General features: G+C 40.6%; 2 protein-coding genes across 3 annotated transcripts in view; one reads left to right on the top strand and one right to left on the bottom strand.

The window, feature by feature from the left end:
* The first annotated feature begins 11471 nt into the window (after positions 1-11471).
* Positions 11472-41770, top strand: LOC119737862 (COP9 signalosome complex subunit 1-like). Of its 2 annotated transcripts, XM_038212493.1 has the most exons (13): positions 11472-11588; positions 13901-14079; positions 14734-14901; positions 15438-15573; positions 19724-19807; positions 21020-21157; positions 22059-22153; positions 22847-23033; positions 25445-25582; positions 26091-26177; positions 27401-27448; positions 36723-36772; positions 41672-41770. In XM_038212493.1, exons 1-12 carry the CDS (start codon positions 11475-11477, stop codon positions 36750-36752), a joined length of 1404 nt encoding a protein of 467 aa, XP_038068421.1. In that variant the 5' UTR covers positions 11472-11474; the 3' UTR covers positions 36753-36772; positions 41672-41770. The 2 variants fall into 2 exon arrangements, with proteins under 2 accessions (XP_038068421.1, XP_038068419.1); XM_038212491.1 differs by lacking the exon at positions 36723-36772.
* Positions 41771-53473: 11703 nt separating this feature from the next.
* LOC119737419 overlaps positions 53474-61703 on the bottom strand; it is a 14706-nt gene continuing 6476 nt past the window's right edge. The window contains exon 4 of the mRNA XM_038211757.1: positions 53474-54028. Within this exon, the coding sequence (XP_038067685.1) occupies positions 53943-54028 (86 nt within the window). The 3' untranslated portion in view covers positions 53474-53942. The remainder of the gene's footprint in view (positions 54029-61703) is intronic.

The following is a 61703-nucleotide window of genomic DNA, read 5'->3' as shown; positions in this document are numbered from 1 at the left end:
GTTGGATTTTTGGGTGAAAAACTGACTTTTTCGATGATGCCGGCTATGGAAAACGTTGAAGTTTTGGGGCATTTTGTAAAAAATTTAAAAGTTTTCTTTTCTCACTGGATACTGAATGTATGAGTTGAACTCTTCAGGGAATTCAATTCTGGCCTCTAGGCACCTGGTGTGAACTTTTGAGCAATTTTGGAGAGTTGGTTTTTGGGTGAAAAACTGACTTTTTCGATGATGCCGGCTATGGAAAACGTTGAAGTTTTGGGGCATTTTGTAAAAAATCTAAAATTGTCTTTTCTCACTGGATACTGAACGTAATGAGTTGAACTCTTCAGGGAATTCAATTCTGGGCTCTAGTCACCTCGCGTGAACTTTTGAGCAATTTTGGTGATGTTGGATTTTTGGGTGAAAAACTGACTTTTTCGATGATGCCGGCTATGGAAAACTTTGAAGTTTTGGGGCATTTTGTAAAAAAATCTAAAAGTTTTTCTTTTCTCACTGGATACTGAATGTAATGAGTTGAACTCTTCAGGGAATTCAATTCTGGCCTCTAGGCATCTCGTGTGAACTTTTGAGCAATTTTGGTGAAGTTGGATTTTTGGGTGAAAAACTGACTTTTTCGATGATGCCGGCTATGGAAAACGTTGAAGTTTGGGTGGCATTTTGTAAAAAATTTAAAAGTTTTCTTTTCTCAGGAGACTGAATGTTATGAGTTGAACTCTTCAGGGAACTCAATTCTGGCCTCTAGGCACCTGGTGTGAACTTTTGAGCAATTTGGTGGAGATGGATTTTTGGGTGAAAAACTGACTTTTTCGATGATGCCGGCTATGGAAAACGTTGAAGTTTTGGGGGTATTTTGTAAAAAATCTAAATGTTTTCTTTTCTCACTGGATACTGAATGTATTGAGTTGAACTCTTCAGGGAACTCAATTCTGGCCTCTAGGCACCTCGTGTGAACTTTTGAGCAATTTTGCTGAAGTTGGATTTTTGGGTGAAAAACTGACTTTTTCGATGATGCCGGCTATGGAAAACGTTGAAGTTTTGTGGCATTTTGTAAAAATTTAAAAGTTTTCTTTTCTCACTGGATACTGAATGTATGAGTTGAACTCTTCAGGGAATTCAATTCTGGCCTCTAGGCACCTGGTGTGAACTTTTGAGCAATTTGGAGAGTTGGATTTTTGGGTGAAAAACTGACTTTTTCGATGATGCCGGCTATGGAAAACGTTGAAGTTTTGGGGCATTTTGTAAAAAATCTAAAAATTGTCTTTTCTCACTGGATACTGAACGTAATGAGTTGAACTCTTCAGGGAATTCAATTCTGGGCTCTAGTCACCTCGCGTGAACTTTGAGCAATTTGGTGATGTTGGATTTTTGGGTGAAAAACTGACTTTTTCGATGATGCCGGCTATGGAAAACTTTGAAGTTTTGGGGCATTTTGTAAAAAATCTAAAAGTTTTCTTTTCTCACTGGATACTGAATGTAATGAGTTGAACTCTTCAGGGAATTCAATTCTGGCCTCTAGGCATCTCGTGTGAACTTTGAGCAATTTTGGTGAAGTTGGATTTTTGGGTGAAAAACTGACTTTTTCGATGATGCCGGCTATGGAAACATTGAAGTTTTGGTGGCATTTTGTAAACAATTTAAAAGTTTTCTTTTCTCACTGGATACTGAATGTTATGAGTTGAACTCTTCAGGGAATTCAATTCTGGCCTCTAGGCACCTGGTGTGAACTTTTGAGCAAATTTGGTGGAGATGGATTTTTGGGTGAAAAACTGACTTTTTCGATGATGCCGGCTATGGAAAACGTTGAAGTTTTGGGGGTATTTTGTAAAAAATCAATTCTGGCCTTGAGGCACCTCGTGTGAACTTTTGAACAATTTTGGTGAAGTTGGATTTTTGGGTCAAAAACTGACTTTTTCGATGATGCCGGCTATGGAAAACGTTGAAGTTTTGGGGGTATTTTGTAAAAAATCTAAATGTTTTCTTTTCTCACTGGATACTGAATGTATTGAGTTGAACTCTTCAGGGAACTCAATTCTGGCCTCTAGGCACCTCGTGTGAACTTTTGAGCAATTTTGGTGAAGTTGGATTTTTGGGTGAAAAACTGACTTTTTCGATGATGCCGGCTATGGAAAACGTTGAAGTTTTGGTGGCATTTTGTAAAAAATTTAAAAGTTTTCTTTTCTCACTGGATACTGAATGTTATGAGTTGAACTCTTCAGGGAATTCAATTCTGGCCTCTAGGCACCTGGTGTGAACTTTTGAGCAATTTTGGTGATGTTGGATTTTTGGGTGAAAAACTGACTTTTTCGATGATGCCGGCTATGGAAAACTTTGAAGTTTTGGGGCATTTTGTAAAAAATCTAAAAGTTTTCTTTTCTCACTGGATACTGAATGTAATGAGTTGAACTCTTCAGGGAATTCAATTCTGGCCTCTAGGCATCTCGTGTGAACTTTTGAGCAATTTTGGTGAAGTTGGATTTTTGGGTGAAAAACTGACTTTTTCGATGATGCCGGCTATGGAAAACGTTGAAGTTTTGGTGGCATTTTGTAAAAATTTAAAAGTTTTCTTTTCTCACTGGATACTGAATGTTATGAGTTGAACTCTTCAGGGAATTCAATTCTGGCCTCTAGGCACCTGGTGTGAACTTTTGAGCAATTTTGGTGGAGATGGATTTTTGGGTGAAAAACTGACTTTTTCGATGATGCCGGCTATGGAAAACGTTGAAGTTTTGGGGGTATTTTGTAAAAAATCAATTCTGGCCTTGAGGCACCTCGTGTGAACTTTTGAACAATTTTGGTGAAGTTGGATTTTTGGGTCAAAAACTGACTTTTCGATGATGCCGGCTATGGAAAACGTTGGAGTTTTGGGGGTATTTTGTAAAAAATCTAAATGTTTTCTTTTCTCACTGGATACTGAATGTATTGAGTTGAACTCTTCAGGGAACTCAATTCTGGCCTCTAGGCACCTCGTGTGAACTTTTGAGCAATTTTGGTGAAGTTGGATTTTTGGGTGAAAAACTGACTTTTTCGATGATGCCGGCTATGGAAAACGTTGAAGTTTTGGTGGCATTTTGTAAAAAATTTAAAAGTTTTCTTTTCTCACTGGATACTGAATGTTATGAGTTGAACTCTTCAGGGAATTCAATTCTGGCCTCTAGGCACCTGGTGTGAACTTTTGAGCAATTTTGGTGATGTTGGATTTTTGGGTGAAAAACTGACTTTTTCGATGATGCCGGCTATGGAAAACTTTGAAGTTTTGGGGCATTTTGTAAAAAATCTAAAAGTTTTCTTTTCTCACTGGATACTGAATGTAATGAGTTGAACTCTTCAGGGAATTCAATTCTGGCCTCTAGGCATCTCGTGTGAACTTTTGAGCAATTTTGGTGAAGTTGGATTTTTGGGTGAAAAACTGACTTTTTCGATGATGCCGGCTATGGAAAACGTTGAAGTTTTGGTGGCATTTTGTAAAAAATTTAAAAGTTTTCTTTTCTCACTGGATACTGAATGTTATGAGTTGAACTCTTCAGGGAATTCAATTCTGGCCTCTAGGCACCTGGTGTGAACTTTTGAGCAATTTTGGTGGAGATGGATTTTTGGGTGAAAAACTGACTTTTTCGATGATGCCGGCTATGGAAAACGTTGAAGTTTGGGGGTATTTTGTAAAAAATCAATTCTGGCCTTGAGGCACCTCGTGTGAACTTTTGAACAATTTTGGTGAAGTTGGATTTTTGGGTCAAAAACTGACTTTTCGATGATGCCGGCTATGGAAAACGTTGGAGTTTGGGGGTATTTTGTAAAAAATCTAAATGTTTTCTTTTCTCACTGGATACTGAATGTATTGAGTTGAACTCTTCAGGGAACTCAATTCTGGCCTCTAGGCACCTCGTGTGAACTTTTGAGCAATTTTGGTGAAGTTGGATTTTTGGGTGAAAAACTGACTTTTTCGATGATGCCGGCTATGGAAAACGTTGAAGTTTTGGTGGCATTTTGTAAAAAATTTAAAAGTTTTCTTTTCTCACTGGATACTGAATGTTATGAGTTGAACTCTTCAGGGAATTCAATTCTGGCCTCTAGGCACCTGGTGTGAACTTTTGAGCAATTTTGGAGATGTTGGGTTTTTGGGTGAAAAACTGACTTTTTCGATGATGCCGGCTATGGAAAACGTTGAAGTTTTGGGGCATTTTGTAAAAAATCTAAAAATTGTCTTTTCTCACTGGATACTGAACGTAATGAGTTGAACTCTTCAGGGAATTCAATTCTGGGCTCTAGTCACCTCGCGTGAACTTTGGAGCAATTTTGGTGATGTTGGATTTTTGGGTGAAAAACTGACTTTTTCGATGATGCCGGCTATGGAAAACTTTGAAGTTTTGGGGCATTTTGTAAAAAATCTAAAAGTTTTCTTTTCTCACTGGATACTGAATGTAATGAGTTGAACTCTTCAGGAATTAATTCTGGCCTCTAGGCATCTCGTGTGAACTTTTGAGCAATTTTGGTCAAGTTGGATTTTTGGGTGAAAAACTGACTTTTTCGATGATGCCGGCTATGGAAAACGTTGAAGTTTTGGTGGCATTTTGTAAAAAATTTAAAAGTTTTCTTTTCTCACTGGATACTGAATGTTATGAGTTGAACTCTTCAGGGAATTCAATTCTGGCCTCTAGGCACCTGGTGTGAACTTTTGAGCAATTTTGGTGGAGATGGATTTTTGGGTGAAAAACTGACTTTTTCGATGATGCCGGCTATGGAAAACGTTGAAGTTTTGGGGTATTTTGTAAAAAATCAATTCTGGCCTTGAGGCACCTCGTGTGAACTTTTGAACAATTTTGGTGAAGTTGGATTTTTGGGTGAAAAACTGACTTTTCGATGATGCCGGCTATGGAAAACGTTGGAGTTTTGGGGGTATTTTGTAAAAAATCTAAATGTTTTCTTTTCTCACTGGATACTGAATGTATTGAGTTGAACTCTTCAGGGAACTCAATTCTGGCCTCTAGGCACCTCGTGTGAACTTTTGAGCAATTTTGGTGAAGTTGGATTTTTGGGTGAAAAACTGACTTTTTCGATGATGCCGGCTATGGAAAACGTTGAAGTTTTGGTGGCATTTTGTAAAAAATTTAAAAGTTTTCTTTTCTCACTGGATACTGAATGTTATGAGTTGAACTCTTCAGGGAATTCAATTCTGGCCTCTAGGCACCTGGTGTGAACTTTTGAGCAATTTTGGAGATGTTGGATTTTTGGGTGAAAAACTGACTTTTTCGATGATGCCGGCTATGGAAAACGTTGAAGTTTTGGGGCATTTTGTAAAAAATCTAAAATTGTCTTTTCTCACTGGATACTGAACGTAATGAGTTGAACTCTTCAGGGAATTCAATTCTGGGCTCTAGGCACCTCGCGTGAACTTTGGAGCAATTTTGGTGATGTTGGATTTTTGGGTGAAAAACTGACTTTTTCGATGATGCCGGCTATGGAAAACTTTGAAGTTTTGGGGCATTTTGTAAAAAATCTAAAAGTTTTCTTTTCTCACTGGATACTGAATGTAATGAGTTGAACTCTTCAGGGAATTTAATTCTGGCCTCTAGGCATCTCGTGTGAACTTTTGAGCAATTTTGGTGAAGTTGGATTTTTGGGTGAAAAACTGACTTTTTCGATGATGCCGGCTATGGAAAACGTTGAAGTTTTGGTGGCATTTTGTAAAAAATTTAAAAGTTTTCTTTTCTCACTGGATACTGAATGTTATGAGTTGAACTCTTCAGGGAATTCAATTCTGGCCTCTAGGCACCTGGTGTGAACTTTTGAGCAATTTTGGTGGAGATGGATTTTTGGGTGAAAAACTGACTTTTTCGATGATGCCGGCTATGGAAAACGTTGAAGTTTTGGGGGTATTTTGTAAAAAATCAATTCTGGCCTTGAGGCACCTCGTGTGAACTTTTGAACAATTTTGGTGAAGTTGGATTTTTGGGTGAAAAACTGACTTTTTCGATGATGCCGGCTATGGAAAACGTTGAAGTTTTGGGGGCATTTTGTAAAAAATCTAAAAGTTTTCTTTTCTCACTGGATACTGAATGATATGAGTTGAACTCTTCAGGGAATTCAATGCTGGCCTCTAGGCACCTGCTGTGAACTTTTGAGCAATTTTGGTGAAGTTGAATTTTGGGTGAAAAACTGACTTTTTCGATGATGCCGGCTATGGAAAACGTTGAAGTTTTGGGGGTATTTTGTAAAAAATCTAAATGTTTTTTTTCTCACTGGATACTGAATGTATTGAGTTGAACTCTTCAGGGAATTCAATTCTGGCCTCTAGGCACCTCGTGTGAACTTTTGAGCAATTTTGGTGAAGTTGGATTTTTGGGTGAAAAACTGACTTTTTCGATGATGCCGGCTTGGAAAACGTTGAAGTTTTGGGGCATTTTGTAAAAAATCTAAATGTTTTCTTTTCTCACTGGATACTGAATGTAATGAGTTGAACTCTTCAGGGAATTCAATTCTGGCCTCTAGGCATCTCGTGTGAACTTTTAAGCAATGTTGGTGAATTTTGATTTTTGGGTGAAAAACTGACTTTTTCGATGATGCCGGCTATGGAAAACGTTGAAGTTTTGGGTGCATTTTGTAAAAAATCTAAAAGTTTTCTTTTCTCACTGGATAATGAATGTTATGAGTTGAACTCTTCAGGGAATTCAATTCTGGCCTCTAGGCACCTGGTGTGAACTTTTGAGCAATTTTGGTGGAGATAGATTTTTGGGTGAAAAACTGGCTTTTTCGATGATGCCGGCTATGGAAAACGTTGAAGTTTTGGGGTATTTTGTAAAAAATTTAAATGTTTTCTTTTGTCACTTGATACTGAATAAAATCAGTTGATTTTTTCAGGGAATTCAATTCTGGCCTCTAGGCACCTCGTGTGAGCTTTTGAGCAATTTTGGTGAAGTTGGATTTTTGGGTGAAAAACTGACTTTTTCGATGATGCCGGCTATGGAAAACGTTGAAGTATTGGGGGCATTTTGTAAAAAAATCTAAAAGTTTTCTTTTCTCACTGGATACTGAATGTAATGAGTTGAACTCTTCAGGGAATTCAATTCTGGCCTCTAGGAACCTGGTGTGAACTTTTGAGCAATTTTGGTGGAGTTGGATTTTTGGGTAAAAAACTGACCTTTTCGATGATGCTGGCTATGGAAAACGTTGAAGTTTTGGGGTATTTTGTAAAAAATCTAAATGTTTTCTTTTGTCACTGGATACTGAATAAAATCAGTTGAACTTTTCAGGGAATTCAATTCTGGCCTCTAGGCACCTCGTGTGAGCTTTTGAGCAATGTTGGTGAAGTTGGATTTTTGGGTGAAAAACTGAATTTTTCGATGATGCCGGCTATGGAAAACGTTGAAGTTTTGGGGGCATTTAGTAAAAAATCTAAAAGTTTTCTTTTCTCACTGGATACTGAACGTAATGAGTTGAACTCTTCAGGGAATTCAATTCTGGCCTCTAGGCACCTCGTGTGAACTTTTGAGCAATTTTGGTGAAGTTGGATTTTTGGGGTCAAAAACTGACTTTTTCGATGATGCCGGCTATGGAAAACGTTGAAGTTTTGGGGGTATTTTGTAAAAAATCTAAAAGTTTTCTTTTCTCACTGGATACTGAATGAAATAAGTTGAACTCTTCAGGGAATTCAATTTTGGCCTCTAGGCACCTGGTGTGAACTTTTGAGCAATTTTGGTGAAGTTGGATTTTTGGGGTCAAAAACTGACTTTTTTGATGATGCCGGCTATGGAAAACGTTGAAGTTTTGGGCTATTTTGTAAAAATTTAAATGTTTTCTTATCTCACTGGATACTGAATGTCATGAGTTGAACTCTTTAGAAAATTCAATTCTGGCCTCTATGCACCTCGTGTGAACTTTTGAGCAATTTTGGTGAAGTTGGATTTTTGGGGTCAAAAACTGACTTTTTCGATGATGCCGGCTATGGAAAACATTGAAGTTTTTGGGGCATTTTGTAAAAAATCTAAATTTTTACTTTTCTCACTGGATACTGAATGTAATGAGTTGAACTCTTCAGGGAATTCAGTTCTGGCCTCTAGGCACCTCGTGTGAACTTTTGAGCAATTTTGGTGAATTTTGATTTTTGGGTGAAAAACTGACTTTTTCGATGATGCCGGCTATGGAAAACATTGAAGTTTTGGGGGCATTTGGTAAAAAATCTAAAAGTTTTCTTTTCTCACTTGATACTGAATGTAATGAGTTGAACTCTTCAGGGAATTCAATTCTGTCCTCTAGGCACCTGGTGTGAACTTTTGAGCAATTCTGGTGAAGTTGGATTTTTTGGTCAAAAACTGACTTTTGATGATGCCGGCTATGGAAAACGTTGAAGTTTTGGGGGCATTTTGTAAAAAATCTAAAAGTTTTCTTTTCTCACTGTATACTGAATGTAATGAGTTGAACTCTTCAGGGAATTCAATTCTGGCCTCTAGGCACCTCGTGTGAACTTTTGAGCAATTTTGGTGAAGTTGGATTTTTGGGGTCAAAAACTGACTTTTTCGATGATGCCGGCTATGGAAAACGTTGACGTTTTGTGGGCATTTTGTAAAAAATCTAAAAGTTTTCTTTTCTCACTAGATACTGAATGTAATGAGTTGAATTCTTCAGGGAATTCAATTCTGGCCTCTAGGCACCTGGTGTGAACTTTTGAGCAATTTTGGTGAATTTGGATTTTTGGGGTCAAAAACTGACTTTTTCGATGATGCCGGCTATGGAAAACGTTGAACTTTTGGGGGTATTTCGTAAAAATCTAAATGTTTTCTTTTCTGACTGGATACTAAATGTAATGAGTTGAACTCTTTAGAAAATTCAATTCTGGCCTCTAGGCACCTCGTGTGAACTTTTGAGCAATTTTGGTGAAGTTGGTTTTTTGGGTCAAAAACTGACTTTTTCGATGATGCCGGCTATGGAAAACGTTGAAGTTTTGGGGGTATTTTGTAAAAAATCTAAATGTTTTCCTTTCTCACTGGATACTGAATGTAATAAGTTGAACTCTTCAGGGAATTCAATTCTGGCCTCTAGGCACCTGGTGTGAACTTTTGAGCAATTTTGGTGAAGTTGGATTTTTGGTGTCAAAAACTGACTTTTGATGATGCCGGCTATGGAAAACGTTGAAGTTTGGGGGCATTTTGTAAAAAATCTAAAAGTTTTCTTTTCTCACTGTATACTGAATGTAATGAGTTGAACTCTTCAGGGAATTCAATTCTGGCCTCTAGGCACCTCGTGTGAACTTTTGAGCAATTTTGGTGAAGTTGGATTTTTGGGGTCAAAAACTGACTCTTTCGATGATGCCGGCTATGGAAAACGTTGAAGTTTTGTGGGCATTTTGTAAAAAATCTAAAAGTTTTCTTTTCTCACTGGATACTGAATGTAATGAGTTGAACTCTTCAGGCAATTCAATTCTGGCCTCTAGGCACCTGGTGGGAACTTTTGAGCAATTTTGGTGAAGTTGGATTTTTGGGGTCAAAAACTGACTTTTTCGATGATGCCGGCTTTGGAAAACGTTGAACTTTTGGTGGTATTTCGTAAAATTCTAAATGTTTTCTTTTCTCACTGGATACTAAATGTAATGAGTTGAACTCTTTAGAAAATTCAATTCTGGCCTCTAGGCACCTCGTGTGAACTTTTGAGCAATTTTGGTGAAGTTGGATTTTTGGGTCAAAAACTGACTTTTTTGATGATGCCGGCTATGGAAAACGTTGAAGTTTTGGGGGTATTTTGTAAAAAATCTAAATGTTTTCCTTTCTCACTGGATACTGAATGTAATGAGTTGAACTCTTCAGGGAATTCAATTCTGGCCTCTAGGCACCTGGTGTGAACTTTTGAGCAATTTTGGTGAAGTTGGATTTTTGGGTCAAAAACTGACTTTTTCGATGATGCCGGCTATGGAAAACGTTGAACTTTTGGGGGTATTTCGTAAAAATCTAAATGTTTTCTTTTCTCTCTGGATACTAAATGTAATGAGTTGAACTCTTTAGAAAATTCAATTCTGGCCTCTATGCACCTCGTGTGAACTTTTGAGCAATTTTGGTGAAGTTGGATTTTTGGGTCAAAAACTGACTTTTTCGATGATGCTGGCTATGGAAAACGTTGAAGTTTTGGGGGCATTTTGTAAAAAATCTAAAAGTTTTCTTTTCTCACTGGATACTGAATGAATTGAGTTGAATTCTTCAGGGAATTTAATTATGGCCTCTAGGCACCTTGTGTGATTTTTTGAGCAATTTTGTTGAAGTTGGATTTTTGGGTGAAAAACTAACTTTTTCGATGATGCCGGCTATGGAAAACGTTGAAGTTTGGGGGCATTTTGTAAAAAATCTAAATGTTTACTTTTCTCACTGGATACTAAATGTAATGAGTTGAACTCTTCAGGGAATTTAATTCTGGCCTCTAGGCACCTCGTGTGAACTTTTGAGCAATTTTGGTGGAGATAGATTTTTGGGTGAAAAACTGACTTTTTTGATGATGCCGGCTATGGAAAACGTTGAAGTTTTGGGGGTATTTTGTAAAAATCTAAATGTTTTCTTTTCTCACTGGATACTGAATGTAATAAGTTGAACGCTTCAGGAAATTCAATTCTGGCCTCTAGGCACCTCATATGAACTTTTGAGGAAATTTGGTGAAGTTGGATTGTTGGGTGAAAAACTGATTTTTTCGATGATGCCGGCTATGGAAAACTTTGAAGTTTGAGAAAGTGGAATTCTTGATGTAGGCCTAAGTAATTTGTTGACCACGGGGCCCACCAAATGCCATGGCGTTACAAAGATCCAACAAAATGATTGTGCTAGAAGGAACACAGTTGCTTTCTAATTCCAGAAGTGCCTTAAAAAATACATCAAATAGACCTCGTGGTGCTCGTAGTTGAGTGGGTTAGGCTGGTGTGTTTAATAATGAAAGCTTCTCTCGGCCATTCCCGGCCATGGATGTCCTTGAAGTAATAAGTAATTGATTAACAAGAGAAAAGAAGAGGGTGTGAGAGTCGAGGAGGGAAAGTGGAAGAAATTACCAAATATGATGAATTGTTTGACTCTTAAAAATGTATTGAAAAAAAGTGGCGTCGGTATATATGGGGATCTTTCCCAACTGAGATTAAATCATGACTTTTATCTTTCTAATTGTATTGGCACATGATTGAAAACATTGTTGATGGCTGGTGGGCTCATTTTATTGTATTTCTTTCTGGTAATGAAACCAAGGATTCCTCATAAGTGCCCTAGGTACTGTAGCCCGAAAAGCCTGACGAAATGAAATTGGTGACGTCAACAATATGTACAAAGCGTGTCCACCATTGTTGACATTCATGTTGACATGAATTTCGCTTCGCACTTGCTTTCGCGTGAAGTATGAACCGGGCTTAATACCGAATACCGCTATATTTCTGTGGCACTGTACCGTGGACTCTCAAAATCCAGTACCGCATAAGCCTACCACGGCCCACATCACAGCATTCAACAAGTGCGACCTACATGTATGGTATGTTCATTTCACAGGGTCAGATAGAGGCTATGCAGGTGGATATGCAACCAGAAGGCAGTGACAGCCCCGAGGAGCTGGCCTACACCGTAGACAATCCTACACTGGTAAGTCATTCATTTGAGTCTGCTAAACCAGCACCCGATTTCACGAAGCGCTGCGACGCGTCGCAACTCGAGTTACGACGTGTAACACGTCGCAACTCGTGACGCGTCGTATCATCCATTTCACGAAAGTTGCGATGTGTTGAACGCGTCGTAAGTTCCTTGACAGCGGCTTAAAACACGTCGCAAGTTAAGACGTGTCTAGTGGTCGTCGCAAAATAAGAAGAGTCATTTCTAAGCCAGTTTTATGCCATAAACATTACATTAACGAGATTAGAATACCGAGGCAATGTGTGTAAAGTTGTAAATGGAAAATTCATTGAATAATTATGAATTAGACCGGAATATTAGAATTGAAATTTCAAAGTAGCTATACAGTCCAATGAGAGTTTGTTTTCCTTCAAAATTGCATCGCACGGCCGTCATTTTGTTTTACGTTTTAACAAATTTCGAGCTGAGATCCAACGACTCTATGTTGACTATCAGACGACTATTTACTGTACTCTGACTAAATACATAAAACAGTCACCGAGTTGTGCTATAAATACACCTACGACGCGGCGCACTTACGACGTGTTATGTGAAATGGATTGCAGGACGCATCGCAGCTGCGACGCATCGTAGAGATACGACGCGTCGCATCGCTGCGATGCATCGTAAGTTACGAAGAGTTTGATGAAATCGGGTGCAGGACCCTATAAATAGGCCATGGTTTTTTTTTAGCAAATGAGGGTGAATCAAGTTTATTGATGTAGATTTACATTTTGTGACAATTCAAAAATTACATTTTTTATATCAAAGTTGACTCACTGAACTGTTTCATGAACAAGAGTTTTCCAGAGTTTGTACGCAGAAAATAGCGTCATTATTGCGCTCTTGCGCCAAAAATGTGAACCATTGCATTTTTTTTTGACATTTGGACATGATCTGGCAACATAAAGGACCTAGGGGGAACTGTGGATTGAACATTTATTTGCTCATGGCCCAACAAAACCATCATATTTAACCCCAAAACATCTATTAGCCCTAACCCCCTGGTGAGTGATTTACTAGGAACCATCTCCATTCCTGCAAATTCCAACACCAAATGGTAACTCATACACCCAAACTGTTGGACTCTGATTATGGTGGTATGCCTGACCCCATGTAAAGCATAAACAGTTTACTAGTGCAGTACTCACTCCAACAGATTCCAACAAAACATGCAGTTGGATTTTAAAGGGTTGGGTGGTTAGGGTTTATAACTGCCAGATTGTAGTTTGAAGATTAACCCTAACCGCCCTGAGGAATTTGGAGGATTGAGGTTACATGGTAAAAGTGCCGTTACTGATTTCGTAGGATGCACTTTGTCAAGGTCTTGGGCCGGATCTGGTGTTGTTTTTGCTCAGCCATGCATAAATATAGGCCTGTGTTATGCTTGAAATCCTTCGCACTGCTCCAGGATGTCACTGGCCAAGCCTCAACATATTGACAGTCAGGATTTTGCAGGATTCAGGCAGTGGTCACCGCTCCATGGACCATATTCAAGAAATAATGGAGGAATTTGCAGGATTGAGGCTATATGCTATTTTTCCCATGAGGCCAATTGGAGGATGTTGCAGGATTGAGGTTACATCCTAGCAAAAAGGCCCAGGGAGTTGGGGTTAAGCTAGTGGTACTGAAATTGGCTTAGCATTCGGAAGGATTGTGAAATTTCATGTGTAATGCATAGGTCTCTCACTGTGCCTCTTGCCTGTAAGTTTAACTGTGACCCGTAAATTTAATGGTGTAAGTCTATTTTTTTGTTATATTTACAAGAAAAGTATGCTCATTAAATCCCTCCGAGCAGCAAAGCGGTGATAAAATTCTCTACATTTTCCAAATATGGGCATAGTTTTTTTTTTCAGTGGGCCAATTAGGCCAAGCTTCCATGTAATCCTCACCCCTACTATACACCACAAGCCTGTTGACTCCCATTGGACAGACCCTAGCCACTCCGGAGTCAGGAGTGTTGAAAGACAGAAGCCAAGATGGCGGCTCATACCTTTGTGCAGTAATCGGAGAAAATGGCTGCCAAACCCTTTGTGCCGCCGATCTCTTTGTGCCAACCCCTCGTGCCGCCCAGAGCTCAGACAGGTTGTAAACAATCCCTGACGATGTGAATGACCTATATCTTGTGCATGTACAGGCATGCGGGGGTTATTGACCTAGAAACACATGTGGTGATAAAATTCTCCACGTGGCAACTCCGTGTGATTTTTTTTGCTAAGCTGCTCCCAGGGTTAGGCTGTCCCCGGCAACATAAATGTACTCAATTATCTTCTTTTCTGTTGCAGGATTTAGACGGGTACGCATCCAGTTACTCAGGGCTAGCGAAGATCAATCGGTTGCTGTTTGTCGCTGCGCATTGTCCGTCGCTGAAGATTGAAGCACTACGGATCGCTCTAAGCTACACCCAGTCTACCTACAACACACCCATGTACCAGATCATTCAACGCAAGCTCACAGAAGCAGTGTAAGTGTTTATAGATGGCTTGCGCAGCAGCCATGTTTGAGGTGTGTGCTTTTGTTCAACAGGGGTATGTATGAGTAGGTCTCTTGTGCATTCATTGTTAACCCTAACCCTGCTGAATCCAACTGACTGTGTAAATCACTGACTGTGTACAGGCACTGGTGGAAAATAAACCCTTTGCCTTGTTGGCCAAAGAAAATAGGTCCAATTGCTTTTTCTTAGTGACCTTTAATGTGCAGGCTTTCAACCCAGACAGGGGATATTGTGATCGTGTATTCCTTCTGTGAGTCCATGTGTCAGTGTGTGTGTTCCATTTCACTGTAAAGTTCGGTCATCAATCTCAAACAAACTTGAAAGGTTGTCTGTGGAGAGAAGGCCGATGTCAACAAAACCTTTCCAATATAGACATTTATGAGGTCTCTGGAGAGCTCAGCTTAGTATTATTAATGACTCTAACATATGTTAGTCCAGTGTCTCACCTAAACTCTCTATTCAACCCAAACTCCCCATTCAACTGAGAACCGGTACCTGCCGGGTGGACAATCAAGGCCGTTACTGAAAATTGTCCTTATAAATATACTAACTGCCTGTACATGTATACAAACTCCAGGATATTTGTATAATCAAACAAGTAATTTTGCATGTATGTCTGTTTAGTTCCAGCACGTCCATTCTACCAGACGCGGTTGCCGGGGTTGTCCACAACGTGCCACCGTTTGACACCCAGTGGGTTGAAACGACCAATAAGAAGGCAGCGTTGAAGCTGGAGAAGTTAGACACTGACCTCAAGAACTACAAGAGTAACTCTATCAAAGAGAGCATTAGGTCAGTATCTGACTAGTGTGCCATCATCATGTCAGTGGCAAAAAAATACAAAACATTCCTGTAACTTGCTTACTCCATGTCAAACAACCAAACTGTATCCTCCTGCTATTTAAACGGTCACAGACAGTCAAAATTCAATTCCACTTCCCCTGTTATACTTCTAACAAAGGCTAGTCACCAGCAGTCAGATCATATGTCAAGCAAGCGCTGTGACTAGTCAAACTGGGTCAACAGACAAAGGAGGCAAGTTGTGATCACAGCTGTTTTACCACTCACCCTGAGTCAAAGCATAGCTGTATCAAGTTACTTAAACAGTCCCAGTCAGTCAATCCTGCTTTATGTAGGCTGGGAATTCTTAACTGTTGAAATTAAAACAGTCGCTTGTTTGATTTTGACTTTGACTTGGCACAGAATGTATGCTTGCATGAAAGGGTTAAGTGACTTTATTTTAAAGAAGGAAACTTTCAATGGGATGCTAAGTTCAGATGCATTTTGCACAGAATAACAGTGAATTAAACTGTATGTCTGCCTTGCAGGCGAGGGCATGACGATCTAGGCGATCACTATCTGGATCAAGGAGACCTGAGCAGCGCCCTCAAGTGTTACTCTAGAGCCAGGGATTACTGCACCAGCGCCAAGCACGTTGTCAACATGTGTCTCAATGTCATCAAGGTTTGTACACAGTGATGCAGAATGCAGTTGTAAAGGCCATGTGTAATTATAGTTATCCCATAGCACAAGTAGAATAAAGTGGAATAAAGTAGCGTGTCTGTGTTTCATGTTCAATTTAATTCAACATTAAAAAGCCTCCTATTGTTTGATCAATCACAGACAGTCACAGACATTTGTATACAGACTAGTAAAAAAAAAGCGAGTGCAAGCAAACAGACCGTCCTTTGCGAAACCTTGGAGTAACGTTCGCGAAGGCCTTGAATAATCAATACACAAATTATAAGTAACATTAAGCAGGATTAACCTTTCGCGAACAATTAAAATGAAATGCGCAAGCATGTCTCTAAAAAGGAGAATTTTTGGAAAGTCACGCCACTTGAAGCTTTGCTCTTCATCAGATATTCAGCAGCACTATGACTCGGATTAGTGATTCCACACGTCAGAAAATCGCACATTTCGATTCGCAAGGCTACACCAGGCGAGCTATACAAGAAGCCCTAGCAATCGACGGTATCGCTGCTTCCCTAAGTGGCATAGCCAAGATCCTTCGGACCGAGATCCGGAGGCCCTAGTAAAGTAACTGTTCGTATGCGTGACCTCATCGATGATAACCTCGAGCATAACAATGAGCTCAGTGCACTTGATTTGCAGCGTATCATCGAAAAAGAAACAGGCACACATCTTGCCGAATCATCAGTTGGGCGAGTTATTAAGCAGCTGCAATGGGTGGGCCTACACACTGGCACCCAATATTGCCAGCTTATTCGTGAGGCGAATCGGCCAATTCGTTTGGCAAGTGTCAAGAAGAGCGCGAGAAATTCAAAAATTCTCAGATGAATGCAGTGTTCAAATTGAGCGCCACGCCAAAAAGTGCTTCAGAAAAAAAAGAATAAAGCACCTGTTCTGAAAGGAAAGCTGAAACACCCACTCAAAGTCCGTGTGTGGTCAGGCATTTCCAGGCGCGGGACTACCGGAATCGTTATTTTTGAAGGCATTATGGATTCAGATTTTTTTACGCCAACAATATCTTGCGCCACCACCTAAAATCATTTCTAGAAACAAATTTTCCCGCCGGCCACCGCTTTCAACAGGACAACTTTCAACAGGACAACTGTCCAACTCACACAAGTGCACTGACTCGGGGGCGTTATGCAAGAGCTAGGCATCAACTGGATGAACTTCCCAGCAGAGAGCCCTGATCTGAACCCAATTGAAAGCTTGTGGGCAGAGCTCAAGAATAATCTGAGAAAACAAGTCAAGCCTGCCACCAAGGAACAGCTCATCCAGGGGATATGAGACTTCTGGTTACAGAAGGCCACGCCCAAGAAATGCAAGAAGTACATCGGGCACATCCAAAAGGTCATCCCAAAGTCATCGGCGATAGCCTTGTAAATGGGTTTTTTTGCGACCCGAGCTGTTATGACCTTTTAGCCTCAAGCCTTGCGCATCTTTAGATACCAACAATATAAAAATCTGACCATGGATTGCCGCGCAGCGAAAAAAATTTCGGCGCTATGCACCGTGAAAACTGAATTTTCCCATAAACATCGAATACACAGAGCAGAATTACCATTCGTACATATGAATAATTAATCAGCCATAATTCCAAAAGCCTTTGACCTATAGTCATGAAATTTTGTGGGTATGTTCATGATGAGTTGCTCTATGCATGTATCGAATTTCAAAATTTTTTGTCACTTGATCTTAGAGGTCCCCCCCCCCTCCCGCCTGAGAGATGGTCAAAATAACCCATCCCTTTTAGGGTTAAGTTAGACCACGTACCACAAGCACTGACAAACCAACTGGTTCTTTTCAGAACCTGGCTCTATTCAGAGCCACACATAGTCAAAAAAGAGCTTAGAATTCCATGTCTGTTCCCCCCCCCCCCCTATTTTTTTTGGTGAGACAAAAAAATATATATAAATGCTTTAAGGCCCCAAAAAAAGTGTCCAGTTTCTTGCCCAAAAGTGCTGCGGCGACGCGGGTTTTTTAAATTTTTTAACCCAACTTTTTTTTCTCTTCAAATGTCGGCTGATGTTGTAGATGACGCTTCGATCCCCTTAAAACTCTCAAAATATCCTTCAGAGTGCAGCTTGCGGTGACCTCAGTAAGGCCATAAGGCTTGAGATGTATATAGAGCTAATTAAAAAGCGTTTACAGGTTCCAGATACACGACCATCGCTCCGTCAGTCTGGATTCCAGACGCACAATTACAAAATTACAACACTGTCTGCAAATGGTGCCCGGCTAAATTTAGTGCAAAATATATGGGAGCCCAGAGAGGCCACATTATACTTGATCGTAACCCCATCTAAAAACACATTAAAATAGTGCAGCAGCAGGATTCCAGTCAAACCAGTGAGTCTGGCGGTTTGAGACATCATGTTACATTGAAAAAAAAATTAATTAATTTTGCCGACCCGCATGGCTATGGCTACGCGCGCATACCAGAAACCGGAGTCTTTTGGGTTTTTTGGCCTAAAAGTAAATAAGATAAAGTGCAGTTAATTAAACGATACATTACCATGATTACATGAAACCAAAAAAATTGAAATAAAATTCAAAAACCCTGAATTTTATTAAATAACACTAGGCCTAAGTGTCAATCACCCTGTGAAATCATTGAGCCTGTCATTTTCAAGAAACAGCAATTGTTGGGGAAAAAAACAGTTTCAAAAATTTACCAAAATAAATTGAGTCCACACTGTTTGCAATCATGTGCGAATTCAGCGAATAGTCAGATTTCCGGTGCCAAGAAAACACAAATTTCATGACAGTTTTTCCGCACTTTCTTTGCAACTGTTTACACACCTGTGAAGGGGTACATGCCTGCTGGACTGATTCTCTGACCTTACAATTCCCCAAAAGTCTATACATTTCTCTGTTTCATCTTAAGTGGGGTCAGGGAACCAGACTACAAGAACATGATTGGTTTTCTTGGTTTGTCCACCATGTACAAGCCCAAAACGTGAAGCAAGTCAGTTTAACAATGTTTGCTATAACATACTAAGGCCAAAAAAAAAGTCTCCGGTTTCTGGTATGGAGCTTGCCCCAAAAGTGGTGCGGCGACGCGGCTTTTTTTTTTTTTTTACCTGTTTTTTTTTTTTTTGGCTTCAAATGTCGGCTGATGACTGCAAATGGTGCCCGACTAAACTTAGTGCAAATACATGGGAGTCCAGAGAGGCCACATAAAGCTTATTCTCGATCATAACCCCATCTAAAAACACTTTAAAATTGTGCAGCAGCAGGATTCCAGTCAAACCAGTGAGTTTGGCGGTTTTGAGACATCATCTTGTATTGAAAAAAAAAACTTTTTCATTTTGCCGACGCGCATGGCTGCGGCGACGCGCGCGCATACCAGAAACCGGAGACTTTTTTTTGGGCCTAATCCTCCAAATCCATTTACTTCTGATAATTGCAGCAAAAGCAAATGTTGTACATTCCCTTTAACTGTTTAAAACAGTCACTTGATTGATTCTGACTGCTGTGATGGTGATCTGAATTTGCTAGTCAGGGAGGCGAATTTTTTATTTACACAATAGTACAGGTTACCCATTTTTCAGGCGACTTGAATCAAGGTTATAGAATTGTAGAGCGCCGTGTCTACAATCCTGTAACCTTTTACTTACATACGCGCGCATATACTCTCTCCACAATGTGTGAAAGTATATACATGTAATTTATAAATTGCAGGAGTTGGTCGAGCACCGCCGTCACCTAGTGGTTAGGCATGCTGGCTAATGATCAGAGGTCTCGGGTTCGATTGCTTGCTCTGCACCCTACAGATTTTGCTCTTTTTTTTCAATAATTTAAAGTTTTAGCTTAGAAACGTTATTTTTCAGTCGGATACTACTTGTATAGCAGCAATTTTCTTTTTCTTTTCTGATCCGAGGCTCTGGAGGATTTTTAAAAAAAGGGAAATATAAGTCCGAAATCCGTACCAAGTTGAAAAATAGTAGCCTCCACTCAAGCCTGGTTATAAAAACCATGCCCCATAGGAAAGCGCACAAAGTACCCCAGATAGTTGTGTAAAATAAAAATATCGCGTCAGGGAGGGTTAATTAACACTTCTCAATCAGTGAAGTTTCATCATCTCATACCATGTTGTAATATGACATATTGACGTTTCCTTTCTTTACTTGACACGTAGGTCAGCATCCATCTTCAGAACTGGTCCCACGTGCTCAGCTACGTCAACAAGGCTGAAGCAACTCCTGAGATATCCGAGGGACACGTAAGTATCTGAGTCAAGGCTTTTGAAGTGACAAAAAAGGGCATGAGTGTGTCTAATTATCATGTGCTATATCCATACTTGCACCATGCCTGGTCATCAGCATAGATATGTAGCTAAAGAAATGCAAACTATATTTGAACATTAAACTCCATAGACCTTTATCATGCTGCCACCATTTCAGTCATGTTCCCTGTATCCAATAACAGTACTGAATGATAATGTTTTTTGTGCAAAAAGGAACCAGACTATTTGTCCTTCCAGCCTCGCTTTGGTTACACTGATTTGAATGGGGAAAAGTCAAATGGCTGCAACATGACAATGGTCTATTGTAGGTAACAGTGGGTGGGCTGAACAAATCTGAACTTAAAAAAATTTCATTTCGTGTCTTTGAAACTGTAATTTCTTTGGTTTAAAAAGACCATACGTCCAATAGGGTTCGCTCAATGACAGCCATCTCTGTAGGAGAACTGCAACTGCGTATTTTACGTAATGAAGCACGCATTGCGCAGTGTTGAAAATGCTCCAAACACGCGCGCTTGTTGCTCGAAATGTGTTCGAAATACGACGCAGCCGATGCGCGTTATGCAAGTTGACGCTCAAAATGCTGATGCATGTGGATGGTCTGTGAGAAATGACGTCATTTGAACGAGCCCTTTTGTGCCTGCCTACCACCACTGTGACCGTGGTTGGAAACTTGGCAAAATGTTTTGGAGCTGCCAAGCAGGCAACATGCACCAGCCTAAAGTGGTTGCCGTTTGAGATTTTTGTGATTCTGCAGTTGTTGAAAATTGACAAATATCTTATCAAAGTAATTTTAAGAAGAGGTAGCGGAATGGCTGATATTTGACTAATTTTAAAGAAGAAATTTGAGCTAATGGTCCCCATGAAACTGATTAAAGCCCTCAAATCATGCTCGAAAGTGGCTTTCAACAAAAGTGTGTGCATTTGAGAAACAGTAAAGCCACGCAACTGATACGATTGAAAGAACATTGTGGACGTTTTTCATCATCTCTCACATATTTCGAACATTTGAAATGCAAAAAAAAAATCTTTTGGATAATCGGGTGATGATCAAATTTTGAAATAGTATATTTGAAACAGCCCTATTTTGCAAGTTTGGGGTTGTTGGAAATTTATCAAGTAAACCAGTTTCTACTTCTGAAGTTGGCCATCAAAGGTTTCAACTTTTTAATTTTTTCATTTTTGTTTCAGCGAGATTCTAAGGATAATCTGACTGTCGTCACCAAGCTGAAGTGCTCTGCTGGTCTAGCGGAGCTCGCTATGAAGAAATACAAGCCAGCCGCCAAGTACTTCCTACAGGCTGTCTTTGATCACTGTGACTTCCCCGATGTGAGTTGTCTCTGTTTAACCCCAACTCCCTAGCGTCTTTTACTAGGAACTGGACCAAGTCCATCAAAATCCATCAATCACTGTGCGTCCAATGCAAAACTGTACATGACATAATGGAATCCACCACTGACGCACTGGTTGACATTCATGGACTTGCTACACACGGCTTTTATCACAATAGCAGTACAGGAAGCTAGGCAAAATCAATCGGATACCCCTAGCACTGCTTCAGGCCATTAGGCCCAAGTCCATCATACTCCATCAATATATAGTCACACCAGGCCTACTGGACCAAGTCCCCCAAAATCCACCAAAATGGGGGGATGGATTTTGATGGAGTTGGGGTGGTTAGGGTTAATAACCTTTACACCAGTTACAGAGTGATGCTCCAGAGTTTCGCCAAACCAAATAGTATTAGGAGCAGCTCAAATCAAGCCAAATAGATTGTGGTTTTAGACAGGTTAACTTTCTGGAATGGACAGTTTTTTAAACAAAGGCAAGAGTCAATCTCTTTTGTAGTCCCTCCATCCATCCATCCATCCATCTGTTTATATTCCGTCTGTCCCCGAACTCAAGGGTTGGACTCCATGATGATCATGTCTTCTTGGTCGGATAGCTTTCCTCTACTCTACTCGGTTCAGTGCCAGTCCCTCCTGTTTTAAATCTTGAAATGTTCATGTGCTTACTTTAAATCTTTTGGATAACTTGTTTTGGAGTCCTAGTCTGAAACGGGTGTTACTTTCATCCAGCAAGCACAGTACATGTATTTGATTGAGAGTTGTATTTCATGTCTCAAGTCACATAAGAAGCTATTTGAATGACCTGTCTCGTGATTTGACTTGTGATTGGCTTGACGACTTGTTTTATTCCACCATGAAACGCCTCTGTTTTCTTTGACTAGTTGCTGTCGGCCAACAATGTAGCTATGTATGGAGGTCTGTGTGCTCTGGCGTCGTTTGACAGGCAAGAGCTGCAGAAGAACGTCATCTCCAGTAGGTAAGTACACATGGAAACATGGCAACGATGGTGAATTGTTTGTTTTGTTTTTCAATGATGGCTGCCCATATTTTTTTTTTAATGTTAGTAGTTTCATACAGGCGAGTTGTAGAAACTATGGACTCACGCACGATGATGGGTGGGTTCGAATCCTGCCAGGAACATGTTGTTTGTGCCCGTCGGTAAGACACTTCGCTACAATTGCCTCTTTCTACTCGGGAGTATGAATGGGTACCTGTGAGGGTCGAGGACCGATTGAGCGCTGATATCGGCTGCCGCGTGGTCTCATGGCCTGATGATCGGCGTAAAAATTGTATATTGAGATTGTTGATACAATGGAAAGCGCTATGTAAGCACAACGATTATTATTTTATTATTATGAAGGGAATAGCTTATTTCATCTAGTCTCTGAGAGGAATCGTTTCATGTTATGTGACTCTGTTCATGATAAATAATGTGACATAATAACGTCCATACATTGAAGCATGCGAGGCCCTTTTCTGGCAGTGTCTGCTGGTAATTTACAATAAATTCAAATTACCGTACATGTATAATACCTTATTGCCTTTTTCCCCACCATTTTTTTCTCCCTTCTATTTTGGTCATGGGGAAGAGAGGTTTGAATGTTTCATCAATCTCACCATTGCCAGTTATTCTTTTGTGTGTGTGTATATTTATTACCTCTTTGCGCAGTTCCTTCAAGTTGTTTCTGGAGTTGGAGCCACAGCTCCGTGACATCATCTTCATGTTTTACGAGTCCAAGTACGCGTCCTGCCTGAAACTCCTGGACGAAATCAAAGACAACCTGCTGCTTGACATGTACCTGGCACCGCACGTCAACACGCTGTACTCACAGATCAGAAACAGAGCTTTGATTCAGGTATCTATAACACAGGCTTCCCAGTAAATCTGGAAATCAGGGAAACCTTGAAAATGAGTTTCCATTTTTTCCTGTCGGGGAAAAGTTAGGGAATTTGGGGAAAGCACCAAACAGCAGGTAAAACTCAGAACATTTGTTGATGAAGGAATGGCTTGAAAGGGAAGATACAACATTTGCAAACATCACAAAACGAAATGATCACATAATCACGAAATACCTCTACTGGATTGTTAGGGACGGACAGTCTAAAGCATCCTTTAAAATCGTGGCTCCTGGTGTGCTGACATTTTATTTTTCCAACTCTGGTCGGCCGACCAGCGTTGGAGAAAACTGGCTTTGTTCGAAAACTGCTTGCAAACTCTTTGCTGCAAAAACTGCAAAAACTCTTTGCAATTTATTACACACCTGTGAAGGGGTACGAGCCTTCTAGACTGATTCTCTGACCTTACAATTCCCCAAAGTCTATAAATTCTCCGTTTCATCTTAAGTGGGGTCAGGGAACCAGACTACAAGAACGTGAATGGTTTTCTTGGTTTTTCCAGCATCCACAAGCCCAAAATGTGAAACAAGTCATTTTAACAATATTTGCTATAACATACTAATCCTCCAAATCCATTTATTTCTGAAAATTGCAGCAAAAGCAAATGTTGTACATTCACTTTAAGGTGAGAAGGGAGGCCATGGCTTGTCGACAAGTCGCCTGTGTGGTATCAATATCTTAGTTGCTTTGCTGCAACCACCTCTTGACTTCCCAGCAAATTTATTAAAGTGAAAATATTTCTCATGGAATTTAGGAAATTTTCCAGTTAAAAAAAAACAGGAAAATATAGGGAATTTTGTTTTCATAAAGTGCTGGGAACTCTCTTACTCACTGCAGAAATGCATTCTTTCAAAGACAGACTCTTTTGGGCATTTGGTTTAGTTAAAAAAAAAAACTTATTATGTATTTCCCCATTACAATGATGGTTTAAAGATATAGTCCATCATTTGTAATCTGTGCATTTTGTTCGTTTGAAGCAACAAAAGAGTTCAAAATCTAATGAAGGATACTGAACAACTAACCTGATGAAGTTTCAGCTAAGCTTCAGCTGTATATTCCGAGAAAAACAGCATTCTAGGATCTCAATTTCAAATCAAAAGTTACTGAATCATGTTTTGAATTGTTTTTTAATTGCAGCTATACGCGATGTCGCGCACTGATCCGACGAATTATAGCAACCGCGCGCGCGTGTGCGTCGTGCCAATGCTTGCGCGCGCTTTGCTGAATAACAAAACGAACTACTAATTTAAATTTTCCTACGGTGCGTCTTAAGACGCACCATTGGAAAGGCCTTCTTTCGTTGATAACTTCAAAATGACAGCTTCCCAGAAAGAATAATTTCACAGGGAATTTAGTTCCCTTACTATCTTTCAACCAAGTATGTTTTTCAACAATAATTACGCCAGTTACTTTTCGGATGGCTGCAAACGATGGACTATAGCTTTAAGTTTTGTAAACAGACTTTAAATGGCAGATTATGCCCACTTTAAGCTTGTGACGTCGCAAAGGTGAAAACAGGGACATTGCCTGTTATAGTTCCAGTTCTGTATTTCTTGAATTGATACACCCCCAAAAAAAATCATATTTAGAGGAAATATTGCTGTCTGAACCTTTTGCAGCATATTTAGACATGTTTCAAAATCGCAACACACTGAAAGTAAAAGAAAAGCATCACCCTCACGTCATAATGTTGTTCATATCTCCAATTCGAGCTGTGCCCATGGCTTTGACAGAACAGATCAAGTGAGTCGGAATCGAAAGTTACACAGAGTATCAATCGCAAGCTCCAGAATTTAAGTTTGGGATTTATTCAACCCCTAAAAGATACCTGAAAATATACTTTATCACCCCAGTGTTTACACATACTCCAGAGTTAACAACTTACTTGGTATTTCAGTCCCTCATCATCAGTCATTTGGAGACAAGGGCGGATCCAGGGGGAGCCAAAGGGGCCATGGCCCCCCCCCCCCCCAAAAAAAAAACAAAACCAACTTTTTTAATTTTTTTATGTGACATTGCAATAAAGGCAGGCAATGAGTACACCACCATCTTTTCCTCAAACAAATTGGTTAAAGTGGTCAGAAATTGCCTCAGATCGCACCACAGAGCATCTAGAATCCAAAAAATTTTCAGGGCCCTTAAGCGTGCCCCGAACCCCACGCCGTAATTTTTTTTTACCCACTTTTTTGGGGGACCAAATTTTTTTTGGGCCCCCCCCCCAAAAAAATTGTGTTCTGGATCCGCCCTTGTTTGGAGATAATGTATTACTTTTGAAATTTGGTCATATGTTGCTTGTTTTTCTGTCCATTTGCAGTTTTACAGGTGCAGAAATTTAGATTGAGTATTGTTTTTCGTTTTCTTTTCTCTGCAGTATTTCAGTCCGTACGTATCGGCGGACCTATTGAAGATGGCAGCCTCGTTCAACACCACCGTGTCAGAGCTTGAGGATGAGCTAATGCAGCTGATACTGGACGATCAAATCAACGCCAGAATCGACTCACACAACAAGGTCAGTTGGGTTGGTTACAGCCATCCTAAATCCTTCAAAATCAAACAACTTGGTTTTGTAAGATTTTGAAGGATTCAGCACTGATGGGTTTGATGTGTTACAGCCATCCTAAATCCTTCAAAATCAAACAACTTGGTTTTGTAAGATTTTGAAGGATTCAGCACTGATGGGTTTGATGTGTTACAGCCATCCTAAATCCTTCAAAATCAAACAACTTGGTTTTGTAAGATTTGGAAGGATTCAGCACAGATGGGTTTGGTGTGTCAGTTTTGTCAAAGTACAGAGAGTGAGCCTTGGATGTACTCCACTGTCAGGTGTCACAGGATCCAGGAATTTTGCAAGAGAAAATTTCTTTCGTCCAGAAATGCGATTTCAAGAATCGTTGTCGCAATTGTCTTCAAACATCACCAGCAATAAAACCTCAGTTTAAAAGTTAAAAATATTAATCGAAGCCCTTTTGAAGGCCTGTTCTGTTGAGATTCATGCTTTGACTTTGATTTGCTTTTAGATTCTTTATGCAAGGGACGTGGACCAGAGGAGTTCAACATTTGAAAAGTCTTTGGCGATGGGCCTGGCATTCCAGAGACGAACAAAGGTATTTTCACTTTTGACATAGTATTAAAAATTAGTTGGTATATTGGTCAGAAATGTCCTTGGCATACAGCATTGCACATGAGAAAAAAAGGGTGATCACTCAAAAGCTAAAGGTATAGTCCATCATTTGGAATTTGTGCATTTTGTTCGTTTGAAGCAACAAAAGTGCTCAAATTCTAAAGAAGGGTACTGAACAACTAACCTGATGAAGTTTCAGCTCAGCTTCAGCTGTATATTTCGATGAAAACAGCATTCTAGGATCTCGATTTCAAATCAAAAGTTGCTGAATCATGTTTTGAATTGGGCCTGAATTTAGCGTCCGATACACGTTCTCACTGAGCCGATTGCAGCTACGCGATGTCGCGCACTGATCCGACGAATTATAGCAAGTGCGTGTGCGTCGTGCAAATGCTGGAGCGCGCTTCGCCGAATAACAAAACAAACTACTAATTTGAATTTCCTACGGTGCGTCTTAAGAAGCACCGTTTGAAAGGCCTTCTTTTGTTGATTTCCTCAAAATGACAGCTTGCCAGAAAGAATAATTTCACAGGGAGTTTAGTCCCCTTACTATCTTTCAACCAAGAATGTTTTTCTACAATAATTACGCCAGTTACTTTTTGGTTAGCTGCAAATGATGGACTCCGGCTTTAATGGAGGAAAGAAGAACTTATCCATATGCACTACACATGTTCTTGCTACTCAATGAGTTATCAATTGCAGTTTTATGTTTTGAGAATAAATACTGTGCATGGAAACCCATGCATAGTTTCTAAATCCAAAATCCCAATAATTTTCTTGATTTTCAAACAAGCAGAGTCCGATTCAGTACCAGGATCAGTGGGCCAAGTATCTCCAGTGTCCCACACACTGCCTAAATCAGTTATAGCTGCAACTGGGATTCCTTTTTTACAGGCCCCCCCCCCCCAATAAAATCGGCCGCAGGTGCACTTTCTTCTCGCGCTGGAAACTCAAATGTGTATGTGCGCAAATTCAAACGTTTATTAGACATGAAAAGGTCCACTTTGTGGTAAAAACGACCCTCTTTATTTAACCAGGCTGGCTACGGCCCTGTTTCAGTCTTGCATTTCCCGCCAGTGATTTGTATTTAGCATCAAATCCACAACAATTTAACCTTGGGTGTAGTTCCACACGGTTTCAAATTATGATTAGTTTCATTGAGATAGCCATGATTTACAGTGTTTGCTTGTCTTTGTCTTGATACAGGCTTTAATACTGAGGTCAGCCATGTTGAAGAACGATATCATCGTCAAGGTAGGCTCAGGATAAGATTTCTCCATATACACAAAAACCATCTCAACTGCTGGGTTATATTTAATGCTTTTTCTTAAGTGGAAAAATATCCAGATCCTCCATCTGACCTCGTGTAATCAGATATCTCATGATACTTTTCTCCCTATTTGCTGAAATGCGAGAGTGAGATACATTGTGCGCTTTTAATTACACAAATTGGACTCCATGCAGTAACTGTAGGGGGCGCTGTGGTGTAATCACAAGGGCAAAGGATGATTGCATGTGCGCACTGGTTCTCCTCATACTGTGTTCACGCGTTTGCTTTCTGTTGGAGCTACATGTACATACATGTACGGGTTGGAACAAGGGGACACAAGGGTAACCTCATTATATCTCAGGGTTGCTGTGTACTAAACTAGTTATGAACAATGTGCACAATTCTGTACCTTTGCACAATAAGATTGCACCAGAACATGTGCACATACAGCTGTTGACCTATCGCCGTTTGCGAGTTAGCCACGCCCCTTAGACAAGCCTATGGAATTTTGTACATTAAGTTCTGTTTGTCTCAGATTGTGCGCGTTCTGCGTGCATTTGTATATCATGTAATTGGAAAATATTTCACAAGCTGCGTTGACGCGATTCTAACGCGATTCTACCGCAGTAGGTTAATAAGCCATTTGCGAGTTAAATTTGAATAAAATCTGGAACGCTGACTTAATCCAATGCTTTGCGCGTTTTAACTTTGCTTTCTCCCGACCAAAGAGACTGTTACTACTTCACATGATTCGGGGCAAGCCTTATGCTAGTAACCCCCAGCTCTGGTATGGCCTGGTGTCTTTGTGCCATTCTCACCCATTGTGAGCAATGTATTGGTGCTGAGCGTCTCTTACGTAACTATGCAAGAGCTTGCCCCGAATCATGTGATTAGCAACAGTGTCTTTGGTCTGGAGAATTCAAAGTTACAGATGTAAGTCAGTCTACCAGATGTTTTTCAAATGTAAATCTCAAAGGGCATTTGTCACTCGCAAATGGCTCTATCAATATTGTGATAATATGTGGTATTATTTACTTGTGCATGGCGGAGTCCACAAAAGTGTTTTGTCAGACTGCTCTTATAGGCTGTGTTGTAGTTGAGTCCGTCATAAGTCCAGTCACAAGTAAATCACAAGTCAATTCACAATTCTGGTCACAAGTAACAGGAGATGACCAATACCAGAGGAGTGCATTTGTCTCGGTTCATGTGAATAACTTGTGACCAGAATTGTGAATTGACTTGTGACTACAACACTAGTCATACGCCAAATCTTGGAGGAACAGTTCCGTCACGAACTGACACCAAATTGAGTATTCAAAAAGCGTTGAGATAAACCGCCGTTACAATAACTGTTTTGAAAATTGTAAGTCTGATTTTCAGTTTGAAATTGACTTGTGGCTTGGAGTCGCCCAAGCCTAGTACCCATAGACCTTTATCATGCTGCCACCATTATAGTCATGTTTCCTGTATCCAATAACAGAACTGAATGATAATTTTTTTTGTGCAAAAAGGAACCAGACTATTTTCCCGTCCAGCCTCGCCTTGGTTACGTTAGTTTGAATGGGAAAAATCCAAATGGCCGCAACATGATAATGGTCTATTGAGTGCTCTATTAAGTAGCTTTGATGTACATTTGATTGGAAGTTTTTGTGCGTTTTGTCACACTGCCACCTGGATGACTCGTAGTTTGCTAATGTGAGTGTGAACGGAGGTGAGAATACTCCATCCCGATATTAACGTCCTCCCAGTTCCTGGCCCAGGGCCCATTTCATGGCACTGTGGGATGGTTTACAAGGGGGCACTGACTGTTGCAGTGGGTGAAACGGCACCCGGTTGTGACTGGTGTTTCAGAGTCCCGCCAACCAAATTACAATAGTATTCCTAATGACATTTAAATCAAGTTCGACCATTGAAGCGTGAGCAAGCGAAATGCAAATTGTTTAAACCTCAACTGTTGCAATTCGGGCGTTTCACAATGCAGTGCACCACCAAGAGTTTGCCACGGAGAGTTCATTTTTCCCAGTGCATTGTGGGAGATGGTCAACAAAATCACAGCAAACTCACAGCGTGGGACATTTGAGGTTTTCAGGTTTTTTGCGGTCAGTATTTTCGTAAACGTATAATTTGAGTATCTGTTTGCCCTTTTCTTTTCTTTTTTATCAATATGGTGTTTTTTGTAAGACGGCAGACTGCTGTGCCCCAATCTATATCAAATTAGCTCAAGTTGTCTACTCACACTCATTCAAATGAGTCGGGATTTGTCGACCGTAAATTTGAAAAATGGACTCTGCATGGCAAACTCTTCGTGGCGCACTGCATTGTGAATCGCCTTAATTGTTTGGAATGACTCCAGAGTCTATTGGATTGATGAGAGTTTCTCCTCGCACTTTTTGGTTTGGCGGCTCTTTTGGAATGCCAGTCGGAAATGGGTGTAATATGCAAAAAATCTCAGAAACAATGAACTAGTGAAATTGATTCCGAGCTGTCACAGGCAGAATTTTTAATTCTTTCTCAGCGATATCTCTTACATGTACATTCCATAATTTGGCTGAGCTCTTCCCTAGTCGGAATATGTTTGAAGTCAAACCATTATATTTCACCCTCTGCAGTTGCATGAACAACAACAAAATCTTTTACAGCCAAGACTTTCTTAAACCTTCATGCACTTGGGGATTTCCTTTTTCTAACACTTTTAATTGATTCTGCCTTTCAAGTGTCTGCCTATTGCTGTGCTAACAACTTACGATCGTTGTGAAATTGTAAAAGACTGTACCGAAAGAAAACCATGTGCCTAACACTGCTGTGAGATTGGGCCCTGTTTATGTACTGATCTGGCATGGATGTGAACTATGAATAATTTGTAGAAATAGTGTACGGGCAATGTTACTTGTAAAATCAGTCCAGCAGTGCGTTTTTTTATTTTCATTAATTTTGCAAAATTGTGTGCAAGCTCGCAATCTTACCTGCCTGTTTGTTTCTTTGTAACTATGTGTACCATCTCCAGTAGCATTTGGCTTTGTGGTTGGCGAATTCAATCTTTAACCCCAAAAATGAACAACTAAAAATTAATTAATTAAAATTGTGTAGCCAATACAGTGGCATACCCAGAGTGGTTTGAATCACCATTGTGGGACTTGGAATTTTTTTTCCAATTTGTAGATTTATTATTTTATCTATTTTTATTTATTGTTTTGTTTTATTGTTTTATTGTTTTTCCCTTTTTTATATTTTGTAAGGATTAAATTTTTACTTTGACATATTGCACAGCTCAGTGGCAGTATAAATGTGCAAATTTGCATTGTGTATGATTAGGCCAAAAAAAAAATACTCGGTCTCTGGTCAGACCAAAGTTCCGAAATTGATGCGGCGACGCGGGTTGTTTTTTTTTGTTTTTGTTTTTTTTCAAGCTTGGATTGTACAGACACGGTGGGGTTCTATTTTGCTTTTTTTGTGTCCTCATGTACATTGGTGTCCTCCATCATTTGCCTTGGTGCAATTTCCCATTCCTTGGTGCTCCTTGGTACAAAAATTTGAGGAGGTGCGACAATAGAGGGCGCTGTAGGAGCTACCGCGGAAAATTGTGGAAAAACAAAAGATTGACGCGCATGATTAAAATCGACGCGTGCGCTGACCAGAGACCGACTATTTTTTTTGGCCTTATACAAGAAAAGATATTTTGTAACCATTACATGACCATTTCAACTTGTGTGTACATGTACATGAGAACATTTCCTGCTCCAGCCTCATCGACATTGTATATAGACAAATGTGGCGGCAGCCATTTTCTGCGGTGGCACCAGGCTCATGCGAGTCGCGCTCAGGTAGTACGCACGCACTCCGGGCTCCTTCAACCAATAGACCATTATCACGTTGCCGCCATTTGGATTTTTCCCATTCAAATCAACGTAACCAAAGCGAGGCTGGAAGTAAAAATAGTCTGGTTCCTTTTCGGACACAAAAATTATCATTTAGTACTGTTATTGGATACAGGGAACATGACTCAAATGGCGGCAGCGTGATAAAAGTCTATAGGAATACCAAAGTGCGCAAGCGCCTCGTCTTTAAGAACGCGTGCAGCATGCGCGTGAGCGTGACACCACCGCAGTAAAAGCTTCTAATTCTGGTCGCCGGATTCCACTATATCCTCCCCAGCCTCTCTTTGGACGAAATTTGTGGATTTTGTGACATCAATACCTGAGATGATAAGGCCAACAGTCAGCAATCTAGTCAGAAAGCAGTCTAGAAAGCAACAGAAAGCAATCTAGTCTGGCATTCTTGATGTGAAAAAGCTTAGATTTTGTTGCAAAATAATAAACCTGAGTTTTGTAGTTTTGTCCGCCTTGTGCTGAGTAGTTGCGTGGACTCCAGTCTACATCCCCTCAACTCGTCCTACCTGACCCACCGTGGCCACTCATTAAAATTGAGAATCCCAAGATGACCTCTGAAAAACTCCCCAGGTTTCCCAACATATCACGATTATGTATCAAAGTAGTGGCATAGACCCTATTCTTATGTGAAGGGGGCTCACAAAGTGCTTCAGTTAACATTTTGCGCATGCGAAATCCATACTTTCGTGCGTTCACAATACGCAAAAAAATCCCAAGGCTCGTTGAAATGTTCCCAAGGCCTGTCCTCAATTCCCAAGATCTTGGGAAAAAATCCCAAGAAGTGGCCACGCTGCTCCTTCATCAGAGTGTCCATCCCATATTTTGTTAAATTGCACAGGATCCCTTAAACCCATGGAGTCCATACCATATGGCTTAATTTGTATCATGCAGTTTTGTACGTGTGATGTTTATGCATGCAGAATGAAGGCTTTGTCGTGTGATGTATTGCCTAAAGGTGTTTGCTTAATTTAGTACTGAATCCAATATATAAATCACATTTGTTTGTTTTGTATTTGGAATATGTATGTCAAGTGATGCCATTCCTTGTGGCAATGATTGCTGTATGCTGTTAAAAAAAGTATTTTCAGCGGGGGATGAAAGATTCTGAGAATAATGGGTGAATTGTAACAATTTATCGTCAGCAATTTACTAAAATGTGCTTCCATTTAAAGTAATCATGCAGCAAGCTATATAACTCAATAGGTAGGGTTCATGACTCATAATTTGAGAGTTAAGAGTTTGAATTAAATTGTGTCCCTAGGCAAGCTATTTACCGTAGTTTGCCCTCTCAGCACGAGTATTAATTGGTGCCATACATTAGCCGGGAAGCAACTTGCAGTGGATTGGCATTTCGGGCGCTTGAATCCAGCTGCTGGCTTTTCACTGTGTCCTCTGGCAATCCACTTTACCTCCATCTCGGCCCCTCTCTGCGAGGGGTATAAATTGGTACCATGCATTAGTTACGAAGCAACTTGCAGTGGATTGGCATTTCGGGGTCTTGAATCCAGCTGCTGGCTTTTCACTGTGTCCTCTGGCAGTCCACTTTACCTCCATCTCGCCCCCTCTCTGCGAGGGGTATAAATTGCTGTCATGCATCAAGCTGATATGAGTTTAACGCGCACAAGACTGACAATTTGTCCAGGAGGAACAGAATAAATTCTTGGTTGCTTCATGCTTGCAAAGTTAACATTCTTCGCTTGCATTGTCCGGCTACCCGAGCAAGAGCTTACAAGATCCCTTACAGAGAAGTGTTGGCCCTCTTCCCGTACAATCGCACGTAATATTGTTCAAGTAAAGTGTAATTTCATAGTGGCATTGATGTCAAGTGGTCATTAGTCATTTGGATTTGATATAACACTATTATTTTATTTTTTTTTCGGGGGGGGAGGGTTGGTGGAGTGGGGGGGGGGGGAGGGGGGGGAATGGGGGCTGTTCATGATAAGAAGCTCTGTTTATATCATATGTTGTGCACATACATGTATGTATAGATAACGTGTGCCCTGCTGTGGCGTGGGTACTGTATTGAACTTTTTCACAATCTACATTTACTTCATTGTTGAAGATGTCATGATCCCCATTTATATATTTGATCATCACAAGAATCTCCTCAAGGGATTTTTACCCTTGCTTGTATCAAAAGTATTACAAAAATGTCCAGACCTCACCCCAAGTACAACCAGGTACACCTTTAAGAAGTAAACCACATTGAACCATAGAAAACCCCCAAAACCTTAAAACTCTTCAAGTTTTGTTGAAATTTGAAAACAAAGTTGAAAATGCTAGATGTAAGTAGCTGTTAAAGTATATGTATGTAGCTGTTACAGTATATGTATGCAACTGTGAAAAAGTAACAAATGTTTATAAGCTGGCTTTATCCTGCATTCACAAATCCACCGATGTACGAGTGTACCTTTTTCTTTTTTGACAAACTGACAAATCCATGCCCTTTGGACCATCAATTAGTTTGTCTCTTATGTAATCAGTGCAAGTCCAAGAATCTCAGTGGATCATGTCCGCCCATCTGTCACTCGGAAGACGGATATAAAATACCCAATTAGTCTGGCGTCATGCAGGGACATCCAGTATATCATCCAGACTTCTCCTCCCTAATTGCCCTCCTTTCTGTAGAAAAGAGTCATTTATTTCCATCGCTGTTATTACATTACGCAGATTTGTTTTGAGTCTGTATCGTCGTGTTATATTCATACATGTACATCTTGGCAACGGCGGCAGAACGGGGGGGGGGGGGGGGGGGGGGGGGGGGGGGACATTGCCCCCCCCTACTTTTTCCCACTTGCCACCCCCCCCCCCCCCCACACACACACTGTTGGCAGGTCCAAAATTATGTACTCTATGCCCTATATCTGGGTGAACATAAAAAATAAGTTATCTAGTCTCCTGTCTCTGGAAATAAAAGGATGGAATGATCGCTTTCGATCATTGGGAAGGCCTACTAACAGTGCAGTTGCCATGGCATAGGCGGCGGGACTGGGGGGGGGGGGCAGGTGTAACATATACCAAAAAGAAAATCATAGAAAAGAGCGCCCCCCCATTGGCAAGTGAGGTCTAGCAATTCCCCCCCCCAAAAAAAAAAATTTCCGCCACCGCTGCATCTGGGCAGGGAACCACTGCCCACCCAAACAATTCTTGAGCATTAGAATTGTCCGAAACCTTTTTTTTTTTAAGACATGTTTCCCATGCTATTTTTGCATTGCACCTTGAAAAAAAATATTGTTTTTTCAACTGGTATTCAATCTCACAGGGCTGGTTTTGCAAAATGAATAATTCCTTTTAAAGAGGGTTGCAGACACCAAAAATTGGACTAAAACATACAAATTGAAAAAATTTTCAGAGAAGAAAAAAAAATGAAGTTTTAAAAAGCATTGGGTATGCATCTTTTATAGAAGTACTGGAGAGAAAGACATGTCACATTTAAGGACTTCTACAGATTTATTTTAAAAATCATCAAATAAACCATAAAGGGTTTAAGTAATTTAAATTTGCCATACCAAAGATAATGGCTAAATTCCAAACAGCTGCTTTTCATTATAAAGTCAGCTAAAGTCATACTTAAGGTCAGCTTTTTAAAGCAAAAGTCACCTAAGCACCAAATGCCATCTTGTGCTGTTAACCTTTTTTTATATTTACTCAGCAAATAGATTTTGTGGTTAACAAATAACTACATTTAGCAGTTCTACGATATTGGTTAGAAATTATGAGTAATACATTCAAAGTCTGATTTGTTGATAGTTATTTCTTGTAAGCTTTGAAAATGTTCAATACACCCACAGTACATATATTCCCATGGGGTTTGAGCGATGTATTTTTCGGCACGTAGCGCCGTCGCACTCGGGTTGTTTGTTCCGTTGATAAGAACGTCCGTCGTCGTTCCCACAACCCCGGGCTATTGAGCCGCCGATAATGTCAATATAACCGTGTGCATCCCCAACAGCCACTTTGACTTGGAGATGGCTTAAGCACTCCGTCCGTATTGGGTGACCGTCCGATCAATATCCAGCTTAACACACTCGGTCTGCGTTCCAAGACAATCCCGGTATGTTGCAGCACGCTCGGCTTCCCCCCTCCCCCCCCCCCCCCCCCCCACTAAATTCCTCAACAGAATTATGCATTTTGCGTTGTGCACACTCTAAGAAGGGAGAACCGTTTAGCATTTTATAAGAATCGTGAAATTTGTATGGAGTACCAAGTGTGTAAAAGTGCACTGCACCATAAACCTGTTTGACGGTGTGTTACTGTGCTGTGCAGTATGCACCGTGGCATTTCCTATTAAAGTAAGCAAATTCTGTTCATTGATTTTCAAGTGGAAATAAGACAATTTATATAGAAACTGGTATTTTTTTTAAGCTGTAGGCTAAACATTTACCTGGACTGTGCGATCAGATTTTTAAGATCTCCACCCACACTCCCAACCCCACCCTTTCACCCCATCCTCACTACCATCCAACCCCCACCCCAAAGCCACCCAACCCCACCCCACAGCCACCCAACCCCCACCCCACAACCACCCGACCCGCAACCACCCAACCCCCACCCACAGCCACCGACCCCCACCCCCAGTATGTTGCAGGGGGAAAAAAATAATAAATGAAAAGAGAAAGTTTAAAATGCTTAACATTGTGGACATTTCAGTTCTGCTTCTGGCAACTAAAGATTTTACCTTGGCATACTTGGCCCAGAAACAAAAACAAAACAAAAAGAAATCCTGGAGCTTTTGTGACAGTTCAATTCTGTTGGGCTGTGAAAACAATTTTTATGTAAAAGCAAAATGCCGTCATCCTCTCATTCTCTAATTAACATTTAATGAATAATGTATTTCAACAATGTGACGTGGAAGAGGATTTTCAGTTTCACTTTTGTTTCAGCTGAATTAAATTGATACTTGAACTGTGAAAATGTCAAAAATGCGCACTTTATTAGCCTAGTGGTAAATTTCTACAATTAAGCTTTTCTTGGGCTCAGTGTTGGATGCCATGTTTAAGAAAATTGCACTTGATTGTCGATTGTCACTTGCATCCATTTTTAAACAACTACGTGTACAATCTAATGTCAGTACATAAACCTACTAGCTGCCTTCGGGTACCATCAACCCCACTACTTGCTGGTGTTAATTTCAGTTTTTCTTTAATATACCCGTTATTTTCATTTCGTTTTTCATTTGGTTTGAACTGTTTTTGTTTCTAACCATTTCACATATGAGTTGAATACTTCCCTCAAACAGAATTTTTTGAGAGTCCCCTGGAAGGAGACAATCAGCTTTTAATACGTTTTTGATTTCTTTTTGATTTCAGTTTCTGTTGTTTTCTTTTGTTTTTGTTTTTAGTTCAGGGATTTTTTTTTGTTACTTTTTCAGATTCAGCCCCAAGGGCAGGCACAGCCTTGAAATCTGAGTAAAAACAGAAAGTAAGTTTTCTGAACAACATGGGTCAAGTTCAGGCGCGAACTATATTGTTAAGCATAGTTTGACCATGTGGAGCTGGGAAGTGTTCCTTGCTCTATGGTTTGAATGACTTCGCTAGAACGAAGGATGGTTGCATTGGTTGGACTTACTCCAGTGGACTGTTTGGAACTGAACTACAGAGCATCGTTCCATTGCTGTCTACCAATTGTCACGCTCATCATAAAGCACAATGGGGGTGACGTTTTGACCGTTGTTAGACTACAGTATTAATAGCGCAGGCGTAAGTTACGTCACAAATCAACCACTGACTAGTGGACTAATGGTCCTCGCCTGAACTTGCTTACTTTATGGCCTACTACCATTGACTACCCCTTCAAAACCATGTTGAATTACTGCGTGTTGGTCTTTGAAAGGTTTGTACCACTAGGTGCGTTTGATCAAAAGGACAGTTTTGTCCACACAAATCTTGTTGTGGACGGTCTGTTTTTGCACATTTCCCGAGTAGTGAATCTTTTCAGGAAATTCCCTCAGCTTGTTTGGGGTATGATGGGTCACAAATTGTTAATACCAGGGAAATGAAATGTTTAGAGTTTTAAAATACTTATTTTCAACCAGCGGCATTTTGGCTTGTGACCTCCCTGGATCTACCTACATCCTGTCATATACGTTTATAGCGAAATGAACGGGACATTATTCTTTTCCTCCACTTTCACACTGACGGAAGATGCCCCTTTTCCAAGCAAGAGCCCCTTTTTGGTGTTGCCTGCCCCCCTCTTCCCCCCCCCCCCCCCCCAGTTTGAAAATCATCAAATCTTGTTATGCATTTTCGTAGTTGGAATACTGAGTTTGCGTATATGAATGCAATCCAGCAGCACGTACAAATGGCTTTTTATAAAAAAAATTCATTGCGCGTTTTACACTGTGGTTGCCCTTCACCAGTTAAATGTTACAGCACTGCTATGATCAATTTGAATGCAAACAAAACCCTCGAAAGTTGTGCATATTTCTTGGAATCGACATGCACATATTTATAAGTATGGTCAACCCATTTTGTTACGTTCAGAGCTTAATTTACTCAGCAAGTCGGATGCCCTTTTTTTTAAGTTGACTTGATGACAGACTTAAGACAAGTTTGACCACCCAATTTTCAAAGGCTGACTGAAGCCTTGATGTCCAGGATTCTGCCATGTGCATGTAACAAATTCATCTTTTCGCAATGATCTTCAATCTTCAAGGCTCTTGTAATTTCAGCACTCGCTAATGCATACTTTATCAAATTATGTCTTGATTTAGTCCAAGTTCATGATGGATTTTGGTTACGGTTTCACATTGGACAATGTCTGACATTTCCTCACAACTGTGGTTGTTTTTGAGAAATTCTATCTCACAAACTGAACACTGTCAAAAATGTGTTGAAAAAGCCAAACTTGATTTGATAATACGGTACTTGGCGCGTCTATCCGATCAAGTCTATTCTTTTCTTTCTCCAGTTTCAATTCATGCCGTTATAATTTGTGAGCATGTGTTAAAGGCTTACATGCATGCAGCTACACAATCAGTTTGGATGCTCGCGACCAATTTCAGGGACTTGCTAAAAGCACAGAAGTGTGCAAAGCTCTGGAAGGATTTTGTTTGCCAAAATAGGTGTTCAGCCAAATGATGTGTGATGGAAATGTAATCACTATTGACTGATTCTCCGCAGATGTTTGCTTGGCATACAAATGTGTGAAGCAGTGTTTGTTTTGGCGATGCAGAATTATCAGCCTGGTCATGCTGGTGGTCCAGCAGTATTTCCTTACATTTGTGACCGGCTCCACAAAAAAGGGTATTATGTCGCAAAAAAGAGAAATGGACTTATATATGTGGTTAGAAAGCCCACAATGTAAGCTTTCATTTGGTATATGAGAGCTCCATAGCCCTTCCCGTTCTGGAGATATGACGTATTTGCCTATTAATTACTTCCTTGGAGTTCAAATTACACAACTGAGAAAACAGGCTTTGAAATAGCTGGCTTTGTTGTAGAACAATAGAACGATGCACACAAAATGGTTGTTTTTTTCCACTTTGTTCATCAAAATCAACATTTCTGGGAAGGAAATCTTAAACTGGAGGTATTAAAGATGTCATTTGAGACAGTGATCCCATGATGACCTTTGACCCCAGTTTGGTCATGTGACATGTTGGGGCTGGGCTACTGAATACTTTTGACAAAATTTGGTTGAAATCAAAATATGGAGGAGCAATAGACAATGTTAACGTTTGTTGCTAACTACATGTGTAACGGACTAACAGAGAAACATGATGTTGAGCTGCTATCCCGCAGCTAAAAAAACGGGTAACGGAACGCTGATATATGACCGATTTTACAGAAGAAATTTGAGCCAATAGTCCTCATGGAAGCTCACAAATCACGCACAAAAGAGGCTTTTGTCAAACTTGTAGTATGTGACAAAAACAATCCAACCATGCAACTTATACAATTTAAATAATATCGTGGATGAGTTTCGTCATCTACATGAAACCTCCGGAAAAAAAACAGTTGATATTTTTCAATTTAAAAATATGCCGTTCAGATATTCGGCTGAAGATCAAATAAATACAATTTTAATAATATTGTGGACGTTTTCCATCATCTCCTTGAGCCTGCCTTCATTTTTCAATTTTTTTCGAATAAATAAATGCCATTCTGATATCCGCATGCCGATCGAATATAATATTCTGTATATGTGGCACAGCCGTAATAATGAATTTGCTCTGGAGGGCATACAGTTTCATTTATATGCTGATTTGCACAAAGATCCTGAGGTGTGGTTTCCATGTGTATCCGGTATTTAAGGACAGAATGAATATTGGAGGTCTGTTGCTGGAACACGTTTCATTTTGAACGTCATACACATATCTGAAAATAGAATGCTATTTTTTATACAACATTTTCTGAATCTGGCATAAGATTTTTCCGACTTTTGTCCGAAATCAGACTGTTTGAATCTGAGAGAAAGACATTATCAATATCTTTATAGAAAGATATGAATCTTTGTGATCCTTCATCGATTTTCAGACTTTTTTGTTAAATCACAATCTCATCCCTGCTGAATAGAGGGGTAGTATGTTGACCGTTTTAACAGTTGTAGTGAACAACACAAAAACTCTGCCAATATTGTGTGCTCAAGCAGCAGTTATGCTCAAGATTCTGCCTCAGATAACATCAACGTTTCTGCTCGTAACTACACAAAGCACAGGCATGAGATTTTTCAGACTTTTGTCTGAAATCAGACTTTTTTGAATCTGAGAGAAAGACATTGAAAGGGGGACGAACCTGCGTTAACAGGAACGGAGTGCCCATCTCTCTTTCGTTAGCGATTGGGCCAGACTCATATGCTGCTGTGGGGGGATCGCCACACCTCCTCCACAGTGAGTCTGTTAACTTCCCAGCATTGAATAATGCCGGTACCATTTAACACCTGGGTTGAGAGGAGTAATTGAGGTAAAGCACCTTACTCAAGGGCACAATTAACACGCATGGCCACGGTGGGGCTCGAACCCACAATCTCACGATCATGAATCCTGTGCTCCACCGCTAGACCACACTATCAGTATAGAAAGCAGTACATGTACAGTTTTCAGACCTCATCCAATATTCAGACTTTTTTTTAAATTGAATGTCTCAGCCTTGAAAGCATGAAAAACACAATGGCCACGAAACACCCTTAGAAATGGCAATACGAAGAGTGAAACTGAAATTTACTTTAAGTGAATTGATACAAAGCAATATTTCAAGGATATCATTATTGTCTGTTACTTCAGCCTTTACAAAATGTGTTGAGTGCTTTAAATGTACATCAAATTTGATTTGTGTCAAGCGTTATAGTCCTGAGAGCTGGCCAAGCAATTTTTAAATGGAATTTTGAGTGCTGGACAGTAATCATACTTTGTAAGTTTCTTAACCCTAACGATCCCCAACCAGCCAAACTCCAACACCAGGGTTTGTTGGAATCTGTTAGGATGACTGCTGTTAGTAAACGGACTGCTTTACGTGGGACTAGGCGTAGCACAAATAAACAGAGTCCAACTGTTTATGTGCACAGTTTCCCGTATGGTGTTGGGATTTGCAAGGATGAGGACGGTTCCTAGTAAATCACCCTAGGGAGTTAGGGTTAAAGTAGTTGAGTGAGAGTTGAATCTGCGACCTCCAGAGCGCTGGTTCTACCTTTGACTGCCTTTGGCTCGACTAACTGAGCTTTCCAGCCTTATGTTGACAGTCTACCAACTTGTAAATGTCTTTGTCCATTAGGTGCTCCTCAGAAGCTATAAACCTTCCCTGTCATGTGAATGTGATCAGTGATTCTAATTTTGTACTTTGGATTTATCTTTAAAGAGGTTGTGGGATGCTCATAGACATTTCCGTCATTTTTTGGGTATATGTAGCCTAAGGTGCGATGAAATAAAAACGGCTACTGTTTCTGTCATGAAATGAGTACAGAAGGTACTTTTGAGAGCTTTTTCAGGTCCTGTTTCGACCAGAACGTGCAATTTGTGTAAAAGTCGTCGTTGGGGGCAGCAAACAAAACATAGTAAATCGTGACGTAGTAAACAGGACTCCCGATGCAGCATAGTATAAACGAGTCCTGTTTACTACGTCACGATTTACTATGTTTTGTTTGCTGCCCCCAATGACGACTTTTACACAAATTGCACGTTCGGGTCGAAACAGGAGCTGAAAAACAGCTCTCAAAAGTACCTTTTGTACTCATTTCATGACAGACACAATAGTCGTTTTTATTTCATCACACCTTAGGCTACATATACCCGAAAAATGACAGAAATGTCTTCGAGCATTCCACAACCTCTTTAAAAAAGGGATTTTGAAAATTGATTTTTGGATTTCATTCTTTGTTCGTCAGAGCCTACCAAGGGATGGCTGTAACGCAGCAGACAGCATGGTGGGGATCAGCACTGGCACTCCTACTTGACAGACTGACTGGTCCACGGACGTCACAGAGGTACACAAACACTCTCGGCATGCTGTAACCTACATGTAAATAGATGCCATTAAATACCCCCAAGGGTTTGTAGTCTGAATCACACTTGATGTATATGCAAGTCCGTAAGTCGTAAAGAGTGCTCACTCCAACAAGCTTTTCAACTGAATAATGTTTACCGTGGCTTAAGCCCGGTTCATACTCTGCGCGAAAGCGAACGCGAATTTGTGGCGTCATGGCAAGTATTCGCGCTGCAAATTCGTAGCAGTTGAACACATTTCAACTCGGGCGAATTTCGCAGCGAATGTTTCATGACGTCAAATTCGCTTCGCATTCGCATGAAGTATGAACCGAGCTTTACGCCTACTTTTATCCACCGGTGACTTCGATATCAGTGTAAAAAAAAAACTTGTTGACTCCAATTCGCGGCTGCAGGCACTCGTTTTTCAAAAACAAACCAAAAACAATGTTGACATAGCTCTATTGTTACACATCAGACAATTCCTAGGAGAACGCTTAAAAATCAGAGTTCAAGACGGGCTGTTGATGACCAAACCATGGAAAATCTTTGTAAATCAGAGGAAAGTGTCGGATGTTTATTTTATTGAAATTTTGAACAAAAAAATTGACTGGAGCGGGGCTTGAACCTGCGACCTCCGGATTACCGTTCCACCAACTGAGCTACTCAGCCCTATGTTGGCGGTTCCCCAATTTGTCAATATCTGTGTTCAAGGCGCGCTAGTCAGAAGCCATCAACCTATGTGCCATAGTCACGATGCAGACAGAGAGGATATTTATTTTAATAACACCTCGCGCACAGATTCCATCTCGAGATTGGCCAAGATCGCATTATCACATGGTATTTTCTATTTTTTTTCCTATTTTACCATGCACGGCCAAAACAAAAATAACATGGCAGCCTCATTTTGAAAGTAATATATGTGACCCGCTCTGCAAAAATGAGTCTGATGTCGCATAGCTTGAATTCCAGCTTTCACCACTTTTAAATGGAAACAGTGAAAATTTGCTCAAAATTTGGATTTTTCGTTTTTGTTTTATTTTGGTTGTTTGATAGTTTTAGTTCAGATATCTTACACAGAAATTTAAATATTGTAAGAAAACGACTAACAAATTTATGATATTTGGTGCTTTTCTTGGTTAGTTACATTGTATTTGTAAATTTTAAACCCTTTTTTCTTCATTGAGACATTTCTTGCTTTGCAAAAACTTGACAGAATTAAAAAAGGCACAACAGTGCAACCAAACGCCCTAGAGAGGCCCATGATATACCAAATGAAAGCTTATTTCATTCCCATTTTATCAATGTAGTTAACTCAAAATGTCAGTTTTGCCACAACAGACTCATTTTTGTGGAGTGGGTCACATATGTGTAGCATCCAATGTAGTAACTGTAGGTCTGTGCACAATATGGTTTTTGTTGTGCGCATTGTTCTGACTCACCACAGAGTAAGATGCTGACGGCTTTCAACTCATGGCACAGTAAAACTATCCTCCTTTTGTGATCCGTGGAGGTTTTTCGTTTTCCCTCGTCTTCGCCTTAGGATAATAAAATGCTTGGTGGATCATCTCAGGAGGCTAGTTGTACTAGACCACTCGAAGCAGTCAATATTTTATAATATAACGCCTCACCCACAGATTCAGTATCTTGGTTGGATGAGAGCGAGTCACATGGCATTCGCTAATCTTACTATCTTGCTGTGCACAACTAAAAAGACTATATACAGAAAATCAAGCAGAATCTGTGGTTGAGACATTATGAAGCAAGTATTGACTGTTTTAGCCCGTGGTCTAGTAAAACTATCCTCCCCAGGTGATCCATGGAGTATTCCATTTCCTTCGGTTTTACACCTCGGGAAAATAGAACGCTCTATGGATCACCTCGGGAGGCTAGTTTTACTAGACTACTCGAAGCAGTCAATATTTGTATACTAAAAATATTACCAGATAACGAAATGTGAACAGTTTGGCATCTTTTAAGTCTGACTCCTTCTACAATTATCAGTCACTGTTGGACTTGGTCTTTAATACTAAATCAGTGATACAAGGGAAGTTTTCTTAAAGGTATAGTCCATCATTTGTAATTTGTTCATTTTGTTCGTTTGAAGCAACAAACGTGCTCAAAATCTAAAGAAGGTTGCTGAACAACTAACCTGATGAAGTTTCAGCTCAGCTTCAGCTGTATGTTTCGAGAAAAACAGCATTCTAGGATCTGGATTTCAAATCAAAAGTTGCTGAATCATGTTTTGAATTGGGCCTGAATTCAGCGTCCGAGACACGTTCTCACTGAGCCGATTGCAGCTACGCGATATAGCAACCGTGCGCACGTGTGTCGTGTCAACGCTTGCGCGCGCTTGGCCGAATAAAAAAAACGAACTACTAATGGAAATTTCCAACAAGACGCACCGTTGAAAAGGCCTTTGTTTGTTGATTTCTTCAAAATGACAGCTTGCCAGAAAGAATAATTTCACAGGGAGTTTAGTTCCCTTACTATCTTTCAACCAAGTATGTTTTTCAACAATAATTACGTCAGTTACTTTTTGGATAGCTGCAAATGATGGACTGTAGCTTTAAGGCATTTACTGTTGTGCTCCTATGTGACTCACAAACTATTCATGACAGTGTAGACCTACAGAGATGTGCATACATTTCTATAACTTCACATGGTATGAATAAATAGTCAATAAACTGCACTTTTAGGCATAAGACGGCTAATATTGACTGTCTATATTATCATTATGTCCAATTTTTGTGGCACGTCTGTGAAACTAATAGGATTCCACCGTACAATGCAGTTGTATGAACTTGTATTGGTGGCTACATGTCAAGATGTCCGGAAATAGCACAAATGCGTGTCTACTTAAAAAGAAGTCTGTTACGGCAGATAGGTGATGGGATTGTGCCTTTGAGGGTACAAGCATGGCATTTGGCACACAGAGTATGTCATGAGAAAGATATTTGGCTATAGGGCTATCACAGATTTGTCCTTTGAAAAAAATATCTAGGTAGAATACCAAGCCATTTTCAATATTTTCAAAATGCTTGCCATTGCTTGTTATTCTACCTATATTTTTTTTCAAAGGACAAATCTGCGATGGCGCTATAGACCATTTTTTCCCATTCAAATCAACGTAACCAAGTCGAAGCTGGAAGGAAAAATAGTCTGGTTCCTTTTTGCACACAATACATTATCATTCAGTACTGTTATTGGATACAGGGAACATGACTGAAATGGTGGCAGCATGATAAAGGTCTATAGCCAAATATCTTTCTCATGAAATACTCTGACTGTGTGCCAAATTCCATGCTTGTATCATCAAAGGCACAAGTCCCCAAAATATTTCCCCTATCTGCCCCTAGAGCAGTCATCCTAATTTCAGGAGTGCACTCTTCATTTGATGATTCCATCTTGGGGTTTTTGTGGTTATAATTTTAATTCAGTATCAATTAAAGGGAATATACATCATTTGCTTTTGCTGTAATTTTCAGAAATGGATGGAATTGGGGGGTTGGAAATATATAGCAAATATAGTTACACTGACTTTTTGAGGTTTTGGGTTCGAAAATGCTATAAAAACCAAGAAAAACGATCATCTGGTTCCCTGACTCCATATAAGAAGAAACAGAGCAGTTTACATACATTGGGGAATCGTAAGGTCAGGGAACCAGTCTAGCTGGCTCGTACCCGTTCATAGGTGTGTAATCGATTGCAAACAAGTGCGATGGTTAATTGGGGCCAGTATTATTTTTAAAAGCCAGTTGTTTCCAACGCTGATCGGCCGATCAGCGTTGGAAATTGATACAAAAATACCACTTTTCTTGAAAATGACAGTATACCAGGTGCCATGATTTTACAGGATGCTTTACACTGTCATTCACTAACAGTCCAGCAAGGTATTTCAAAATGATTTGGTAGTTTTATTTTTTGATGATTGCAAATGTTGTATTTTCCCTTTAATGCATAAGAGGTCTACTCATGAACAAAAGCACACACTGCATGGATGACCGCAAGTCAAATGATCTATAATATAATTCTAAGCAATTTATACTGTAAAAAGTCGGACAGTTCATGTTTATTTTGGAGGCATGGTACTCTGTTAAAAGCAATCTCCAATTTGATCGCTAATCTACTTGAATTGCTTAATATTTGAGCTTTCCAATGAGCCCCTTGATTAGTAACAGCTTTAGTTTCCAATTGCAAATTAGTAGCGTCCCACTCCTAATTTAAAAAAAAGGATGTTAATGGATTGCAATCTTCTTGTTTTGCAAATACTGTAATAAAAAAACTAACTGTTTTTTTGAAAACCCCAAAAGAGTGTTTATGCAGTAAATTGCTTTAACCCTAACTCCCCAGGCCTTTTTGCTAGAATGTAGACTCAATCCTGCAAAATCCTCCAATTGGCCTCATGGAAAAAAAGCATATAGCCTCCATTCTGCAAATTCCACCATTATTTCTTGAATATGGTCGGTGGAGGGGTGACCCTTGCCTGAATCCTGCAAACTCCTGCGACAGTGACTGTCAATATGTTGAGGCTTGGCCAGTGACATCCTGGAGCAGTACGGAGGATTTCAAGCATAATCCAGGCCTATATTTATGCATGGCTGAGCAAAAACAACACAAGGCCGGGCCCGAGACCGTGACAAAGTTCATCCTACGAAATCAGTAACGCACTTTCGCCATGTAACCTCAATCCTCCAAATTCCTCCATTTTGGCAAAGAGGATTTTGAAGGATTCAGGGCAGTTAGGGTTAATAGGTTGTGAGCAGTGGGGTTCCATTAATGGACAAGTTTATTCTTTTCAGAACCTAGATGATGTATGTTTTGTTACATTGCATATTTGAAAACGGCGCAATATGTTTTCACAGTTTTATGTAAATAAAATAAACCACTTTGAGAGAGGGACAGTCGTGTCTTATACACTGAGATTCAATGTTACTGTCTGAGATGGTGTTGATATGAATAGAGGTTGGTGATTTTAATCTACTTACGCGTGCATTCTATCAGAACATGAGGACAATCTGAAACTAGGAAAAAAGTACGGTAAAAAAAAGAGTAAAGTCTGTCACGAGCCAATCAAGCCGGCGTTTATCTTCGGTTTTAGTAGCATGATGTCACGAATAAGAAGCTTTTAAGAGGTATCTTGACAATGGTGAGAGATGGGGCATCCCTGATGTTGATGGGAATAGTGTTCCATAGTCTGGGGCCTTCTACTGAAAAAGATCTATCCCCGAGGGAGTTTTTGAACCTGTAGGAACAGAGAGAAGACGTTTATCATTGGAAGATCTTTATCAATGGAAGTGCCATTCAAGTAAAAGAAACCTAGCAGCGGTGCAGATATTAAAATTTTGCGGTGGCGTAGGCGTTGGCATTGGGCATATTGGGACTGCAGCTCCATGGAAATATTACCTGATTGTTTGTAAGCCCTTCTTCCCCAGATATCCCATCGTCCAAAATACGGTCCCAAGTGCACTCACTTGAGAGATTCGTGTTTGGACAAGTGCGAAGAAGTATTTGCTCTTTCTTGATCTCAGACATCGGCTGCCGCCTCGCTGTCTGCCATTTCCGTCAACTCCTGACAGAAATCGTGCAGAAATTGTCAGATTACTTTGTAACTTCAGACCACCTCCATATCCTTTTTCCCAATGGGGAATGCCCCGTATCGAATTTGCAGTTAAGCTATTGAAATCATATTGCATGCGTGAAGAGGCTCCGTGCTAAAACGCATCTGTCAATTTGTAGTCCAATCAAAGAAAGCTTTTCTTTATTAAAAATTCACAATGTGTTCTGTGAATGAATGCCCTTATCTGTCCATGGTCAGGGGAAAAGTAAACATTTTATTCCAATGTTGGAAAAACTTGACATTTCACGAGAAATGTAGGGCTAATTTTACAAAATAAATGTCAAAACATATGCAAGATATCAGCCAAATAACTTGCCGAGGCTCAGCATTAGATGGAATATATGAGTTGCAACTTGGCAGTGATAATGAGAAATAATGTACATCTTGTATAAGGAATTACATTTTGAATTATTTATCACTGAATGGCAGACTTTAAGCCAATGCAAATGTGGAGCGCATGTCATTATGTGGACAAAAGTCTTAACTCAGCGTCACCCAGCCTTAACTCAACAGAGTCCAACAGCTAAAAACAAAAGTTAGATTTTGCCTAGCAAAAGATCTTTGTTTTAATTGTTGTATCCTGTTGGATTCATCAGATGTCACTCTTCAAGAGCTGTTCGATATTGTTGGATGCAGAACGATCCTGGCAAACTACCTCTCAGCAAAGTTTCAGTTCAAGGCATAGCATCATTTGCTTTTCATGCATTTTGTTAATTTCCATTCATAAATACCTCAGACAGTTTAGCCATTCCTATTGGTCGAGAGCCCGTCACGTGGCCGGTATTAAACGGATGATAAAGACATGGCTAGCTGGTCTTAAACACTTTTCCAGTGTCACAATAAAATGTGGACTCCTAAAAATCCAGTGCCTCTTATCGTTTAATTGGTTGAACGTTCACAATCCTCACTTAGGCATGCGCAACACTACCAGGGAGTTAGAATTTTATAGTTCTAAATTCAAAACGCAACGCGCCAGGTGCGTTCTGCGCGACATCGCATAGAACATGATACGCGCGCGTCAATCTCCATAAAAGGGTTGTTTTCATCTTACTCGCCAGCTGAACACTCCATTATTTTGCAGGAGGGATGATTCAAAAAGCATAAAGTGAATTTGTTGAACAAAATCGGGATGTTTTGCACGAATTATATGATTTTTTTTTACCGAAAAGGTATTTATGAATGGGAATAAATATGTACTCCGTCGGTATTTATCACTCTGTTTAATACCACTTAGAGTCTGGGTGCTGATAATTACCCTCGCCTCCGGCTCGGGTAATTATCAGCACCCAGACTCTAAGTGGTATTAAACAGAGTGATAAAAACCTCCGGAGCACACATTTATTCCCTTAATAATAACACCACTCGAAATCCAAAGAAGAATGTTCAAAACCTAACCCGTTAGAGTTTCAGCTCAGTGTATATTACAATTTTTGAGAAAATTGTGAAAAAAAAAAACGATGCACAACCTTTTGATCAGAAAATATGAATTCATCTTCATTTCCAAAAATCGTTCAATTGACTGATCATTGGAAATCACCTTCATTTCTTGATTTCTTTCAAATGAGAGCAAGCCAAACAGAGCATTTTCACAGGGTGTTTAGAACCAGTACGATCTTTAATTTAATCCCACGTAAGCTTTTTGATACGAATTTGGTAGGTTGTACTTGTGGGATAAATGCAAATGATGTTATTTGTCTCTAATGAAACTGCTTTCTACAACATTTGCTTGAAGTAAATTCCAGCAGTAACGATTATACTGGAGGGTGTCCCCCCCCCCCCCCCAAAAAAACCCTCAAAAGCAAACAAACAAACACCCCAATAAATAAATCCTCAAAGCGCCCTCTTTGTCACAGCTTTTTAAAAATACATCAGAAATATTGATACATATTTGAAAAGTATAGTTCATCAGCTTTTCAGCAACTAAGAAATCTTTCCAACCAGGGAAACCTTTATTGAGTTTTGGCCAATTCCAAAAAGTGTCACCTTTTCATTTTTTTTCCCGACCGTCTTCATTGTCATTTATTAGGAATGTAATGGTTTGGGGAGAGGGTAGTTTTGCTTTCATTCTTTGATTTTTTTTAATCTTTCTTTCTTTATTTGGTTCTTTTGTATATTTTTTTCCGTATCAATTGTCATTTCCTCTTTTTGGAAGAAATGGTAGTCCTGAAAAAGACTGTTTTGTTTAATTTCTGATATGTTTACTGTTCTGCTCTGCCCTCTTCTTGGGTGTCTCATGGATGCAAATTTTTGCACCTTGTTCTCATTGCAAAAGTCAAACATCGGACGCCGTGGACAAATTTTTTTTAAAAAACCAGTATCTTTGTTTAATTAGCCACAACTCAGCAAGTCTTGAACCGATTGAAATTATCTTTTCAGTATACTAAGGCTAACAAACTAAGGTTTATGGACAAATCAAAATAAATTTGACTTGTACTTTATAAACCTGTGAAAAAGCAGGTACTTTCAGGGTTCATCAGTTTGTTTTGGGACACCCTGTAAATGACAATTTAAACTTACTTTTGGAAACCTTTATTTTATCGTTGGAATTAAATATGCAGCCATTTGGAGCACTGTTTGTGATTCAACTACGGAAAAATCGATATATCTTAAAACTTGTACCGTACTGAACTCTGAGAGTGCAGACTTTGGAGATGAAAATCGGAGTGGATGCCTTTGCCTTAATGGCTGCAAAGATGGAAGATTAGATAAATACAACTTGATATGCATGCATGGTCACGCGCGAGTCATCGCACCGACAAAATGCACGCACATGCTGCTCCGTGACCACGTAAACAGTTGTATGCGTCAGAGTTGTGAGAAGTCCTAACCCCTGGAAACATCTAAGGAAATAAAAATACAGTTTGATTTCACTGTAAAGGGTGTCCTGATTTATTCGGGTTGTTTCCACGCTTTTATTTATTATTATTATTTATTTTTTTTTATGTTTATGTGTACGATTTTGTGTTTTATTCAGGTTCCCCCCCCCCAATTTTTTTAAAGAATTTGTGGAGAGTTTTTTAAAGCTGAATGTATGCATGCAGTGGGATACCCAGAAAATAAAAATGTTTGTTTGAATATTTTAGAAATTGGAAAAAATGTTGCAACCTGACGCCACTTGTTTCTTCATATATCATCTCAATGAAGGTCAGTCATTGCAAAAATGACGATAAGACATGAATCTGGGACTGAGAAATATTTCCAATTTTGTTACGTAATACTTGAGAAAATTTTCTGGACTCTCCATAGACTTTGTACACAACCGCTGAAGTGGCATCGTCAGGTTGCAACATTTTTCCCTAGAAATACAAAAGAGTTTTGTACCAACTCGTAATACGTACATGTAGTGCACTCCTGTTGTGTACACCATACCCCAGAAAGGCTAAAAATAGCCATTGTGCTACATTATACAGCATACATCCTATTTGGATCACAGCTTATATTGTATTATGTTCTATATATAGCGTGTTCAATGTGTCATAAAACCCACTACATGTATGGAGCAATTTTCATGGACCCTTTTATGTTTGTAATAACGGCCGACTACATTGCCGTGTGACGGAGCATTTTTGCGTCAGGCAGCAGCATAAGCTTTGGAAAGTCTTCCACAAAACTCAACTCATCGGCAATTATTCAGATTACTCTGAATATAATAGGCCAAATAGGCCCATCTTGTTAAAAGAAATTGGCTAGTCTCCGTTCATTATTAGAGTAGCGTCAAAGCCCTTTTCATCGATTTGCATTGTATGACTTCCCTAATGACGTCAGTTACTCAGCAGTCATCTACCCCACACGTGGCTGACAATATACTCTCTCAATATCCTCAGGCTTACAAAACATGATCATTATTGCAGCCGTTGTGCTTCACAGCAAAATGTGAAAGTCATTAATACAAAAACACGTATTGGAATGACCAAACTGATATTTTTTAAACCGAGTTTATATGAATTGCAAAGCTCCAAGTCTCTTCGACTATTAACAATAAATTAAGATGGGATTAACTCTTTAATTATATTTTAGTGTTCAGCTGTTCTGAATTCATGCAGTTATTAATGAAGACAGTGGCAAAACTGAATGCAGTGTTTGAAATTCATTCATCTTTTTGATTATTTTTGATTCAAAGATACTTAAAAACGCTGGATTTCAGTGATAAAACTGAATCCCAACTGTTTCAGAGTGTAACATTATCCCCACACAATCTTCTTCCAGTAAGTAGGCAAAGTGAAAACCTCAAATGAAATACGCGAGTGGCTTGACTTTGTTTCCAAAGAATATATTTTTATTTTATTTAAACTTTCAGTTTTATTAGCAGATAATCAAAGAAAATGTACGTGACTTGTTCAGGATGTAACATCCCTGTAGTTCATTCAAATCAAATAAACCAAAATACAATCATTCACACAAAAGCGTTCCAAGTGACAGCCCAAAATGACATTATGGTATAAAACTTGTGTCTATTACTCTTAAATAGAGTAGTTTTGCACTCTTTCACATTTAGCGAGTATATTCTCAATACTACATGTAGCTGATTAATAGATTTTCTTCATACCAAGGCAAAAATATACTTGAACATAATATATATGGAACACAAAAGGAGAAACAAATTTAGAAATCATTTTTAATCCAATAGGCCTATATATAATTGTGCTCTTGGGTACATATTTTACAGATGAAACAATACGCAAAAAATACATGAAAAATGAGAAAGGGCAAGAAAAAAATACTTTAATATATTGACATGTTTGTATGAAAGAAATTTCCTGGAATGTGAAAAACAAATAGAGGTTTACAAATGTCTTTTGTTGACATTTCGTTCTGCAATACCATTGCCATATTCTAGTATGACTTCATATTCTAGTAAGCCTATCAGTGGGCCCAATTTCACGGCGCTGCTAAGCACAAAAAATTTGCTTAGCACAAAAAAAGTCTGGCTTATAAAAGCAGGTTACCAGCCAAAAGTCAATGTGATTTTCATGCTAAGCAAACAACAGCCGAATACCAATCACGAGCAATATACATCACATGGAGTTTTGGCTGGTAACCTGCTTTTATAAGCCATACTTTTTTTTGTGCTAAGCAAATTTGTGTGCTTAGCAGCACTGTGAAATTGGCCCCATCTTCAAACATTCCTTAAGGAACAATTTAAGTGGAGTTCTGTTGTCAATAACCTGGAAAAATGAACTACTTTAATGCACTAGGAGAGTCAACGGGGTAAAGTGCACATTTCCCTAAAGGCTTAGCAATGTCGGCTGCTGTACAGTCACTGAGCGGTGAACAAGTTAAAAAAAAGGCTGTACTAAAATGGATCTATCCTAAGGTCTTCTATCATCAGTCAATGGGGAACTGATCATACCGCGCTGCTGTTTTCTCCCCGCAACGGATCCTTTATAGAAATCGCAATAGCCCGCACTAATGGCGTTGCTGGCAATTTATTAGTCCAATACAAACACAGGTGAAAAGGAACTCCAAAAGACAACAGAAATATGGACATAGATGTGTGGATAATTTTCACGGAGGAAATATCGTAATAGGTTTTCCGCAATAAGAGATGGGAGCTTTCTTGGGATTTTCCAGCTGGACATTGGTGATAAATTCTCCTCATTCACCACAGGTGCGTTTGATGCAGGCTGTGGACCCCATACAATGAATGTGTGTTTTGGGGGGCAGGCAGGAAGTGGCGTATCCAAAAAAAAAGGGGGGGGGTTTGAAAGATAGTTTTTCAGTAACTATTTCCGTAAATGGTTAGAGTTCTGACATGAAAAAAAAAAAAAAAAAAAAAAAAAACCAAGCTCGAAAACCATTACAATGCGCCATGACAATCGGCATATATACAAACTCTTGCAATCAATAAATTGGTAATTCATAAATTTGGAGTCCACTATTTTTCCTGTCCCTATTACATCTGACATCTATGATTTTGAAATTCTGATGCACTAATTGTGTAATTCTCATACACAGTCGTCCTCCATGAGTGACTATGATAGCAAACTACCTTCCCAACAAATTTTTCTTTTTTTATAAAGTCATTTTTAATGTTACTACAAAGTACCAAGGTAGCACAAGGACAGGACAAATGGGGGTTTTTTTGGCCGTTCCGGAATCAAGCAGTTTTACTTCCAATTTTCGGTTTCCGCATACTATTTCATTGAAGTTCAGTTGAATCCGAGTTAGATTTGACATGGCAATCATCTGGGTCCAAATGACAAATTTACGATCCAAATTGATACTTTCTGGATCAACACAACGTTTATCATTTCGGTTTGCGGTAACACCATGTGGTAATAACTACTGCTTAGTAGATATTTGGTTCTGAAAAGAACTTGTACAGCTTATTATCAACTTTTGCTAAGCGGTTTTAGGTCTTACCAGAACAGTCACAAATAGTACACTTTGAACCTACATTTGAAAAATGACCCAAATGCAAAGAAAACAAAATCTACAAAAGACACGGTAACAGCATATAAAGCTAGGACCCACAGCAGCCAGCAAGGGACTGTGCAGATGGCAAGCAGGCAGCAGGTTTAATGGGGCAGAATTCTTACTTGGGCCACTAGTCTTCAGTCAAACTCGGAGCCAATGGTGATGCTTATTTTGCCCGGGTGAATCTGCGTGGTGTGATACCACTGATTGGTATCCAGGACAACTGGGGAAAAATAAACCCAAAAAAGTTGGATTCAGACATAGAATTGTAAGTAGTAGTACCATGAAGTATACTGTGGCGGAATCTCCCGAGGTCAATTGAAACCAGAGGTCAGGGAAGGCAATCACCGACTGAGGTGAAAGTTCCCCTAACCCCAAACTATGTTTTCTGCCTCGAACCTAGGGAAGTTTTCGAGCAGCCTCTAGGCCCAGGGATGCAAGCTCGTTTTGGTGGAAATATACCGCCCAGTTGGATACTGATTACCAGGCCCTGTTACTCTAGTACAGAACAGAACAAACAGACGAAGAAACTGCAGAAATATTGGACACTGGGATACACAATTCTCTTTGTGGAAAGGAAATGATTGGTTTATTTAATCACGGACAATTCTGACTTGATTGGGAACTCTTTGATTTATAAGGTTATTATCGTTGGATTGTTATAATTGTATAAGTTTGAGCGCCTTAGCTGATCAGTATACGACAAAACCCGTGTGACAATAAACTTGACCGAGTACAGTTATTGACTACCTGTGACTATTCCTCCCAGGCCTCTATGTCAACCTCTGGGTCGACCCTCTATGTTATCGCACGTCTCTGTGAACCCACGACAACAATCCTTATGCCTGTACTTAGTCACCCTACTCTGTAAGTCAAACACTCAACTGCAACAATTGCGCAAACATGCACTAAATTACACGATAAAGCAATTCGGTCCTACCAGGCTAACTGGGTCACACCACGGGGCTCTGCGCTCCGCACAATCGCTCAACCACGGTACGAGAAGTCAGGCCGAAACAGCGTCAACACCGGTACGCTGCACTACCCACGGCCTCGCCAAAGCAAACGCTAGCTTCGTCACGGACAATGGCAATTACACTCGTACACTACTACTGAGCCCGCTCCATACACAGAACTGAGGAACAACTTACGCAACTCACGCAACTGAACTACTGAACTCAACTGACTCACGCCCGGCCGACCATGCGCTCAAGTACCACGGCAAGGGTAGCGGGGCCACGCCCAATCACGCCGTGGTTGGCCGCCAACCCTTCACCTCTGCCCGGTAACACCAATCACGCATACGCGGATACAGGAAACACAGATTGCAAGTGCGGTCACGGCCTGCCTCGCCCCGCCCAGCAACAGCGAGCGCGCTCCGATTGGCGGCCACTCCCGCCAAAACCACGAGACATTGTCCGCTGACACGACCTGACTTCCTTGCCAAGAAATTACAAGTAAACACTACCAAATAAGGGGAATTAGACTGGTGTCGGCCCACCCCATCACGCCACACAGGCCCGAGCAGAGCTTGGACTGTCCCAGTCCAAACCAGCTCGAACCCAGTCACGAGATGGGTGACCGGCACCAGTCTAGCTAATTAGATATGCACAAGCTTTTTAAACTTCACGTAAAATTCACTCTTATGTTTTTCGTTATAGAAAACTAAACTTATGATTTCTCTTTATACAAAACTAAACTTATGTGTTCCTTTACACAAAACTAAGTCTTTGTTTTTCTTTATACAAAACTTAGCTTATACATGGTAAAGTTTTCCTTACAAAGAATTTGAACCACACAATTTATTTAGAAATCATGAATCCTCGGCAAGGATAAAAGCACTTTTCCTGATTGTTTTTCTTTTTATACAAGGAAATGTTTTGTATCAACAGATTACAATTTATGCAGATAATTTTAGGGATAAGACAGATGGAAAATCACACTTAAACTCGAATAGTATCCAAAATTAACTGGGAATCATTTTAACCAATGGATGGATTTCTTTTCAAACAAGATGAAGGCAATAATCACTGATTTTAAAACTTTAAAGATAAAATAACTTCTCTTTTACACACTAAATAGCACCGACAAAACTTCTTTTAACTGTTAAAACTAAAAACAACTACTAACACTAGATAAACTTTAACTGGCCCTAAGGACTTGCTAGTTGGGTCCCGTCTTCCTGAGGATCATCCAGTGCAGCGTCCAGCTCTGTCTCTCGCAGATGCTCGATGACCTCGTCGTTTCTCTTAACGACCCTGTTGCGGTAGATCACTTCGGTGGTCGTCCTTACTCGGATTGTGACGAGTCTCCTCATCTTCAACGGAGGTGAGTCACGACCACTTCGGGAGGGGGAGGGGGTCATCTCTTCTAGGGGTGGCATAGATGAGTCAAAGTCTGCCACTCTACCGGTATCTTACAGGCAGGCGGTGCTCTCTCCTCGGGTTCCTCCGAGACATACTGGTCCTCTCTGGCACTCTGATGGGGTCAACCTCTATCTGAACATCTCCATTTTCTACCGGAGCTTCTATTTCCGGTTCTTCTTGCTCTATTTGCTCTGTTCTCTCTGTTTCCTCAACATGAGGAGTCTCTTCTGTCACTTCGACTCGAGGGTTTTCTCCTGTTCTATCAATCTGAGGAGCTTCTTCACATGCTTTTGGAGAGTGACTCCAGGGTACCAGTTTCTCACCCTGGTATGGCTTCAGTCTGTCAGAATGCACCACTTTCATTTTTCCCCCTTTCCGTATCTGTATTCGGAAGGTCACATCTGACAATCTCCTAACTATCAGCCACGGTCCCTCCCATCTCAACTGCAATTTAGGGGACAACTGTTTCTTCTTAGCCGGGTTGTGTAGCCAGGCAAACTCTCCTTCTTTCAACCCTTTATGGGTGGCTCTTCTGTCATAGTTTCTCTTCTGTCTTTGGGAGTTTTTCCCTAGACAGTCCCTAGCCCTCTGGTGTGCACTCTGCAAATTTCTTCGCAACTCTTCTGCAAAGTCTGTCCGAGTGTCAAACCCTGTCTCTGGACTACCGGTGACCAGGTCAACTGGTATACTGACTTCTCGCCCCAACATCATTATATTGGGGGACTCCCCTGTGGAGTCTTGTGGGGTGCATCTATACGCAAAGGTTGCATAAGGGAGGAATCTATCCCAGTCTCTATGCCTCTTCTGTGGGTCAATCAGCACAGCCACCATGTTTACTAGTGTCTTGTTAAACCGTTCGACCATACCATCCGATTTAGGATTGTATGCTGTCGTTCTTGTCTTTGCGATTCCTAAGACCTTGCACATTTCTGTGAAGACTTCTGACTCAAAATTGGTGCCCTGATCAGAATGGAGTTCTTGTGGTACTCCAAATCTACACACGAACTCTTGCACCAGTTTGAGTGCTACTGTACCCGCCGTTGCGTCAGGCAATGGATAGGCCTCCATCCATTTTGTACAGTAATCACCCACTACGAGAATCCACTGGTTCCCACTCTCCGTTTTGGGCAGTGGCCCGAGCAAATCTATGGCCACTCTCTCTACAGGCACTCCCACTCTATATTGTTGCAAGGGTGCAATCCCTTTCTTCGAAGGGGACTTTCTTCTTGCACAGAGGTCACAACCCCTTATGAAGGAGCGAACATCTGCGGACATACCTGGCCAAAAATATCTTCTCTTTACTTTGGCAAGGGTTTTCTTTATGCCCAAATGACCACTAAGCAGTCCACCGTGCACCTCCCTCAGGGTTTCTTTCCTCAAACTCTGTGGCAACACTAGTAACCATATCACGACTCTACCGTCATCAGACTCCCACCTTTTATGCAACACCTTCTCTCTCACACTCAACTGGTCCCAGTAGGACCAATACGTCTTATGGGCCGCCGTCAAGTGGGAAATCTCTACCCACTCCGGGCGATCTTTGCTCTCTTCCTTGGCCTCTAAGGCCCAACGTATCGTCTCATCTTCTAACTGGGCTTTCCTTACAGCCTCTAGTGGGACACTTGGTTTGGCCTCTATGCCTCTAACCAATGTCTTGTCCTCTTGTGACGTCACTTCCTCTCGACCAACAAATGGCTCTCCAGCACTACTAGTGCATTTAATTCTCTCGCCATTTATTCTCCACTCTTTGGTGTGGAAATCCAAGTTACCCCCTGTGGGCAACAAGAAATCCATCCCCAGAATTCCGGGATACTTCATCTGTGTAAAAATCGCCCTGATTGGGTGCGTTGTTCGTCCAACTTGAACTTCGACCCAGGCGACTCCTAACACCGACAGGGAACGTCCATCCACCTGTCTCACTTTCACATTGTCTGACTCTAAGACTGGTCTCTGTTCCTTGGGTATCTCATAATACACTGTACTACTAATTAACGTATCTGTGGCACCAGTGTCAACCAAAAATTGGCACTTTGTTTTTCTCACTACACCCTCTACAAACAAACCAAAGCGGGCATCACTCTTTGGGTTCGGTAACGTAATTACCTTTCCCTCCTCATACTTTCGCCGCTTCTCTCCTATGGCCCCCTTGCAATCTCTCCATCGTCTCTTTGCCCCTCTAGCACTTCCGAGGTGCCTACGGGCCCCTCGAGCAGCTGGCTCGACTTTTCCTGCCCCAGGCTCTCCCCCTGAGGGTCTGTTACAGTCTCTGGCAATGTGGCCGTGCTCTCCGCAATTGAAACACTTCCAGCCATCACGCTTTGGACTACTCTTCTTTGGTTTCTTGCACTCTCGCGCAAAGTGACCTCGCTCCCCACAATTGAAGCATTTCCTAACACTTTGCTCACTCCTTTGTGACTTCTGATCAGCAGGTTTCCCCACTAGGTCACTCTTTTCCTGGATTTGTTTCGTTAACTCTGTTAACAGTCCAGCCAAACTTTTCATTCCATTCTCCAATTCGTGGATCCTCTGTTCCACCCCGGTATCTAACACTCTAGCCAACCTCGGAGGCTTTCCATCGAGCATTCTCTGTTGCTCGACTTTTTCGAAATTCTCTGTTTCTATTGCAGCTCGAATGGCCTCATCTAAATTTTCAGGACGAGCCCTGTTTATGCCCTCCCGAGTTGACCTACTTTCGACCGCATCTAGAAAATGGTTCTTAGCCAACCGGTCACGTGACTCTTCCTGTATGTCAGGGTACGCTTTAACCGTCAACTCTTGTATGGCTTGGCCTAACTCTTGCAATGACTCTTTTTGGCCTTGTCGGCGATGCCTCAACTCGACAAGGTAATTTTCACTCTGGCGGCCTGAGCCAAATCTCTGTTCTAACAACTTCAACAGACCACTGTAGGACTGTGTCTTTTCAGTGGGAACGTCACCCAACAATCTTAGGGCATTGCCTTGCAAACTAGCCACCAAATATTTAGCCGCTTGCTCTTCGCTCCACTGATTCACCAACCGGCAAGACTCGAAGTGCCTGAAATACTCTTTCCATAGCACCTTGCCATTGTATCTATCAGGAGTGATATTTGGCCGTCTACTAATTGGCCGCTCGACACTCCTCTCTTTCTCTGCCACTACTTTGGGTTCACTTGTCGGCGTTAAGGGCCCTGCTGAGGTCTTTAAACTACCTGCCAAACTGTTGGCACCTGTACCCACTGAACTCGGGGCGAAACTCAGCAAATCTCTATTTACTTTCTCAGGAGAAACTGTTTCTCCCCTACTCGGGTTCTCTACAGTGCTATCTGTGCTCAACAGAAAGGACTGGAGCTCCTCTATTGCACTGCTCCCCGTTAAGATCTCTGGTCGGGTACTTCCTACACCACTACTCTTAAGGGGTGTACTTTCCCCAAACTTCACTCTTTTTCCCATCCTCGGTCCAAGTTCAACTTCAGGCGACCGTGCGGTCACCGAGGGACTCGCCCCTCCCTGGGAAAAATAACCAGAACTCTCTCTTGGCATCTGGAACTCGATTTCCGAATCGATCCGCACTGGCCCCTGTTCTTGGCTCTTTTTGTCTATACTTCCCACCGGGGAAGGTTCCTCATAATTGGCTCTCATGGCTTCTAATTTCTTAGCCATCAACTCTTTTTCCCATTGCAAAAATTGAGCATCTAATCTCAGCCTCTGCAGTTCACTCTCAATACTCGAAGTATTCTCTTGACTCATGTTTGTCTCTTTCTATGATTACTCTTCAACCACAGAAATCACTGTACTCAAAATGTTTCTACTGGCCAACTCTTTAATCAGCACCAACTATCCCACTTCTGACACCATTTGTGGCGGAATCTCCCGAGGTCAATTGAAACCAGAGGTCAGGGAAGGCAATCACCGACTGAGGTGAAAGTTCCCCTAACCCCAAACTATGTTTTCTGCCTCGAACCTAGGGAAGTTTTCGAGCAGCCTCTAGGCCCAGGGATGCAAGCTCGTTTTGGTGGAAATATACCGCCCAGTTGGATACTGATTACCAGGCCCTGTTACTCTAGTACAGAACAGAACAAACAGACGAAGAAACTGCAGAAATATTGGACACTGGGATACACAATTCTCTTTGTGGAAAGGAAATGATTGGTTTATTTAATCACGGACAATTCTGACTTGATTGGGAACTCTTTGATTTATAAGGTTATTATCGTTGGATTGTTATAATTGTATAAGTTTGAGCGCCTTAGCTGATCAGTATACGACAAAACCCGTGTGACAATAAACTTGACCGAGTACAGTTATTGACTACCTGTGACTATTCCTCCCAGGCCTCTATGTCAACCTCTGGGTCGACCCTCTATGTTATCGCACGTCTCTGTGAACCCACGACAACAATCCTTATGCCTGTACTTAGTCACCCTACTCTGTAAGTCAAACACTCAACTGCAACAATTGCGCAAACATGCACTAAATTACACGATAAAGCAATTCGGTCCTACCAGGCTAACTGGGTCACACCACGGGGCTCTGCGCTCCGCACAATCGCTCAACCACGGTACGAGAAGTCAGGCCGAAACAGCGTCAACACCGGTACGCTGCACTACCCACGGCCTCGCCAAAGCAAACGCTAGCTTCGTCACGGACAATGGCAATTACACTCGTACACTACTACTGAGCCCGCTCCATACACAGAACTGAGGAACAACTTACGCAACTCACGCAACTGAACTACTGAACTCAACTGACTCACGCCCGGCCGACCATGCGCTCAAGTACCACGGCAAGGGTAGCGGGGCCACGCCCAATCACGCCGTGGTTGGCCGCCAACCCTTCACCTCTGCCCGGTAACACCAATCACGCATACGCGGATACAGGAAACACAGATTGCAAGTGCGGTCACGGCCTGCCTCGCCCCGCCCAGCAACAGCGAGCGCGCTCCGATTGGCGGCCACTCCCGCCAAAACCACGAGACATTGTCCGCTGACACGACCTGACTTCCTTGCCAAGAAATTACAAGTAAACACTACCAAATAAGGGGAATTAGACTGGTGTCGGCCCACCCCATCACGCCACAATACATTGATTCTTGATTCTCATATAATAGACCATTATCACGTTGCCCATTCAAATCAACGTAACCAATGCGAGGCTGGAAGGAAAAATAGTCTGGTTCCTTTTTGCACAAAAAACATTATCATTCAGTACTAGTGCATGTACTGTTATTGGATACAGGGAACGTGACTGAAATGGTGGCAGCATGATAAAGGTCTATAAGACTAATTTGATTAGGTTTTTATTTATTTATTTGGGGGGGGGGGTTAAGTGTTGAGTATTTTTTTTAATAATCTTCAAACGATGATTTAAGATTCCTTGAGCTTGTTGACCAAGTTTTAACAATTTGGTCAATGATTCACATTAAGGCGAAAAAAATAAATTATAATAGTTCTGCTTCCAGTTACCCTACCTACCATATTTCGACAGCCCCACCCTAATATTTCTTTTGGAAAAACGAGGAAAAAGCCCAGAAAACCAACAATTACTACCTTTTAC

The sequence above is a fragment of the Patiria miniata genome, unplaced genomic scaffold (assembly GCF_015706575.1).
Source record: "Patiria miniata isolate m_02_andy unplaced genomic scaffold, ASM1570657v1 HiC_scaffold_3, whole genome shotgun sequence".
NCBI lineage: Eukaryota > Metazoa > Echinodermata > Asteroidea > Valvatida > Asterinidae > Patiria > Patiria miniata.
Note: the sequence above shows the minus strand (reverse complement) of the source record. Positions and strands in the feature narration are given on the sequence as shown.

Excerpts from the sequence above, each read along its gene's own strand:
- LOC119737862 (XM_038212491.1), top strand. The coding sequence starts at position 11,475 with ATGTATGGTATGTTCATTTCACAGGGTCAGATAGAGGCTATGCAGGTG. Across the intron at positions 11,589-13,900 it reads CCGTAGACAATCCTACACTG|GATTTAGACGGGTACGCATC; the intron begins GTAAGTCATTCA and ends TTTCTGTTGCAG. Across the intron at positions 14,080-14,733 it reads CGCAAGCTCACAGAAGCAGT|TTCCAGCACGTCCATTCTAC; the intron begins GTAAGTGTTTAT and ends ATGTCTGTTTAG.